General features: G+C 43.4%; 2 long non-coding RNA genes across 2 annotated transcripts; both read right to left on the bottom strand.

Annotated features, from left to right (window-relative positions):
* Nucleotides 1-11,298: 11,298 nt before the first annotated feature.
* On the bottom strand, nucleotides 11,299-14,589 carry LOC138798672 (uncharacterized). Its single transcript, XR_011364136.1, has 3 exons — nucleotides 14,478-14,589; nucleotides 12,550-12,612; nucleotides 11,299-11,427 (listed from the first exon to the last, which is right to left on the bottom strand). It is a non-coding gene; the product is annotated as an uncharacterized lncRNA (long non-coding RNA).
* Nucleotides 14,590-42,033: 27,444 nt separating this feature from the next.
* On the bottom strand, nucleotides 42,034-47,211 carry LOC138798671 (uncharacterized). Its single transcript, XR_011364135.1, has 3 exons — nucleotides 46,920-47,211; nucleotides 43,693-43,767; nucleotides 42,034-42,259 (listed from the first exon to the last, which is right to left on the bottom strand). It is a non-coding gene; the product is annotated as an uncharacterized lncRNA (long non-coding RNA).
* Nucleotides 47,212-72,089: the final 24,878 nt, after the last annotated feature.

The following is a 72,089-nucleotide window of genomic DNA, read 5'->3' as shown; positions in this document are numbered from 1 at the left end:
CCGATTGTTGTGACCCGGACTGTTGACCATTCTTTATTGTGTTTTGTCTGTTTGTCTTGTCTTTGTGTCCCACCAAGCCAGTACAGGGACCGCCGCCAAGTTGCCCGCCGCCATCTTAGGGCGGATTGCGGCAAGCAGGTAGGGACAGTGGGCGGGGTTCAGCTTCAGGGCTCACTGTCTTGTATTGTCCTGCTGTCCGGTTCCTGACACTAGTCCTAACTTTAAACAAATACACTCTATACATTGCTAATGTGGTAAATGACTATTCTAGCTGCAAATGTCTGGTTTTTGGTGCAATATCTACATAGGTGTATAGAGGCCCATTTCCAGCAACTATCACTCCAGTGTTCTAATGGTACAATGTGTTTGCTCATTGGCTCAGAAGGCTAATTGATGATTAGAAAACCCTTGTGCAATCATGTTCACACATCTGAAAACTACAAAAATCTGAAAGCTACAAAACTGACCTTTCTTTGAGCAGATTGTGTTTCTGGAGCATCACATTTGTGTGGTCAATTAAACGCTCAAAATGGCCAGAAAAAGAGAACTTTCATCTGAAACTCGACAGTCTATTCTTGTTCTTAGAAATGAAGGCTATTCCATGTGAGAAATTGCTAAGAAATTGAAGATTGTGTGTACTACTCCCTTCAGAGGACAGCACAAACAGGCTCTAACCAGAGTAGAAAAAGAAGTGGGAGGCTGCATTGCACAACTAAGCAAGAAGATAAGCACATTCGAGTCTCTAGTTTGAGAAACAGACATCTCACAGGTCCCCAACTGGCATCTTCATTAAATAGTACTTGCAAAACACCAGTGTCAACATCTACAGTGAAGAGGCGGCTGTGGGATTTTGGGCTTCAGGGCAGAGTGGCAAAGAAAAAGCCATATCTGAGACTGGCCAATAAAAGAAAAAGATTAAGATGGGCAAAAGAACACAGACATCGGACAGAGGAAGACTGGAAAAAAGTGTTGTGGACGGATGAATCCAAGTTTGAGGTGTTTGGATCACAAAGAAGAACGTTTGTGAGATGCAGAACAAATGAAAAGAAGCTGGAAGAATGCCTGACGCCATCTGTTAAGCATGGTGGAGGTAATGTGATGGTCTGGGGTTGCTTTGGTGCTGATAAGTTGGGGGATTTGTACAGGGTAAAAGGGATTCTGAATAAGGAAGGCTATCACTCAATTTTGCAACGCCATGCCATACCCAGTGGACAGCGCTTGATTGGAGCCAATTTCATCCTACAACAGGACAATGACCCTAAACACACCTCCAAATTGTGCAAGAACTATTTACAGCAGAAACAGGCAGCTGGTATTCTATCGGTAATGGAGTGGCCAGCGCAGTCACCAGATCTGAACCCCATTGAGCTGTTGTGGGAGCAACTTGACCGTATGGTACGCCAGAAGTGCCCATCCAACTAATCCAACTTGTGGGAGCTGCTTCTAGAAGCGTGGGGTGCAATTTCTCCAGCATTAAAAATAATGCTTAAAGTGACTCTGTACCCAAAATCTGACACCCCCCCCCCCCCAAACCACTTGTACCTTCGGATAGCTGCTTTTAATCCAAGATCTGTCCTGCTGTCCTTTTGGCAGGTGATGCAGTTATTGTCTTAAAAAACAACTTTTAAACTTGCAGCCCCCTGCCCTATGGGCGTGGCTTAGAATATCTGTGCCCTAACTTTGTACCACCGCTCTGTCCCTCCTCCCCACCCTCTTCATCATTATGAATGCCACTTGAACATTTTCTCCATGCTGAACATTTGCACAGGTGTCTTAACAATCAAGCCCATGTGCTGGGCTGACACAGCTGACGAATAGTAGGCAATCTGCCTGGGGCATTCCTAATGATGAGGAGGGCGGGGAGGAGGGACAGAGAGGTTGTGCCAGCCTAATGCATACACAATCTAGGCCACTCCCATAGGGCACGGGCTGCCAGGTTAAAAGTTGTTTTTTAGAACAATAACTGCATCACCTGCGAAACGGCAGGACAGATCTTGGATTAAAAACAGTTATCTGATGGTACAAACGGTTTGGGGGGGCCAGATTGTGGGTACAGAGTCGCTTTAAGCCTTGGGATGTACAAGCTACTTCTGGAAAAAAGATCTGGAAAGAAGCTAAGAAATAGATTGTACAGTGATTGATACTCTATTAGGAACTCTTTAAATTTCTTTGTAGAGAGCCACATTGGAGAGCCTGCACTGGTGATTAAAGTTTGGGCAAAACATATGAGATATATAAAGTATTTCTTTGCATTTGGCTATGCCCATTGATTAGATAATTTGGGACTGAGATAATTCATCTGAAACAGCATAACAGGTATAAAATGTACACAGAACATATGGGGGGATATTTATCAAACATGGTGTAAAGTGAAACTGGCTCAGTTGCCCCTAGCAACCAATCAGATTCCACCTTTCATTTTCCAAAGAGTCTGTGAGGAATGAAAAGTGGAATCTGATTGGTTGCTAGGGGCAACTGAGCCAGTTTCACTTTATGCCAAGTTTGATTAACCTTCCCCATGGTCCCTTTTTCAGTTCTATTTAGATGGTTCCTTGTTTCTAGAAGGTCATTGGGATATAATGAATTTTATCTTGTGGCAGCAATAAAAATGATTAGAGATGAGCAATGTTAAAGTCAGTTCAGGTTAGCATGAGCCCAAACGCTCTACATTTGAATCCCAGGCCTGGAGAAGATGGATGCAGCCCTAGGGCTGTCTAGAAAACATGGATACAGCCATAGACTGGTTAGAATGTATTGTTGACCAGAGTGGGTAGTCATAATATACTATGGAGGAACCATGTGCATCATCTGGAGCTTGTAGGTTTACAACCCAGGCTCTCAATCCCTCTTCTGCATATGCTAAGCCTTGCCCATACTTCCTGTATTTTTTGTCCTATTTTAGCTGTTACTAGAGACAGAATTCTCATGGCAACAGGAAGTGGATAGGCTAGTGTCCAAATTTTTTAGCTGCACAAGGAGTTATTATAATGCTGTAAAAGAAATGAACAAAATAAGTGGTTTACCACATGGGTCGGTATTCAAATTTTTTTATTTGTGTACTAACGGCTTTGTGGAAGATCTATCGCGGATAAGTTTAGAATTTCTAGATGATAAACCAGTGGTTAAAAGGGTGATATAATATTACAGAGAAGAAGCCTGAGGCATGGGTGGGAAAATGACAGTGAAGTTTAATATGGGTAAATATAAGGTGATGCACATGTGGCAAGGACACATACTATATAGTATAATACTGGGGGAAACTTCTACATAAACTGAGGATATTGATTGACAGCTACTTTAGCTGGCAAGGCAAATCAAGACAGAATGCATCAAAAGAGGCATAGATGCTTATGACAACAACATAGTTGTACCTTTGAGCAATACACAATACACATGGACTTGAAAATGTATCAATGAGTGGTGCCTGCTTTACACATAGATTTGTGACTTTTTACCTTTTTGCACTAGGCTTACATCTTTTTTTAGTAGAGTATGGTTTAGAATAAAGGTTGTGGTCTCCTGTAGCCTGGCACAAGGCTAGCTCCACTTAACCCTTTGAGGACCAGGCCCAAAATGACCCAGTGGACCGCGCAAATTTTGATCTTTGCGCTTTCGTATTTCCCTCCCCCCTTCTAAGAGCTCTAGCACTTTCAGTTTTCTATCTACAAGGCCATGTAATGGCTTATTTGTTACAGGAATAGTTGTACTTTGTAATGGCGTCTTTTATTTTACCATAACATGTATGACGGAATCCCAAATATATGGGGGTTCCTGTGTCTACAGGCATAGCATTGATCAGTCACTTACACTTAAACGCCATGGCCGCAGCTTTTAAGGAGTTAATGTCACGCTGCAGTGTGTCATTAACGGTGAGGTGCCGGCTGCTGATTGCAGCCGGACCCCACCTGCTATGAAGCTCGTTCCGCTCCGGAGTGTGCTTCATAGCTCAGGACGTACCAGTACGTCCTAGGTCGTCTAGGGGTTAAAGGGCATGTATCACCTAAATTTATTTTTACTAATCAGATGCTAAAAATTGTTCTTTTAGTCTAATCTTTTTCTATCTTCTGACTTTTTTTCTGTTATGGGAGCTGTCATCTTGCCTAAGCAGTTTTTAACAGCATTTAGTAATGCGCTTTACAGCAAGACTTGTGGACATTGTTGGCAATAGACAGACTCCGTCCTGTTGAGATGAATGTGAAACATTACTGAGCATACTCTGTGAACTTTGAAGAGGTCATTCCAGGGGGAGCTGCTATTGTCTCCTCTACCTTATGGCATCACGTTTCTGCAATGCTGTAAAGATCACTTTACACCATGCTCCTCTTATCACCACAGACATAACAGGAAGTCTCAGCTTTGCTTTAGCCCCAGTGGTGAGAATGAAAACTGCAAGATTTCAGGATTATTTTATAATATAGACAATAGTGTTGAGTGAACCTGTCAAAATGTTAGAGTTTAGCAACGTTAGCTGAACCTGAGCAATCTGCATTTAAATCCCTGTGGCAGCCACAGACTGTATGCATGTTTTCTTGGCATCCTTAGGGCAGTATCCATTTTATACAGCTACGGGGAATGAAACACAGACTGTTTAGGTTCTGCTAATGTTTTTCGAAAGCAAATATTTTGACAGGTTCGCTCAACACTAATAGAAAAATGGAAACTTAAAAAAAAAGTCACCAAAAATTCAAAAAATATGTTAAATATAAAAACATTAGTCAAACAATAATCATTTTCTTATGACTCATTCCCTTTAATAGAATTGGTGCATCATGTATTAAAGTGAATGTACCATCAGGCCTGGGGTGAAGCAATGGAGGTGGGCCAACCCACCTCCAATGGGAGAAAACTCTGCCCCTCTATGACACGGCTCCATTAGCATCAATGGAGCTGTATCATAGAGGGCGGGGGTTTCCTCCCACTGGGGTTGGGTCAGCCCGCCTCCATTGCTTCAGCCCAGGCCTGATGGTACATTCACTTTAACATACTTCTCCTTACAACCGGCATGTAAAATACTGACTTTTTATTAATTCTCCCCACTGTGTGCTATAATGCCAAAACTGGAGCAAAACAAATCTGACAGATTTAACAAAAAGAACTCAAAGCAAATCTTTAGAGATCCACTCATCTCTAACAGTAACTGTAATCTGCTGTCCTCACATATAGCAGCAGCAAATGACAGATTCGCCTTAAGGGTGCCCTCACACGTACCAGATTCGCAGAGGATTTAGCTGCGATTTTGTTCATCCCAATGAGAATACATACAAGCAGCAAGATTGACACCCCACTGGCCGAAGAATACATCACCTGTTCCACGCTCCACCTTGCTTCGGGGGTTCCCTGCGTCTGCTTGTCCTGCTCAGCCAATTAGTGCGCTGCCCCGCCACAGCCACTGATTGGCTGAGCAGGACATGCCACTGAGAAACCCCGAACCAAGCTGGAGCGTGGAACAGGTGATGTATTCTCAGGCCGGCGGGGGGGTTAACTTACATACATGCAGTATGCGAGTTTGTATTCTCATTGGGATGAACGGGCACTGGATCCGCAGAATGAAGGCACCCTAAAGGGGTTTTCTGGGGTAAAATAATATTGAAGTAGGATGCCCGGAACATGTCAGTCATATATACTTACCTGTCCTATTCTGTCGGACCCCAGGCCACACACTCTCTACCGCTGTCAGCAATTTCAAGATATTTGATAATGCGCCACTTCCTTCAGAAATGGAAGGTCCACATAATCATTATGTCTATGCTGAGATTCTATTTCCGGTGGGAGCCAAACATTACTAGATGTTTTGAAATTGCTCACAGGGGCGGCCCGGGACATGGCAGCGTAACAGGACAGGTAAGTTTATATCACTGACTGGTTTGGCCTCAAAAAGATGGCCATCTAACAGCCAGTGTGGGAACATAGCCTAAAAGGGTTAGGATTGACCTCAGATTGTGGTTTTATGTTTCTGTTTTGACAAGACTATTATAGCAACCAGAGATCTGGGTGCGGTTGTTATAAACTCTGCTACAAATGTTCCCTTTGTACTACTGACTGCATTTAGAACAGAGCTACTCAATACTAGTAGAGTACAGGACACCAGAATATTAAATGTAAGTCTGTGCACAAAGCATGACATTAAACCTCCCAATGTGAGAAAAATGGAAACATTTTTTGTCAAAACTACTTTTTTCAGAAAGTTATATAGATTAGTAATTTACTTCTATTTAAAAATACCAAGTTTTCCAGTTTTTGTAAGCTGCTGTATGTCCTGCAGGAAGTGGTGTTTTCTTTCCAGTCTGACACAGTGCTCTCTGCTGCCACCTCTGTCTATGTCAGGAACTATCCAGGGCAGGAGAGGTTTTCTATAGTGGATTTGATTACTTTTCTGGACAGTTCCTGACATCGACAGAGGTGGTAGCAGAGAGCACTGTGTCAGGCTATGTTCACACATCATAAGTTCACTATTAATCACGGACGTTTAAACAACGGCCATGATTAATACTGAACTTACATGCTGCCCTCTATGGAATCCCGGCCAGAGTGTATACACATAGTATACACTCTGGCTGGGACACCTAGCGGCGCCGCAAAAAACTGACATGTCAGTTTTCTGTGGCTGCTATTCAATAAATAGCGGCTGCAGAAAATCTGTCAGTGCACACAATGCAGCGTGCAGTAGCAAATTCGGATGTGGGCGCGCATGGATGCGCCTGCATCCGAATTCAACTGCAGTAAAGATCATCCGGCCGAGATTGATGTTTTCTGACACCGCCCTTTCCGTGACCCGGTCGGGTCATGGAGCGGCTGGTGTCATACAGACAGGGCCGGCGTTAGGGGGGGGCAAAGAGGGCAGTTGCCCAGGGCCCCCATCCCCCAGGGGCCCCCATCCCCCAGGGGCCCCCTGCCCCAGTTACAGTGAGTGTTAGGTGCAGGAGCCCACAGACAGCGTCCTGCAGCCTCTGTCAGTGATCTCTGGCTGCTATCAGGGGTCACACAGAGGCTACAGGACGCTGGGCTCCGGAGTGTGTAGCTTCTCCCTCCCCCTCCCTTCTGTACCATGTGATTTCCTCTCTCCTCCTGGTGTGGAGCTGTCGGGATGATAGAGGAGAGGGCTGCAGTGTAAGGAGCAGAACCTCCTGCTGCTGCTGCCATGGACAAGGACAACTACACCCAGCATGCTGTTAGAGGGGGTAAGTATACTGTATATGCAGTGTGTGTATGAATGTATGTGTATAATGGATGACTGTAGTGTGTGTTACATGTCATGTGTGTAGTGTGTGGGCTGGATGGTTTGGATCTGTATAATGTGTTTTCATGGATGTGTTAGTGTGTGTGTGTGTGTGTGTGTGCATATATATATATATATATATATATATATATATATTAGTGTGTGTGTGTATAAGCACTGCTGACTCCAAGTGTTGAGGTGAATAGACTGTATATTGGAGCTGCAGCCATTCTCTGGTGACCACTGAGGCCGCTGATTGGCTGCAGCTCCTATGTATAGTGTATGATGATGTCACTAAGGCAACACCGTGTATTTTATTGAGAAAAAAATAAGGTGGCGGTCACTGTATGGTGGTAATATTGGTCCGTATATAGTGTATATAGAGTCATTATGCAGTGGTCAGTCTATGGTGGTAATATTGGTCTGTATATAGTGTGTATAGAGAGTTATTACCGCCATAGAGTGACCGCCACATAATGACTCTATATATACACTATATACAGACCAATATTACTGCCATAGACTGACCGCCACATAATGCATAATGACTCTATATACACTATACAAACCATTATTACCGCCATAGAGTGACCGCCACATGATATTGGTCTGTATATAGTGTATATAGAGTCATTATGTGGTGATCACTCTATGGCAGTAATATTGGTCTGTATATAGTGTGTATAGTGTCATTATGTAGTGATCATTTTTTGGCAGTAATATTGGTCTGTATATAGTGTATATATAGTGTCATTATGCAGTGGCCAGTCTATGGTGGTAAAATTGGTCTGTATATAGTGTATATAGAGTTATTTCCGCCATAGAGTGACCGCCACCTAATGACTCTATATATACACTATATACGGACCAATATTACCGCCATAGACTGACCGCTGCATAACGACTCTATATACACTATATACAGACCAATATTACCGCCATACAGTGACCGCCACATGATATTGGTCTGTATATAGTGTGTATATAGAGTCATTATGTGGTGATCACACTATGGTGGTAATATTGGTCTGTATATGGTGTATATATGGAGTCATTATGTGGTGGTCATGGTGTGTGCTGGTCTGTATATAGTGTCATTATGTGGCGGTCAGTCTATAGCGGTAATATTGGTCTGTATATAGTGTGCATATAGAGTCATTATGCAGTGGTCACTCTATGGCAGTAATATTGGTCTGTATATAGTGTATACAGAGTCATTATGCGGTGGTCAGTCTATGGCGGTAATATTGGTCTGTATATAGTGTATATAGAGTTATTATGCGGTGGTCAGTCTATGGCGGTAATATTGGTCTGTATATAGTGTATATAGAGTTATTATGCGGTGGTCAGTCTATGGCGGTAATATTGGTCTGTATATAGTGTATATAGAGTTATTATGTGGTGGTCACTCTATGGCAGTAATATTGGTCTGTATATAGTGTATATAGAGTTATTAAGCGGTGGTCACTCTATGGCGGTAATATTGGTCTGTATATAGTTTATATAGAGTTATTATGTGGTGGTCACTCTATGGCAGTAATATTGGTCTGTATATAGTGTATACAGAGTCATTATGTGATGGTCAGTCTATAGTAGTAATATTGGTCTGTATATAGTGTATATAGAATCATTATGTTGCGGTCATGGTGTGGTGCTAATATTGGTGTGTATATAGTGTCATTATGGGGCGGTCACTTTATGGTGGTAATATTGGCCTATATATAGTAAAGTTTTCTTCAATAACGGTATGGAGGTAATATTTGGTCCTGATATAGTGATTTTTTTATTTTATTTTTTAAAACAATGCATATAAATAGTTTTTGTGTTTACACCACTAGCGGCAGTCCTGACATGTAGCGGCAGTCCCGACATGTAGCGGCGGTCCCGGCATGTGGCGGCAGTCCCGACATGTGGCGGCAGTCCCGGCATGTAACCTTCTGAATTGACTCAATGTGACTAAGGGCCATAATACACGGAGCGAAAATTGTCCTAACCTGGCCGATATCGCTCTGTGTATATAGAGACAACTGTAATCAGCTGATCATTGTCTTTTGGCAAGTATAAAAATCATTGTCTGATGATTGTGCGTATAACATAATAAAGCTGGTACTTACCTGATCACGTTCTCCGGTGTCCTCAGGCCTTGTCTGTTTGTTACGGCCAGTGATTGGCTGAACGGCCTATAACTTCAGAGAGAGGACCAGAAGTGAGAGCTGGGACTGGGGGATCCCACAGACAAGGCCTGAGGACACCAGGGAATGTGGTCAGGTAGTATATATCTTCATTGTTCACTATATACAGCAAGGGCTGCACACACATCACTAATGACATTATATATATATATATATATATATATATATATATATATATATATATATCTCATCTGGCCCTGTCCTCCCCATACACAGGAATGTTTGGCACAGCTGAGCGTTTCTGTGTTCTCTATAGGAGGGGTAAGCCATAGCCAGACAGATCTGATGACGGCTTGTCTCTCTGAGAACAAAGAGGTTGGATGTTGATTTTCCATCAAGCCCAACCCCATATGTCCACTGATATCATGTCAGAGGACTGTACAAAGAGCCCCATTCACCTTACACTGATGGCCGAACGCACCACGAGCAGCAGGTACCACCAACAAGTGTATGGGAACCTTAAATTGCTGCTACAATATTTCAGCATTTGGGGCCCCACCTTTAACTTTGCCCAGGGCCACATTTAGTCTAAAACCGGCCCTGCATACAGAGTCTGAACATAGTCTAAGACTTTAAAGAATACATCACTTTCTGCAGGACATACAGCAGCTGGTAACTACTGGAAAACTTGGGATTTTTAAATAGAGGTAAATTACAAATCTATATAACTTTTGGACACTGTTGATTTGAAAGACCAATATTTGTGTTGGAGTTCCCCTTTAATTTGTAAGAAAGATAAAGTAGGTCACAAGTGATCAAATCTACTGCGGATCTGCTGCGGATTTAATGCGCATTCAATGTGTTCATTCAATTGGTTAAATCTGCTGTGGATCTGCAGCAGAAAATACGCTGCGTTACGGTACGTGTGAAGCTGCACCTTTAGTTATGAGCTGCCTATGCAAATGTAGGGGTCTTTTTTTTCATTGGCCCAATACATAGATTGCTGATTGGTTGCTAGGGGCAACTGAGCCAGTGTCACTTTACACCATAAACCCCCCTATATTCCTAGCAAAAACCCACAAAAACTGTTGCCACATTGCAAGATCCATAGCGTTATTATCTTTTGCGTGACAGAGCTGGTTTTGGGCTTATTTTTTGCAGGAAGATGTGTAATTTCAAATGTTACTTGTTAAAAAGATTCTTTACTTAGCCCAATTATTGAGAGTAAATGGCCGCATGAAAGCCTGCTTAATTGTTTGTGTAGCTATTCACTTCCATTACTATTATAATCAGCCCAGTGGGGAGATAAATACCTTTAAAATCAACTGGTGCCATAAATTTATACCGATCTGTAAAAAAGTCCTTCCAGTACTTATCAGCTGCTGTATGTCCTAAAGGAAGTGGTGTATTCTTATCAGTCTAAGGGTGCGTTCACACCGGGGAATCCGGGCGCACTACCTGCTGCAGATTTGGCCACTCGCCACTGCGGGTGGGGGTGGGCAGCAGAATCCACGTCAGGTGATCTGCCTGGATTACTCAGTGTGAACCCTCCCTAATATAGTGTTTTCTGCTGCCACTCCTGTCCGGGGAACTGTCCAGAGAAGGAGAGGTTATCTATGGAGATTTGCTACTGTTCTGGACAGTTCCTAACAAGGACAGATGTGGCAACAGGGGGCACACCACTTCCTGCAGGACATACAGCAGCTGATAAGTACTGAATTTTTTTTTCTTGAAGTAATTTGCAAGTATGTTTCTTGCAACAGTTGATTAAAAAAACAACTTTTTCTTTTCTCAGGAGTACCCAAATCAGAGACTTTTCCCCGCTCAGCTCCTTCTCAAGCTGTCTCTTTAAATATCTGTCAGGAATGTTTTTCACATAAAATACCCAATAAAATTGAACATAAAAGAAGCACCCTTTCATTTTGACCTGTAGAAATGAAAGCCAATTCCTTTATGTAAATACGTATTCTTTATTTATATTTAATATGATTCGTTAGGATTTCTTCGGCCATCCACCTGAGATCTTCTCGCTAACTTGATCACATGTGTGTTTGGCAGCTTCACATCCTTTGTCAACGACTGGAAAAGAATTAAACATGTTATAGATATATTACTTAACATGGTTTAGGTAAGTCTAAAAGAACAATAGGGTAATGTAATTGACTAAATTGGTTCCCTCGTTGGGAAGCCTGCATTTGCTTTGTAGGGGTTGTAGTTTTCTAATAACATGCATATAAGCGTATTTGTCTGTTTATATCATTTTTTTAATATAATTTCCTTTATTTCCTAGGCAACCCCTTTATGTGCGAAGATAAAATATAAATGTTCATTTATTCACAATTTTAGGCTATGTTCACACTACGTATGAGACCGGCCGTTCCGTGACCCGCCCGGAGTCACGGAACGGCCGGTCTCAGCCCGGATCATCACGGCCGGTACTTAAGTACCGGCCGGATTATCTTATCTCCGTGGAGCTCTGATGCGGGGGCATTAGCACGTGCCCGCATCAGAGCTTCCCATAGCCCACAGTGAAGCAAGTGGCCGGAGCCGCTCGCTTCACTGTGTGAACTGCCAGGTCCTTCTGCGGACGGAATTCATTGAATTCCGTCCGCAAATAATGGACCTGTCAGTTGTTTGCGGCGCCGCATGGGAGCCGGGCAGAGCGTATACGATGTGTGTACACTCCGGTCGGGATCCCATAGCAAACAATGCTATGTTCCACCCCGCAAATCTACGGCTGTAGTTCTGCGGCGAGAACTACGGCCTTAGATTTACGTAGTGTGAACATAGCCATAATTTGTACTTATAAATAGTAAGGCTATGTTCACATACTGCCGCGCAGCGGCTGTCCCTTTGGACGGCCATCTTTTGATAATTACGGCCACACATGATTATAATCATTATAATTTTGACATGATTTCCATCTTTTGCCATCAAAATGATGTGTGAACATAGCCTAAAAGTTGCTTGGAGGTATTTATAGGTTTGTGTAATGTACATTAATATATGTATTTTATATGAATGGTGTGACACTGCATTTTATGAATTTTAAGAATGGTGTGACCACCAAGGGGTATTTTACTAAATGATCTGGCACTAAAAGGTTACAAATTTAAATGCGTATCAGACAGTAAAAACAAGACAGGATTTGGAGATGTCTGCATAGTTGTTACGTGTCTGTAAATTTGGACATACACCTACCTTCTTGACCGACTTCTTTGCCTTTTTCAACACAGTCCTGGACTGCCTTTTCTCCTTCCTTAACTGTTAATGGAGAAATTTATTAAACCTTCCACATTGTGGACAATATTTACAACAAGGTATAATAGACTTTTTATCATGCAGAGTAGATATGAGCATTCAGGAAGAGGTGTTATGAAATGAAGTTTTTCAGCTGTCTTTATTCAGCCTTTTAGTGCTTTGCATAATTTTTTTCTAGTCTATGTAGACTTTGTAAATGTTGTAGCAGATAAATATATTTCAGCACATTTATCCATCCCCAGAGCTGCATGAGAAGAACAATTTTGGCTTCCAGCTGTGTATGAGCTGTGTATTTAAAGATCAATGTTTTGACCTTAAATAGGCACTGTCACGAAAAAAAACAACTTTTGACTTTTGTCAGAGAGACACGTCAAAAGTTTTGTTTGGTCGGGGTCTGCGTATTCAGACCACAAACGATCAGGAGAACGAGGCTGTAGAGGTCTGCGCCTTGTGTGTTTGCTTCTGGCTCTGTGTCATATTCCAAGCTGAAGCAAATCGACCTCCCTCCAACCCCGGTACGTAGGGCACAGGTCCAACAAAAGGCAACGCGTTTCCAAACACTGAGAAAGAAACCACTTCGGTTTGGAAACGCGTTGTGTCGCCATGAATGTTTTTATTTACAATAAATTTTAATTACTACTCTGCCTTTTGTTGAACCTGCGCCCTACGTACCCGGGTTGGAGGGAGGTCGATTTGCTTTATGGTATCCATCTTGTATGGAAATTCCTAGGAGTGGCAGCGATCCCAACACATGTGATCTTGAGTGTTGTGCCTCCTCTTGCACAACACTACCAGGTGAGAGTTTTTAGTTTACCTCTCTCACCAACTATATTTACTCCTGATCTGTGCTATGGAGCGCTGTTCAAATTTCTTTTTCTAATATTCCAAGCTGGTCCAATCCATAGACTTACATTTTGCAGCAGTCCAGGACACATAACAGAGCCAGGCGAGAAAGCACTGCACGCAGACTTCTTCCGGCTTGTTCTCCTGATCAGTTGTAGTCTTTTGTCTCTCTAACTTGTCAAAAGTTTTTATTTTATGACAGGTACTCAGACAGGGACATTTTTTTCAAAACTGCTGGAGATGTGTAGGTGAAAAAAAACCCCTCCACTTACCTCCCTGACTCCAGCACTGGTGTCCACTGTTTTCTGCTCTGGTTCCTGGCTACATCTAGGTCTGAGTGGGGACCTAGGACGTGATATGTCAGGCCAGCAAGCCAGGGGCAGAGGTGGGACACTGCTACAGCCACTGACTTGTTGAGCGGGCTTGGAAAGTCATGTCCCAAGTCCCCTCTCTAGACCAGGGACCGGAAACCAGAGTGGCGGTATAGGGACTCCAGCACTGGAGCCGAAGAGGTATTTGCAGGTTGTTTTTTTCACCCACCCCCTATCCAGCAATTAAAAAAAAGTCCCTGCCCGGAATTCTCCTTACAGCAGCCGTCATGTAGCAGAGATTTACTTTTTAGCACATTTAGTTAGATTTAGCGCTGCGGAATCTGTTGGCGCTATACAAATAAATTTATTATTATTATTATTATTATTATTATTTAGTTTAAAACCTAGTAAATGTTCTCCAAATTACTGTCAAAATGTAAGCCTGAATTGGTCACATGCATTTAGACCCTGAAGATGTGGTCCTCAATGTATTTCAGCCATTTGGAACACTAAATGCTTTAAACCAAAGGAAAAAAACAAAACAAAAACATTTATGGTCTTACTGGCTACAGAAGAATGCAATACCTGAATGCTAGAATGGACTGTTCACTGCTTGAACTATATAATGTCTTTTATTTTTGACCTGTCTCATTGTGATATAGCCATGTGAATTAACCCCAGTAGGTACTAATGTTAGGTAAATGTATTTCTTACCTGTTTCTTCAGCTTTCTTCTGTGCTTGGCTTAAGAAGCTAGACATGATTCTGCAGCTTGGTATCTAGAAGTAGGGATTCAAGTTTTCCTGTGGAATAGTTTGATGCTGTTGCGGTGTTCTAATATATAACCCTCAGCACCCCTCCCATTAACAGCTAGGTCCAATATTTGTCACAGAGAATGCCTTCTGCATGAGCAATGCTTGTGTGATGTTACTACCCAGTAATTACAGTGAAGAGTAAAATCAGCAGTGTTTATTTAGTACCTCCAGGGCAATCTATATGTAGTGTTGCACTTTTCCACAACATGCAAATATTAAAAGGGAAATACAATGTGATCTGTAAGGAGCTGCCCAGAGCTGTTAGCGGGGTCTGTGAGCTTTGATCCCTGCAAAGTCCTATAGTTTCATTGTTGTATAACCTCTATAACTTCCTCAATGATTTTTAAAAATTTCTCACACATTGCTAGCATTGAAATGTCAGGGATTTCAGGGCTACAAGACTTGTGTAACAGTTGCCAGTGACCGCAGAGAAGAGTGTCCGGTCTTTGGAGCTTACTGAGTATAATATAGGAACCTTCAAACAGAGCCGAATGGCACATGCAGGCAATATATCCTAACTAATAGTAAACGTGATTTATTGGTCTAATAAAACCACACATTTTGGGGTATACACTAGAGATGAGCGAACCTCGAGCATGCTCGAGTCAAGCCGAATCCGAACTTTCGGCATTTGATTAGCGGTGGCTGCTGAAGTTGGATAAAGCCCTAAGGCTATGTGGAAATCATGGATATAGTCATGCTGTTCTAATTAAATACAGTTGAATACGAAATACGAAAGCACAAAAATGAAAACTGGCTCTGTCCTTAAAGGGTTAATGTAGCTGAACAAGCTTTATTATCAACCATGTGTGCAATGTGCAGCCATTTCTGTGTTCTCCAGGCTTGTGCATTTTATGTATTCTGTCCCTTTTCCTTGTGGTTTTGCATTCCTCCTACTCAGACCCATATGTGACCAATTAGCGGGAAGTGATGTGCATGGTAAGTACCTCCTCTTTCCCAGTCTAACTGGGAGCACATGGGCTTTTGGGGAGTGGGCTTTTAGATCTGTTCACACTAGGTGTTGGCTGCTGGCCATGTCTGTGGGGTGGTGCGGCTCTGGCCCTGGGGGCTTGGTTCTGTGACACTGGGACTGCTCTCCCCTGTGGGCACTGGCTTTGTGGCGGTGGTGGTCGCCGGCTAATGCTGCACCATGGCTAGAGTAGGGACTCACTTGTATCAGAAGACCTGCATGTTTTAGACCAACTAACTTAACCAAGATCAGCACTGACTTACAGCCACTCTGTTTGTGAGATTTTGGTTTTACATTTGTGTATTGTTCTTGGCTTGTAAGACACCACTACATCTTCAGGGTCTAACATTAACTTCAATTTGGCAAAATGCCTTGAAAGAAAACTTGCTTAAACAAGGGCATAAATTGGCCTCCTGGGCACCTTGGAACAAATCTAATTAACACACTGACACTTTTTACCTGGGCAGCGCCGGATACATTGTCTAGTTTAATATAAAATGGAACACAAGCTCTTGGCCCTGGCTTAGCCTAACAAAGCATATTAACAATGCCAGGGAAAAAGGCAGCACCGGTATTGGGCCAAATAGGGGATATAGGCAACTCAGCCCCAGGACCTGACACATCCATAATAAGGAATCCTATATATGCAGTCTACAATACCATAGTTTATACAATTTGTGGTGACTACTGGCACTACATGCCTATGCCCAGCAGCAATGTTCACACAGATACTTTTTATAGGGGAACCCTCTCTTCTTTTATTAAAATTAAGGATCAGGCCTCTCACATTGAATTTTTATCTTCCACCAGAGAGGACTTTTCACATATGGAACCTATGTTAGTCATCTGCTCATGTGGCACAGGGCTAGATGGAGCATCAGCTGTCAATAATCTCCCTCAGCTCCGGATACTTTTAATTTTTAATGGTCCCAGACATGGTGCTCTCTTTTCTCACTGCTCAGAGTGACACTGCATAGTTGCTCTGCCACTTCAGCACTGCTGGCTCACTGCTCTCAAATGGCACCAAGGCAAGACCAACATATTTTGCTTATACAGTATTTATGCCTCCTGTACATGGCCACATGGCATTCAAAGAGATGCATAGGGCTCTTTTGTACCTCTATATGACTTTAGCACTAGAATAAAAAATTACACCTGTGGGCACACACAGCATAATTCTGCAGAGTGTAACTTGGTGAGCCTTAACTATGGAAGAAAGTTGCTCACCTCTTAGCACAACTCTGCCAATTGCATGAATCAAATGAACCTGTCTGCTGCCTTTTCCTCCAGATCCTGGAATCCTGGTAAAGCAAGCAGGAACTATTGCATGAATAGAGGTCCACTGGTGCTGCAGCTGGAGGATGACTGGGGCGCTGATTGGCGAGCTGCCAAGGGGATAGGAGTCGTAGTCTCACTACAAACAACCGTTAGTTTCCTGCTGTGCCCATTCATTAGTGGTCACAGAGGATAAGATGGGGCACATCAGGAAACTACTAACGTTTGTAGTGAGACTATGACTCCTATCCTCTCTGGATCGCAGAACCTCAGCAGCCCACCGATCATCGCCTGTGTCATCCTCCAGCCCCTGCATCAGTGGACCTCCATTGATGCAACAGTTCCTGTTCTATATGACTTTAAAGTCAAATGGTGGCAGCATTTTCAAAATCTTATTTTCATATAATATTATTGAGGCGTTAAAATATCTCTGGCACCTAGTGGAGCACCATACTGCAGCTTGGTAGTAGAGATGATCGAACATCGAGAATTGTTCGGTTCAATCGAATTCGAACCTTCTCGAACCTTTGTCATTTGATTCCCGATGCCTTCCTGTTCCGTGGGGAAGGTGGAGCAAGCCTGAGTACCGCCTGGAAAACAGGGATACAGCCTAGGTAATAGGTTCGAGAAGGTTCAAGTTCGATCGAACCTAACAATTCCCGATGTTTGATCATCTCTACTTGGTAGTACTGAACACAGATGCTGTTAGGATAGGGACAGGGAGACACAAGGACAGGTGAGCCCTAAAGCTGGCACCCGCCCCGCTGCCCCTACCTGCTTGCCTCAGATGCCCTAGGTGGCAAACGGACAACTGGACGGCAGTCCCTAATCTACTAAAGTGAAACACTAAACGAAACAAGACAGACAAAACACAATGAGAGCAAGGTCAGGAATCCGGGTCAGTAACAGTCGAGCAGTGCAGTACAAAACGTGTCCAAAGGGTAGTCGATAAGTCAGAAGCCAGAAGTCAAGTTACCAGAAATACAAAGCAGGGAAAACACTTGATCCAGATACACTAGCGAACTAGGCACTTTCACAGGCAGGGGGTGGAAGACAGAGGAGGTTACTTATGCAACCTGTAGTCCCAGCCCCCAGGCGTGATAGGGGCTGAGACTCCAGGTCCTACCCAGGTGCTGACAGCTGACTGGTGTGTCAGCTGTCAATCAACAATCAGTGAAACCTACTACAGCTTATGCTGATCGGCCAGGGGAGAGCACCCTGGCCACTGCTTCAACAAGGAGTAGCAGAGCAGAGTTATTGAAAAACATGCACAGCAGTCCGGCTGCTATGGACGCCGTCGTCGCGCCCCCAGCAACCGGCCTGAGCGTTTATTCCTAGTCCTAACAGATGCAAGGGACACCATGTGCTGCCATGAAGCCTCTTATTACTGCTTATCGAACACTAAGCAAATAATCTGCATCCATGATGGTGACAACTATGTACTGCAGCCAATAATCCTCTCTGCTATTTGCGGTTGGGTTTGGTGTTTATTTGTTATTGTTCAGCACTTGGCATTGTCTTACTCATTACTGTGGTGCCATGCCTTTGTTATATAATAAGATACAGCTGGTTATCATACAACCTCAATTCCAAAAAAGTTGGGACACTAAACAAATTGTGAATAAAAACTGAACACAATGATGTGGAGGTGCCAACATTTAATATTTTATTCAGAATAGAACACAAATCACAGATCAAAAGTTTAAACTGAGAGAATGTATCATTTTAAGTGAAAAATATGTTGTTTCAAAATTTCACAGTGTCTACTAATCCCCAAAAAGTTTGGACAAGTAGCAAAAAGTGGCTGGAAAAATGACATTGAGCATATAACGAACAGCTGGAAGACCAATCAACACTAATTAGGTGAATTGACAACATGTTTGGGTATAAAAAGAGCTCCTCAGTGTGTCAGTGTCTCTCTGAAGCCAAGATGGTAAGAGGATCACCAATTCCACCATTGTTGCGCAGAAAGATAGTGCAGCAATACCAGGATGGTGTTACCCAGCGTAAAATAGCAAAGAATTTCAAGTTATCATCATCAAACATATATAACATCATCAAAAGATTCAGAAAATCTAGAACAATCGCTGTGCGTAAGGGTCAAGGCTGTAAAACTCTACAGGATGCTGGTGATCTCTGGGCCCTTAAACGTCACTGCACCTTAAACAGGAATCCCGCTGTCAAGGAAATAACAGAATGGGCTCAGGAATACTTCCGGAAAGTATTGTCAGTGAACACAATCCACTGTGCCATCCGCTGTTGCCAGCTGAAACTCTACAGTGCAAAGAGGAAGCCACTTTTAAGCAAGCTCCACAAGCTCAGCCGTTTGCACTGGGCCAGGGGTCATTTAAAATGGAGTGTGGCAAAATAGAAAACTGCTCTGTGTGAAGTTCTTTATGGAACAGTGACACGCCATGTCATCCGGACCAGAGAGGACAAGGACAACCTAAGTTGTTATCAACGCTCCGTTATGAAACCTGCATCACTGATGGTATGGGGTTGCATGAGTGCTTGTGGCATGGGCAGATTGCATGTCTGGAAAGGCACCATTAATGCAGAGAGCTATGTTCCGGTTCTAGAATGACATATGCTCCAATCTAGACGTCATCTCTCTTAGGGAAGACCCTGCATTTTTCAGCAAGATAATGCCAGACCACATTCTGCAGCAATCACAACATTATGGCTATGTAGGAGAAGGATCCGGGTACTAATATGACCAGCCTGCAGTCCAGATCTTTTACCTATAGAGAACATTTGGCGCATCATAAAGAGGAAGGTGCGACAAAGAAGGCCCAAGACGATTGAACAGTAAGAGGCCTGTATTAGACATGAATGGGAGAGCACTCCTATTCCTAAACTTGAGAAACTGGTCTCCTCTGTCCCCAGACATTTGTTGACTGTTGTAAGAAGAAATCCCTGAATTCTATAATTTCACTGCAATATATATATAGATATAGCACATGGGACCGGAGGTGGACAGGGGAGCAGAGCCAGGAGCAGGAGGCATCATCACACAGCACACGGTACAGGAAGCGGACAGGGGAGATGAGCGGGGAGCAGGAGGCATCATCACACAGTACACAGGACCGGAGGCGGACAGGGGAGCAGAGCCGGGAGCAGGAGGCATCATCATACAGCACACGGGACCGGAGGCGGACAGGAGAGCAGAGCCGGGCGCAGGAGGCATCATCACACAGCACACGGGACCGGAGGCGGACAGGGGAGCAGAGCCAGGAGCAGGAGGCATCATCACACAGCACACGGTACAGGAAGCGGACAGGGGAGATGAGCGGGGAGCAGGAGGCATCATCACACAGTACACAGGACCGGAGGCGGACAGGGGAGCAGAGCCGGGAGCAGGAGGCATCATCACACATCCAGAGGCGGACAGGGGAGCAGAGCCAGGAGAAGGAGGCATCATCACACAGCACACTGGACCGGAGGCAGACAGGGGAGCAGAGCCGGGAGCAGGAGGCATCATCACACAGCACACGGGACTGGATGCAGACAGGGGAGCAGAGCTGGGAGCAGAAGGCATCATCACACAGCACACGCGACCGGAGGCGGACAGGAGAGCAGAGCCGGGCGCAGGAGGCATCATCACACAGCCGGAGGTGGACAGGGGAGCAGAGCCGGGAGCAGGAAGCATCATCACACAGCACACGGGACCGGAGGCAGACAGGGGATCAGAATAGGGAGCAGGAGGCATCATCACACAGCACACAGGACTGGAGGCGAACAGGGGAGGAGAGCCGGGAGCAGGAGGCATCAGCACACAGCACACGGGACCAGAGGCGGACAGGGGAGCAGAGCCAGGAGCAGGAGGCATCAGCACACAGCACACCAGACCGGAGGCGGACAGGGGAGCAGAGCCGGGAGCAGGAGGCATCATCACACAGCACATGCGACCGGAGGCAGACAGGGGAGCAGAGCCGGAAGCAGGAGGCATCAGCACACAGCTCACGGGACCGGAGGCGGACAGGGTAGCAGAGCCAGGAGCAGGAGGCAGCATCAGCAGCATTACACAGCAAGCGGAGAGCAAGAGGTATGTTGCAGGGGAAATTATAGAATTCCATTCCATCATTTCCCTGAAATGGGTCAGTGATTTGATCAAATCACTGACTTTCTTCAGGGAAGTGATAGAAGGGCTTGGCCATGTCATCATTTCCCGGGATTTGATCAAATCGCTTAGTGATTTGATCAAATCCCTGATTCTATCATATCACTGCAACATATACACACACATATAGCCTTATATACTTTGTTATATCCAAAAAAAACTGTCAGGATTTTCAACCAAAACAATTTCCAAGAAGAATCATAGTAATCTGTTTTGTTGTCAGTGTCAAACCTCTATGTGACCAGACAGCTTTTATTATAGTGGGATAATTTGCAACAGTATGTAACTTTTTACCAGACATTTCGGGTGTTCACATTACTGTCAAAGCTTCCCTTCTTAAAGGAGCCATGACCAGTATGATGGCTTTACTATCATCCCCTAAATGACACAGCCTATTTTGGCAGCCAGTTTCCCTCCTGGCCTTCTAAGAATCATAAGTCTTTTAACTCTCCATACACAGAGCTGCATGGGAGCTTATTTTTTTGCACAATAAATTGTACTTTGTAATGGCACCTTTAATGTTACCATAGAAGTATAGAGTGAAACAAAAAAATGCACTGTATGGTATAACCAACAAGTTTTCTTGATTCTGTAGGTCAGAACGATTACAATGATACCCACATTTACATAGCCTTGTTTTTTTTACTGCTTTTTTATATAAAAATATGTACAATTTTCCTATTCTGACCTTTATAACTTTTTATTTGTCCATCAATGGAGCTGTTTAGTGGCATTTTTTCAACATGTATTTTTAAACATTACCAGTTTGGTGTGGATGGGATTTTTTTTTCTTTTATATATATAATTTTTTTTTCCAGTGATCTCATAAAAAATGATCTGATAAAAAATGTATTTATTTCTATGGGTCTGCTTTTCCCCAACTCTCTCCTCATGAGCTACCAACAGGCCTGACTGTCATATTTGTTATTGTGATGCTTTGGATCTGCACATTCATGTCTCTTTAGCTCTGGCTGAGGCTGATTCCCTTACCTGTGCATTGCTGGGGAAACACACAGCTCTAATTATGTATGTATGTATGTATGTATGTATGTATGTATGGAGAATCTTCCATACATTTCTATAGGATGGTCTTCCCCCCTCCCCCTCCCCCTCCCCTCCTGTACATCTGGCAAGGATGCAACCTTTAGGGTGCCTTTACACAGAGAGATTTATCTGGCAGATTTTTTAAGCCAAAGCCAGGAATGGATGTATCTACTTGCCAAATTTGGGTACAGGCGTTTGGAAGTCTCTAGAGGACAGGCGGACATAAAGAAGAGAGGAACTGATGGGTTGGGTGCATCCAAATATTTCTTTGAGGGTGCTAACACACACGACCGATGTGCAGCAGATACGCAGCAGATTTGATGGTGCAGATTTGATGCTGTGTTCAGTTATTTACATCAAATCTGCTGAATGTCACAGATGTAGCACACAAGCCTTAAAAGTTTTTGCCATAGAACAATTTGCTAGACCTGCTAGAGGCAGGGATGTTGCCTTCTAACACGGAAGGCATATTTGATACTGCAACTAGGCACCTCAAATTTTATTCTAGAACAAGTTTTTTTTTTTTAAGTTTTTCAATTAATCACAAGCTTACAGCATAAACTGCAGGAGTGTGGGGAAACAAAATGTTGTGGAGACGGTGAGTCTTTTATTTCCCAGGGCTGATATTTCCATGCAGACTATGAATAGTAAATATATGCTGACATGCATCCTATGAGTTTGGATAGAATTTCAATATTCAAACTTGATCTTTTGAATACTGATTATCTGACTTTTCTTATGCCGGAAGGCAGATGGGTGCAGTCTATTACTGGAACAGGTGTAGATTATATAACCAGGTATCACATGAATGCTCACCTTGTTTACAAAGGTCTCACCCATCATCTTGCCTGATCCTGAGGCAGGAAACATCCTTGTATTTCATTTTTGTAAAAAGTCACTTTCTGCTTTTTCAATAATAAATGACACAAGCATAATAAGCCCCCCTGTGGCAATACGATAAGGTCACTTAACCCCTAAGGACAAAGCCCCAAATGACCTTAAAGGACAACTCTGGTGGGAGAAAAAACAATAGCCCCCCTAAGCTAAGTTTTATACTTATCATTACTAAGGAGCCTGTAGCGATCTGAAATTTGTCTGTCCTTGGACCCCGCCACGCGCCGACCACCGTCTTCAGCTCTTCACCACTTCCTGCTTCGGGCAAAAATTTTTTTGCGGGAGTTGTACTTTAAAGACAGCGCTAATTTTCAGTTTTGCGTTTTGGTTTTTACCTTCTAAGAGCTATAACTCTTTTATTTTTCCATCTACAGAGCCATGTCAGGGCTTGTTTTTTTCATGAACAGGTATACTTTGTAATGGAACCTTTTAAAATTATTGACAAAACCTCTTAAATATCATTTAATATCAAATTGGGGAAAAAATACAATTCTGCAAATTTTTTTTTTTTTTGGGGGGGGGGAGGGGTCACTGTTTACGTAATGCACTTTACAGTAAAACCATCATGATCACATTATTTATAGGTCAGTCTGAATACAGCTAAATGCAATTTATATGTCTAATGTTTTACTTTTTTTTTAACAGTAAAACTTTCTTTTGCAAATAAGTATGATTAGAATGGCCCTACTGTGACCTCTATACTACTTTTTTTTCACCTATGAGGCTGTATGGCGTATACTTTTTTGTGCCATGATCTCTAGTTTTTATTAGTAACATACTGTATGTGTAGACAGGACGTAATCATCATTTTTTATGTAAATGTAATGTAATAAAAAATCATCAATCCTGGTGGGGTTTTTTTACAGTTTTTTGTTTACGCCGTTCACGGTGCAGGAATAATATTGTTTTATTTTAATAGATCGGATGCTACTGTATATAATACATTTATTTATTTTTATATGTTTTATATATAAAATGGGAAAGGAGGTGATTTTAACTTTTTTGGCAGATTTTTAACATTTGGCAGAAATCAATAGTACAAGCGATTTTAAGAAACTATGTAATAGGTTTTATTAGGCAAAAAGCCTCCTTCTGGCGGGTTTAGACTACAGAATTCTCGCGGATAAATTCAGCGGAATTCCGTCGCCTGTACACGCTCATGGCCACGCGCCTTTCCGCCGGCTCCATAGAAACCATTCTATGGGTCGGCTGATTTCGCATTCCGCCCAAAGAATTGTCATGTCAAGGAGCCGGCGGAAAGGCGCGCGGCTGTGAGTGTGTACAGGCGATGGAATTCCGCTGAATTTATCCGCGAGAATTCTGTAGTCTGAAACCGCCCTAATTTATGAAAGGGGGTGAGGTTGAGGGGGGTGAGTGAGCATGAAGAGGAAAGAATCAACCCTGCCCTTTGTAGACTGTCTGAGCACATAAAATGCTGGATTGACAGGTCAGACTATACAGGAGCTGTTTCTCTCCTCTCCCTGCCTTATCACTCCCCTAGACTCCCCCCCCCCCCATAGACCATAATGGACACAGTTATTGCAACAGATAAGAACTGAGGGTGGGGAGGAGGCTGGAAAACAGACTTGTGAGTACAGAAGGAAACTCTTTTGCCTATGAAACCTAATACAGAGTTTCTTGGAATCGCTTGTACTACTGATTTCTGCAAAGTGAAAGTTAAATAACAATTACACTTTAATTAAAATCCCATTTTACAGGTCTATGGTTATGTTCATACATAGCATTTAATGCGTGTTTAATTAGCATTATTTTGCGGCAAATTGCCATAAAATTTTGACATTTTTGCTGCAGTTCCATCAAAATCCCTATTTTACCACAAAATTGCGAATTTGTGAAAAAATAGCAACAATTAACGCTAATTAAACGCACTTTAAATGCTATGTCTGAATGTAGACTGGGGCACAGCTGATATATTATCTAATATAACATCATCGATTTATCCTGTAAGCTGCTGGCTTTTGCAGTATAGTATACGCCATATCCCCCTTTAAGGTGCTGTTTTTTTGAGGAGTGTGCATCACACAACCAACTTAAAATTCCTGATCAGAAAAACAGCGCTCTTAGTTACACATTTCTCTTCCTCCACTAGGTCGGAGTCACACATGCTGCTTGGTCTAAGTTCCCACACAGCTAGTTGTGGCAGTTTTCTGGCAGTTTTTATTATTTTTTTTTTTTCAAACCCAGGCTAGAAGTTGATCCTGCAGGATGGAGTATGAGGCTGTGTATCCACTAAGTACAACTATTGACAAAAATTATGCAACCAGGGAGAAATGTTGTATTGCAGATTACCTAGGCATGCAGTTATGTCTCAGGCAGATGTAAATGATTAGATAATTGATTTTGTCACAAGGGGGCATAAATGTGGTCTCCCTACTGCCCTATAAACAGCCTCTCAGAGCCTTCTTTTGGATAGTGTACCTCTTGGTGAGAAATTGTTGACTGCTAGGCATGCCTCTATAATGCACATTATGACATTTTGCCCAGGTGACAATCTTTGAGCAGGGGCTCCTCACTGGACAGAGAGAAGCAAGATTCTCATTTCAAAAATTGTCTGCTCTTTATCCTGTTCTTACCACAGTACCGTGCCATGCATCTGCATTGGATTCTCCGGCCCTCCAGACACTGCTGTAACCTCAGGCCACCGCCTCCTCCGGAATAATTGATAGCCAGGGTAGGCAGGGCTTGAAGATACAGCTGGTGGCCATAGAACCGGAGAGACAGAGAACAGGATCACAAGCAGCATGGCCATACCTCCTAACTTTTGCAAAGTGCAAAGAGGGACATGTGCGCCGCGGTCCCCATAGCCACGCCCCCATAGCGACCCTCCATAGCCATGCCCCCATAGCGACCCTGCATAGCCACGCCCCCATAGCAACCCTCCATAGCCACTCCCCTACAGTCACCACATGCTGCTGACTCAATAGTGCCCTATACAGTATCCAATCCCCCCAAAATGCCCTATATAGTAGCCAATCCCCCCATATAGTGCCCCACATAGTAGCCAATCCCCCATATAGTGCCCCACATAGTAGCCAATCCCCCATATAGTGCCCACATAGTAGCCAATGCCCCCATATAGTGCCCCACATAGTAGCCAATGCCCCCATATAGTGCCCCACATAGTAGCCAGTGCCCCATATAGTGCCCCATATAGTAGCCAATGCCCCCATATAGTGCCCCACATAGTAGCCAATGCCCCCATATAGTGCCCCACATATTATCCAATCCTTCATATAGTGCCCACATAGTAGCCAATCCCCCATATAGTGCCCACATAGTAGCCAATCCCCCCATATAGTAGCCAATCCCCCATATAGCGCCCCACATAGTTGCCAATCCCCCCATTTGTGTGGCCCGACCTGAAAAACAATAAACCAGTAACTCACCTGTCCGCCGGTCCCAGCAGCTCCTCTCCCGGCAGAGCGCGCACTCCCGTCATCCTCCCGGGCCGGCAGCGGGGTATACAGACACTGACTGTGCCGGAAGTGACCTGCAGCCTCTATCATGATTTACTTCCGGCATAGTCAGTGTCTGTATACCCCGCTACCCTCCCCAGAGGATGACGGGAGTGCGCGCTCTGCCTGGAGAGGAGCTGCTGGGACCGGCGGACAGGTTTATTGTTTTTTCGGTGGGGCCACATATAATGCGGGACACTTGGTTCCGTTCCGGGACAGTTGGGAGCTATGGCATGGCTGATACAATATGTATACACTGCTGCTTGTGATCTGGAAACTGACAGCACAGATATATACTGTACATATCCTATATACAGATCTGTGCTGTCAGTTTCCAGGGCTGCATGAGCGATACAAGGATCAATCATGCAGCCCATCGGCTCAATTTCTCGCGCAGTATAAAGCCACCGCAAACAAGCTGCCGATCTCACTAAGAAATCCGCCCATCTAAAAGGACCCTTAGAGATGTTGGGAGTATTTAGTGACAAAATCAGATTCATCTTCACACATAACAAAATCACAACGGATTTCACGCTGCGAGCTTGTAGTGAAATCTGTCGTGCTTCCCCTACTGTTAGTTTAAATAGGGTTACATACTCGTAGTGGAATCCCCCTTAACCCACGGCACCTGGTGCATACATTACCTGGTCTGCGCTCCAGCCCCTGCCAATCAGTGTGGTTAAGGGGGGGGGGGGGGCGGCGTCTACATACTTACAGCGCAATGAAAATTCGACTACAAGTATATAATCCTATCAAAACAGCGGATTCTGTTATGTCTGAACCCACCCTATAAGTGATATGTGATGTGCAGGACATCCTGCAGCCACATCTGTTGCCTCTCATGTCAGGGCTTCCACCTGGCATTTTGCTGTAGGAAAATGGCACCCACATGCAGCAAGGGATTCCCAGAAATGACTCAGAAAGCAAAACTTCCTTGTTCTTCCTGGGCACCATATGTATAACCAGTTAAAAGTGTTATTCATCTGTCCTCATGTTATGTGTATTAGAACTCAGCTCCATTCACTTTAATGGAATAGAGCTGCAAAACCACAACCAGAGGACAGGTGTAGTACTGTTTCTTGAAGAAAACAGATGCGTTTTTCTAGACTTGGACAACACCTTTAGGCTACGTTCACTACAGCTGCTGTATTCAGCAGCAAACTACAGCCGCTGTATTACATGTTCCTGTGACTGACACTGCCATATCAGTTGCAGAAACATTACCTTTTTCCTATATGGATTGCAGGCACCTTTGGGTGTGCCTGCAATCCAATTAAGCATTGAACACAATGTAAAGTACGGCCAACAGCCATACTTTACATTGTGTGCACAACTATTTTCTGCTGCCACTGTTAGCTGAATTGCAGCCGTATAAAACAAACATGCTCATTATTTTCAACAGCCGCAATTCAACAATGGACATAGTGTATACTGCATGTATACATTATGGCCGTTGTTGCATTGAAATCAATGCAAACATATTAATTTCATAACCTATAGACGTTCTTTTCACTAATAAGAGCATCCGTTGTTAATTAAATTGTTGTGTGACCATAGCCTAATGCATTTATGGGACCAGCTGAGACACCCAGCAATTTCCACTACGATAAATGATATGGTAAATCCCAAAAATAGTGCCTCACATGGTAATAGTGTCCCATACAGTAGCCAGCCCCCCACAGTAGTGTCTTATACAGTAGGATATGCCTGTAGCAGGATATGCCTGTGCTCACATGTCAGTACCCTATGTCTTCCCCAATCTGTGTGAGCAGCAGTGGTAAGTGTAATACCATATTCATAATTGGGTTGTTTGGGGGCAGCCTTCCCTGCCGGTGGTGCTGGCTGGGTTCTGGTGGGGTATTTTGAGTTTGGTCCTGTGACATTGGGTCCTGTGGCGTTGCAGGGCCATTCCATGCCCTCCTTTTCCTGCATGTGCACGCTTTGCTTTGGGGTTGGCGGTCACTGACCGACACAGTGTGGAGTTAGCGTAGGGACCCGTGTGAACCAGGGGACCTGCATGTGGTACACGGGGCTATTATGGTTTGATCAAATTATATACAGACACCCTGGTGTTGATTTTTAAAATAGGCCTAGCGGCATTAGTATCAGCCATAGATGGGATGTGCACCCCTTCTCTCCATGTAGTGTCTTATACAGTAGCCAGCCCCCTACCCCAACAAGGGGCTCCCATGGTGTGGCTCTTTCAGCTGCAGGATGTATCCAACACTTTCAGACCTTGAATACTCCTGGCACAGGGAGTGTATGATGATGTCACCACGCTGCCTGTGTCGGAAGGCAATGCCGTCTTCTGTTAAGCAAAAGACGGCATTGCGTCCCAGTATAGAAAGCGTGTTCTAGGCTGCAGGTCTGAAAATGCCTGCAGCCTAGAAGTTACAACATTGGAACAGATTATAATATGGATGTTCTGGAAGACCGCCCATATTATAATCTGTTGCAATGTCCTGTCAGCAGGCCTGTGTCAGCTCAGACGGTGGTGTTAATGTTGTGATGCCAGTGCTTGTCCAGCACATAGGAGTAATGTTGATACCTGCTTGTTTATGTGGCTGGCTGTGTTCCCCAAATGGTCGGTAACCTGCCGGGTTGTTGTGGGTCCCTTGGGCTCTTGTCACCGCAGTCCTGAGTGGCAACTGACCCACCCGGACTCTCAGTACCTCCCCCACAGAAAGGGGAAAAATGACCCAAGGTGTACGGTGCTGTGTGTATAGGTGCCGATGCGTATAGAAGATGACAGAGTCCCGGTGTGCATAGAAATACATATTAATATAAAAACACTGACACGTAGTGGTGAAACTTTAGAATACCTCATCACCACTTAACCTGAAGCGAGAACTTTGTGACAGGTGCATAGGACACTAATAGTGAGATACCACATATAGTATAGAATAACCAACATGCTCATTATTTACAAAAACTGATTTGTTTCCCCTTTTTTTTAATACAATCTTGGACAACCCCTTTAAGTCTTAAACAGATTCTGTAAAAATGTTGTACTATGATCTATAGCACAAAGTATGACAAACAAAAATTACAATGGAAATCACATAGTATCCTACAAAAGCGTTTGTTGACAGAAGTCCACCTGATGTAAGCCCTCGCGGGCCGGGTGCTCTTCTCCCATGTATCAGTCTGCCATTTGACTTCATGTAATGTGTTTTTCATCCTGTATTGTTTCCGTTTGTTACCCCCTCTCTCTCTCTTGTATAGCGCTCTGGAATTAAGGGTGCTCTATCAATATGTAAATAATAATAATAATAATAATAATAATAATAATAATCCATCTTGTCTGCCTTTAAATTATTTCTTTTTGTTTTATCTTAGGAAAACTACACTATACAGTATGTGTATCCAAGGCAAGTTTACATTGTTATTGTAAATTTACCAGCCACATCTGCAGGAAATACAGAAATACAATACACTTATTTTCTAGTAGGAATGTTTCCGCCTAAGGTAGCTCATCTTAAAAGACTATGACATCTAGTGGATGTTATCTGAATTACTAAATAGTTATAAATTAAAAATGTAAAATTGCATTGCATGTTACCTGGTCCCTCAATGAGCAATTTAGCAGTTTTTAGAAGTGGATTATGATTATAGAAGGGAATGAGGAGGAAGAAAGGAGCCTAATAAGCAGAGGAAGAAGCATTTTTTCTTTAGTAACATACCATGTATAATATGTGTGTTTGGCAATGTTTGTTGAAAGTGCAGTGACTAGAGATGAGCAAGCATGTTTAATAGGCCAGTTCAGCCAGTCGGCCAAACTTCAAACTTTAGTTCAAATTAGTTTTGTCTGATACTGAACCTCATTAATGTCCATAATACTCATGTCTTAGAATGTGTAAGAGCCCAAAAAGGTCTTCATAACACTGTTAGCTCACCTATGAACCTATCTAAGTACTTTTGAGCTGTTTTAAAGGAGAAGTAAAGAAAATTTTTATTAAAGTATTATATTGCACCCAAAAGTTGTACAAATCTCAAATATACACTTATTACGGGAAATGCTTATAAAGTGCTTTTTCCCTGCACGCACTACTGCATCAAGGCTTCACTTCTTGGATAAAATGGTGATGTTACGACCCGACTCCCAGAGCTATGAGGGCTGTGGCTGCTGAAGAGGATGATGGCAGGGGGACACTGAGGGACACAGGGCACTGGAGGGACGCTGAGCATGCCTCTGCCATCATCCTCTTCAGCAGCCACAGCCCGCACAGCTCTGGGAGTCGGGTCGTGACATCTCCATTTTATCCAGGAAGTGAAGCCTTGATGCAGTAGTAAGTGCAGGAAAAAAAAAGAACTTTAAAAGCATTCCCTGTAATAAGTGTATATTGGTGATTTGTATAGTCTTTGGGGGGGGGGGGGCAATACAATATTTTAATAAACTTTTTTGCCAGACTTATCCTTTAAGGAAAAGTTAAAGTTATGGCAACATGTATGGCAATGGTTAAATGGATGATACACAGTGGTAATAGCTTGTTTAAAGGGACTCTGTCACCTCCAAAACACCCACTAAACTTAAGTTATTAGTAGAATATACAATCATAGAGTATACAACGCTGATACTATATCTGCAATTTTTATCTTTCTATGTTCTTCCATTCCTTTGCTAAGCCACAAATATAGGAGTCTAAATAGTTCTCTCCATTATGTTCTGGAGCTAAGTAGTCCTCTCTATGCATCCACATGCCCAGTTTGTAGGCTTACAGATTGGAAATGCAAAAGAGTAGAAAGTACAAATTACAGATTTGAAATCAGCATCCTTTATCCTACTTACAGATTACTTTAGTTCAGGGTTTTGAGGAGGGTGGGTTGGAGGTGACAGAGTCCCTTTAAAAACGCACTAGCAGATTTTTTTTATTATTTTGAAAATTTATAAATTGCATAGCATTGATCTGTATTATCGGCATTCTCATAGAGTCTCATAGAGATTGCCGAACCGACAGGACAGAGATAAATATTCCCCTGTATGACAGGGAAGTATACATTCCTCCTGCATGGGGCATCACCATTAGGAACATATATAGACATATGACTGACATAAAGGGGGTTAATATATGGCAGAAGGCACCCCCTCCTTCTTTTATTTTGCTCTTCAAATGGTGACATTGTAGGTTTTCGTTTTGATTAAAATATCCTCTAAATGTCTAAGTTATTAATGGATTCCAATATTGCTTCCAATTTACCAGTACGCCAGAATTGTGCCACATTGATAAATCAGTTGGGAAAAGCAATGTCATACCGGGAGTCGGAAAAAAGTGACACTTTTGAATATGGTGTATACTGTATCTCAAGTTACTGTCTATTCTCAATTAAATTGTTTTATCCATGGATGTTTACTGCTGACTGCTGTGTTTTCCTTAGTATTCCTGGTTACATCACACTTCTAATTGACCAGTTCTTGGAACATGTCAACTTAGCGAAGGACATAGGACACCCACAGAATGTGCATATAAGCATTCAGAAATATGTAGGATCGGTAAGGACATAGGACACACCCAGAAAGTGCATATAAACATTCAGAACCATTTAGGATCGGTAAGAACATAGGACACCCACAGAATGTGCATATAAACATTCAGAGCTACATAGGATCATTAAGAACATACGACACCCACAGAATGTGCATATAAACATTCACAACCACAAGGAATCATATGTAGAACAGTACAGTAAGGATTGCTTTATTCTTCTATATTCGTCATTGTCATTTTGTTGTCTTAAGAGGTGAGAAATATTTTCCTAGTTCTCAAACAGACCACATGGAAACAGAGCTGTATATGCAGTAACCTGAGGTTGCTAGATGTTGTTTTAGCAGTGGGCTAAAACCGACTAGGCACTTGTCATGGTGCCTAGTGTACCGACTAGGCCCTTGTCATAGGGGCCAGGATTGGTATGCCTACCCCTGGGAATACCAACACTGGCTTTGTAAAGGTAGAACAGATGCAAAGGTGAGGGTTGAGTAAACCTTAATCAGGTGGGACAATTTACTGAATGACTCTTTAATGCAATACACAAAAATACAGTAGTCAGCAGTAAGGTGCATAAATAGCAGAAATAGTCAGTCTCCTAGTGGATAAAGGCCCTATTCCACGGAACGATTTTCAGCCGTATTTGGTCGATATCGGCCGCTACGGACGAAAATCGTTTTGTTTTGATTAAAATATCCTCTAAATGTCTAAGAGTATTCTCGTGGAATAGAAAGCAAAGATCAGCTGACATCGTTCATGTCGGCTGATCGTTGCAGTCGCTTGTTTTTCAACATGTTGAAAAACAAGCGACTGATACAGCAACGATCTTCTGCCGTCGCTCCGTTGAATAGGAGCATCGGCAGCAGACGCTGCTGTATCCTATGGGCTGCCCGGACGACCAACGATCACTCGGGCAGCCCCCCCGCAACTCCCCGCCGCCCCTCCCACACTCACCCGCTCGCTGCAGCCGCGCTGAATTGCGGGGAACGACGAGCAAACAAGCACTGAGAGCGCTCGTTTGCTCCTCTATACGGCCCATGGAATAGGGCCATAACTCAGAATGCTTAAGCTTGGGGTATATAGCTGTAAGGAAGTGGCTGGGTACTTAAGCTTGTTAGGTTACGTTAGGTTAAGGCTTGTTTTAATCTTAACTTGAGGGCAGTAGTGGGCCTACGGCTGGCTCAGGGTAGTGGGGCCCTGTCTGGACCCAAAGGTTTTCAGCTGTGGGGGCTCTAACCACTTTGAGGGAGAGGCAATAGGTTTACTGTTGTAGTACCACCAGCAGACCTTTGCAGTGCTTCTGCAGTACCTCCTGCAGACCTTGTGCAGTACTTATGTAGTACCTACTGCAGACATTGTGCACTGTTTCTGAAGAAGAGAAGTAGCCGCTCAGCTTAGACAGGGTTGTCCCCTTTACCATAGCCTTACCAACTTTGGCACTAGCACGACATGGCTGGGAAGATAACACTTTTTAGAAGAAATTTAGGGGGAGATTTATCAAACTGGTATAAAGTAGAATTTTCTTAGTTGCCCCTAGCAACCAATCAGATTCCACTTTTCATTCCTCACAGAGTCTTTTGAAAAAGAAAGGTGGAATCTGATTGGTTGCTGGGGCAATTAAGACAATTCATAGAGTCCCAAACAAGGGTCCTGGCGTCTAGGCCCGGCCCTGGAATATACAAGAGCAGGAGTAGCTCTGGAACCCACTCTATCTCAAGAATCTAAAAATAAAGCTGGCCCAAACTAGTTTACCACAGACTATATACCACCAAAGGGGCCCTGTACTCCTATAGCTATGTCAGTAAATGTCAATACCTAGTGGCAGAAAGTGGGGAGTGCAACCTTCAGTCTAGAGCATAAAAATACATGCAGAAATAGCTGACGACAGGTACGTTAGAACAGTAAGGTCACATCAGCGCAGGGACACTGCATACTCCCCCATTAAAAAGAAGCCGTCCTCGGCGGCGCTGCAGTAGCTGGACATTTAGGAGGATCAGGAGCACTCACCAGTCGTTTTTCAGCAGCTTGAAGCTGGTGATATTCCTCCCAGGTCTCATCCCAATTTGTGGACATAGTTGGCTTAAAGGGCTCCTGCACAGGATGCTTCAGTCTGGACACTGCAGAGGCCCACTTTTACCTTCCTTTCCAAAATGGAGTATACTCTATGATCTCCCCTTCCTGCAGATTATGTTTGTTTTCAAGGAGATTTGTCCTCTTTACAGCACATTTATTGACACAGATTTGTTCACCTGAGTGAGAGTCCTCTGTCTTTGTCAAATTTGATGACTGATGCTCTGAGTCTCTCAAGAGAGGTTTTATCTGGCTTGGGCCTCTCCCATCGACGGATGTACTCATGCTCAATCTCAGTGGTGGTTGCCTCATGGGGAAAGTCTCTTTTTTGACCCTTGACCACCACCTGATGTCGGGAAAGGGTTGTCTCCTTGATAGTGAGTGGAGGTAGCTCTTCCAACCACTGCAGGACTTCTGGCTCATCTCCAAAGAGTCACTGTGGTAGGAGAGGTGAGGCCAGGGGTCGAGCACCCAAATACCGATGTCCAGCCTTCACCGGTAAGGGATCTGACTCTGTTGATGTAGCAGCTTCTTCCTTGCCAGAGTAGGTGAAATTATATTTCCCTTCTGTTTCCAAGATGGCGTTCAGAGCAGCACTGAACCTACTCACTCCGGAACGCAGAGATACTGGTGGCGTGTCCACCTGGGGAAGGTCCCTTACTGCCAGAGGATGTATTGGTGGCGCTGAACGTGCAGAAGAAGGGTCCGGTCCTAAAGTACAGACTGTCTGTAGCTCGGGTGCAGCAGGACAGTACCTGGAAAATTTGCTGGAGTGCTTTGGCCATAGCCGCCACCACATGCTGCTCCCTCGTCGCCACCTTGCAAGCATGTGAAGTGATTGAGAGAAATAATTTAGTGTAAGTCTATGGGAGCGGTCTCCGACAAGATGTTCACCTCCTGCAAGGTCTCCGGATGTGTGTACAAGCTTCCTGGATCCCTCTGGAAACACAAGGCACACTCTAGGTTCCACCTGCTGCCAGCATTGAGGCAGTTTCTCCTGCTGGGAGGTAGTTCTTTATACTTTTCCCACACTGTGCAGGCAACTTGGTTAACCCCTTGGTGTGGCACAGCAGAAAATGGCAGGCTGTGCTGACACACTAAAACATCTACCCAAAGGGGCAATCTGTTTTATTATTCACAAGGCAATGAGTAGAGCACAGTTAACACAATAAAGGCACTCTTCACTTGCAATCTTGGGATGGGTTTCACAACAAGAAAATAAAATTTGACCCTGTTCGTGCATGCCACACAAAGCGGTGCAGTAACCTGGGTTTGCTAGGTGTTGGAATTAGTAGTGGGCTAGGTGTTGAGGTACCATCTAAGCACTTGTCACTGTGGCCAGGAGTGGTATGCCCATCCCAGGGTATACTAACACTGGGCTTTGTAAGGTTAGAACAAGTACAGGTGCAGGCACGAAGTAAACACAGAGTCTAGTACTTAACTACGTTGAACAATTTACTGAGTGAATCTTCAGTGCAAACAAACAAAAATATAGTTTTTGGCAAGAAGATTTAAAAATAGGTACAGTGAACAATAGTCCCTTTTCCTGATGGACAACACAGACAAATTAGACTGGGTACTTGAGGTATCTATAAGTGTAAGGCAGATCTATGTACTTTAATTTGTGAGTTAGGCTAAGAATTTAGTTGTTCTTGACATGACTTGACTTGTAAACAAGGTTGGGCCTACCAAGGGGTCTTGACTAAGAAGTATAGTACTCTGTCAAGGCGCCTAGATAAATCTTGATAGAAGAACTCGTACTCACGGTTTGGAAAGATACCGCCTTCTGGCAAAAGAGATTGTGGAGTGCCAGGTCTAGTAGCATGAGCCCCGGGACTGCACAACTGGGCAAAGCTAGTCACTCAAGGTTCCTGAGATGGCCGAGCGAAGATCAATGAAGTACTTTGGCTTAGTCGCATTTTGCTCCACTGCAAATGAATCCTAATTCTTTCTGGAACATTCTGACTAGTGTGAAAAATGTCACCCCTGATGTAGACAAGGTTTTCCCTGTTGGGTAGTTACCACACCTTTAGCTTTAGCACTGCATAGTAACTTGTAGTAACACACCGACTAGCTAGATCTTCTCTCTCTTCTCCTCTAGACTAGAATTCTCCTTATCTGCACATACAGGGTGATAAATACTGGTGGATGGGGCTAAGCTCCAATTGGTGGGGAAGCTTCTGTAAAGGCCTAAGCTTATGTGTAGGATAGGCCAATGTGGTGTGTGGTACACAGTCTAAAGCCCCTATTACACAGGGCGATGCAGAGGAGCAAACGAGCGCTGTCAGCGCTTGCTTTCTCCTTGTTCCCAGCTGCTGGCGCTATAATACCTGTCAGCAGCGCAAGGGGGGAGGGGGCACGAGGAGCAGTGGGGGGGGGGGGCTGCTCGGGTGATCGCTAGATCTTTTTTCAGCTGATGTTAATTAAGGGAAGACAGTAATGGGAGGGGGAGCAAAGAGACATTCTAGCTTAAAGCCTTTCAAGAGCTTGGAAAAATCTCTTTGACACATTGTACCAGAGAATAAAAGCATATATGAAAGGTACCATGTATCTTCTAGACCTAACAACTATCTAACAGGTTCAGCTGTCTTAAACATGAATTGCAGTTGACAGAATTCGGCCACAACCACACAATTTCTTATTTTAGCTTTTTTACAGCCATTTTTTGGGACAGATTCACTATAGAGCAGGACAGCACAGCCTTGAGAAAGGGAACCTGATTATACTGTAGCTCTGAGGGGTACACAGGAAGCTGCTGTCAGTGAGGTGCTGTGCAGGGGTAGATTAAGGGTAGCATGAGCTGTTCAGAAATTGTGGGCCCCCTGCCCCCACCCCACTAACCATGCCCCAACAAACCCCACCCTCCAATAAAATAACCTGGCTGAGGGGGCTATATACTGTAACATGTCCTCAGGCTTTGTGAACTATAAATGCTCTACGGAGGGGATGCTACAATGGAAGTTCCCTGCGGCAGCACAACAACATTGGACTTCTCCTGGCATCTGTTCATCCCTACTCTTAGGTGTGCATCCAGGAATTGACTTCAGTGGCATGTCTGCTGCCAATGATGCGGTGCATTATGAAAAATACTACCATACTACCATGTAGAACCCTTTTGCCTACATCAATATACCATAAATCTTGTATGTAGCCTTTCTTTTATTCGCTTCTATTAAATACTTTACTAATCATTCATGTCATATATTTAGAACCTCTTTATTCTCAATTCTTGCAATTGCATGGGAGAGTTGCAGAAAATTAAAATAATGGCTTGTCAGGACTCAATATTATGAGGAGAAATATTCAAAGGGTCTGAGTACTTTTCCCTTAAAAAACTGTGAAACCCATTTTGAACCATATTTACCTTAAACCCCATTCTCCTGAATTTTACTCACTTCTTTTTAGTGCAAATTTTTAAATAGTGGCGTGACCCCCTTGATGCTGTTAATTTGTAACATCACCTTCATTTTACTCTACACCTTATGAATAAGATCCACAATGGGATATTTTTCTAAAATTATGTTCTTAAGCTGTCCTGATTCTAAAACCTCCCAAATATTGCCAAACTTATACTTGCTCTGATATTCCTCTAACCCATACTTCCTCTTTTTCCAATCTATCAAATGCTGGATAGTCCATTTTTATCCTTGTTTTTTTCCCTTTTTTTCTTTTTTTTTTCTTTTCTTATTATGGCTTTTAATTGTTTAAAGCACTTATCACATAGGGGTATACGCACAACATACAATGCCTGGGGCAACACCATTTTTGTCAGTCTAATTCTATCTGCCATTGACAACAATAATTTTTATTTTAGTTTAGATTTTTTTGAAGGATTGAAGAGACATCCAGTGCTACATATTTCTTTATGTAGAAGATCATGGTCTTCATTTACAACTGTATTTATGCCTCAAAATGATTGCCATACAAAAATGCGGTTAACAAAATATATTGTGTGAACATACCCTATAGGTAACAAACTATTAAAGCGACTCTGTACCCACAATCTGACCCCCCCCCTCAAACTGCTTGTACCTTCAGATAGCTGCTTTTAATCCAAGATCTGTCCTGGGGTCCGTTTGGCAGGTGATGCAGCTATTGTCTTAAAAAAACTATTTTTAAGCTTGCAGCCCTGTGCCCAACGGTTGGGGCTTAGATTGTGTATGTATTAGGCTGGCACAACCTCTCTGTCCCTCCTCCCGGCCCTCCTCATCATTAGGAATGCTCCAGGCAGATTGTCTCCTATTCTTTAGCTGTGTGAATACTGAACATGGGCTGGATCGTTAAGGCACCTGTGCAATGTTCAGACAGGAGAAAATGTTCCAGTGGCATTCCTAATGATGAAGAGGGTGGGGAGGAGGGACGGAGGGGTGATGCAAAGTTAAGGCACAGATACTCCAGTTGGGAACAGGGCTGCAAGTTTGAAAGTTGTTTTTTAGGACAATAACTGCATCACCTGCCAAACGGACCCCAGGACAGATCTTGGATTAAAAGCAGCTATCTGAAGGTACAAGTAAAAAAATACTAATAGGAGGCTTTAGTTTTTAAAATTAAGAAGAGTTTAATAAAATCTCTAAAAGGTAATAAAAGCAGTAACAATTTGAAATAAAATGCAAGCTGCAAAGAAAGCAAAAGAAGTTAATTTTTTTTAAATATAAAACCCTAAGTAACAACATGTAGAACCGCTAAATAACAGTAATGGTGATTTTCTTACTTTGAATTAATAGATAAGAACAAAAGAGGGGCACCTCCTGGTGCAATAAAATCAAAAGGTGGTGTGTCTTATCCAATCGCTAGTTGGACTCACTCACCTTCAAAAGTTGTGCAAGTGATAGGCCGCAGATCATCAGGACCAAATCGACCCCACAAGAATTAGCGCAGGAAGACGTTCAGAGTGTAAATGCTGCTGTAGTCAAAGGCTGGTACACCAACGTGACTCAAGATGGTATTTTATTGGCAACGCGTTTCAGCCTGTCTATTAAATCACAGACCTTTTTCTAGCAAAAGACCTTACATACTGGTCAGCCCCTCTAGGTAGCCTAACCCTGTCACCACTTCTACAACTCACCTAACGTAACCTAACAAAGAGACTATTCAAGCTCCAAGCCTAAGTGTACCCTAAACATAGTCTACCTGCTATTGCAGTCATTCCAGTGTTTCTAAACAAACTATGCTACAGTAAAGAGAAGGGGGGGGGGGGGGGGAGAGTGGATTACATTTAAGAGCTACTGTTGTGTACGTAGTAAGAATACTAAGGAACAGAAATTTACCTTTAAGGCTCCACATGGACTCTCTTGAAGAGGCTTAAAGGCTTTACTGTCCCCAACAAAAATGGCGCCGGTGCTACCCCCACGATCGCCGAGATAGGCCGGCCAGTACCGGCCGGCCCATCACAGCGATCTAACAGTTAAAAAGTGTCCGGCTGGGTTCTGCACCCCTCAGCTAGGTAGCTGAGGGGTCCAGAACAGGTGTGTGTATAGTGTAGTGCACTATACACACCTGACCCTGCTTAATTTTTACACTAAATCATTGATCTTGTCTTTTTTCATTTTCACAAGGTGTTAAAAGATAAAAAAAAACACAAAATGTGTAGAGCAATTTCCCCTGACTACGAAAATACCCCACATGTGGACATAAAGTGCCATGCGGGTGCAGGGTAAGCCTCCAAAGGGAAGGAGCACCATTTGATTTTTGGAGGCTGGATGTGGAATGGAATGGATTTCGAGGGCCATGTTGCATTTAAAAGGCCCCTGTGTTGCCAAGACCATTGAAACCCCCCACAAGTGACCCCATTATGGAAACTACACCCCTTAGGGAATGTAACAAGGGGTGTAGTGAGCATATGGACCCCACTGGTGACGGGTACAAATGTGGAACAATGTGGCGTGAAAATGAAATATTACATTTTTTACACTATAATGTTGGTTTAGCCTTAAATTTTTCATTTTCACAAGGGGTTAAAAGATAAAAAAAACCCCACAAAATGTGTAGAGCAATTCCCCCTGAGTCCGTAAATACCCCACATGTGGACATAAAGCGCCATGTGGGCGCAAGGCAAGCCTCCGAAGGGGAGGAGCACCATTTGGATTTTGGAGGCTGGATTCGGCCAGAAAGGATGATGAACGCCATGTCGCATTTACAGAGCCCTCGTGCTGCCAAAACACTGGAAACCCCCACAAGTGACCCCATTCTGGAAACTACACCCCTCAAGAAATCTAACAAGGGGTGCAGTGAGGATATGGACCCCTTGATGACGGGCACATTTGTGCCGTGAAAGTTAAAAAAATGAAAAATTTCCCTTTCACGTAACATTGTTCCACATTTGTGCCCATCACCAGTGGGGTCCATATGCTCACTGCACCCCTTGTTAGATTCCTTAAGGGGTGTAGTTTCCAGAATGGGGTCACTTGTGGGGGGTTTCAAGTGTCTTGGCAGCACGAGGGCTCTGTAAATGCGACATGGCCCTTGAAATCCATTGCAGTGAAATTCAGCTTCCAAAAGCCAATTGGCGCTCCTTTCCTTTGGAGGCTCGTCCTGCGCCCGCTTGGCACTTTATGTCCACATGTGGGGTATTTCTGTACTCGGGAGAAACTGCGCTACACGCTATTTTTTTTTTCCTTTTATCCCATTGTGAAAATGAAAAATTGAAGGCAAGAACAACGTTATAGTGTAAAAAATACATTTTTCTTTTTTCACGCCACATTGTTCTGAAAATCTGTGAAGCACCTGTGGGGTCCAGATGCTCACCGCACCCCTTTTTACATTCCTTGAGGGGTGTAGTTTTCTAAATGGTGTCCCTTTAGGGGTGTTTTTTATGTTTTGGAACCCCAGAGCCTCTGCCAACCTGAAGTGGTACAGTCAAAAATGACCAAATATAACGGAGGCGTTGAAATTCACTAGTTGCTCCTTTATGTCTGAGGCTTGTGGTTGCGTCAAACAATGCAATAGGGCCACATATGGGGTATTTCTATAAACTGCAGAAACAGGGCAATCAATATTGGGGTGCATTTCTCTGGTAGTAGGTTTATAACTATGAAAAATATTGGATTACAATAAAATCTCTGCACAGAAAATAAAAATTTTCAAATTTCTTGCACACTTAACTTTTATTTCTATGACTCTCCAAAAGGTTTAAAAACATTTTTTGGATGTGCTTTTGCAGAGTTTGGGGGGTGCAGTTTCTGAAATGGGGTGCTTTGTGGGGCTTTCTAACATGCAGTCCCCTCAAATACACTTTAAGGCTGGGTTCACACTACGTATATTTCAGTCAGTATTGTGTTCCTCATATTGCAACCAAAACCAGGAGTGGATAAAATACACAGAAAGGATCTGTTCACACAATGTTGAAACTGAGTGGATGTTTTAAAATAACAGCAAATATTTGCCATTAAATGGCGGCCATCCACTCAATTTCAACATTGTGTGAACAGATCCTTTCTGTGTTTTTAATCCACTCCTGGTTTTGGTTGCAATATGAGGACCACAATACTGACTGAAATATACGTAGTGTGAACTCAGCCACCTGAACAGGTCCCTAAAAATATCTGACTTTGAAATTTTACGGAAAATTTGGAAAATTGCTGCTAATGTTTTAAGCTTTCTAGTGTCTGAAAAAAATGAAAAATAGTTTAATAAATACCGCCATTATAAAGTAGACATGTTGCTAATGCTATTTAATATATCATTTATGTGGCATAACTATTTTCTGTATAAGCAGAAAAGTTTCAAAGTTTAAAAAATACATTTTTTCACAATTTTTCACGTTATTTTGGGTTTTTCATAAAGATTCGTTATAAGTATCGACTCCAATTTACCAGAAATGTAATGTACCATATGTCACGAGAAAACAATCTCAGAATCAGCCGGATAGATAAAAGCATTCCGAAGTTAATGAATAAAGTGACACAGGTCATATTCATAAAATTTGTGTCTGTCCTTAAGGCCATTTCAGGCTCTGTCCTTAAGGGGTTAAAATCGCCTGGACTGTTGATTTCTGCAAAAAAAATTTCACGACAGTGACACTTAAAAAATTATGTTTAACATAAAAACTTGATTTAAACAATAGAGCATTTTCTGATTAAACATTTCCTTTAAACCCTTTTGTAAAAAAAACCAAAACATACATGATTTCAATTGTTCAACACTTTATTTTTTATTGGACATAAAGGGATTGAGGCTGTTAATAAAAATATATATAACCAATCAGCATATATTATTCAATCATGAAAGATAATACATTGGATAAATCCCTTAAGACATTGGTCAGGTCTTCACTTAAACTTGATTCCAGTCTTTAGTTGATCGACAGCCTTGTCTCCAGCATCTTTTGCAGCTTGGCATCCTTTGTCTACAGCTGAAAATTAATAAAACTAATTGGTAAATGCATAAAATGCTTATGGTAAAATTTTGCCCTGCTTTATCATTTATTCAGATTTTTGACAGGCAAAGCTAATTTATGTGTTTATTGTTAATGTTTTTTATTCATGGATAAACAGTGTATACAGGTAGTTATGCCCAGATATTCTAATTTTAATTATTATGAAAATATGAATATGCAAAGAAGTGTATATTGTGTATATAGTATGTTCTTTATGGTGTATATTCACATGTGGGAATGATCAGTTAATCTGCCACTGTCATTGTCTTCTAAAAAGACTATTGAAAAGTCTGAATAGGTAAGAATTATAACTTTAATAGGGGTTGTCAAGTGTGAAATGTGCCATGTGGAAATGTTTGTGATCATTTCCTGTAAGGAAAAAAATGTGTATACTGTAGTTGGCAAAATGCTGATTAAGGATTTAAATATGCAATAGCAGAGGACAGACCAAGACTAATATGGAATTTTGGTAGTTTAAAGGGTTCTTACAGACTTCACCAAGCCATGGACTTGGTGAATTGAAAGAAAACATGCCATAAGAAGGGAACAGTCAAATCAAATAATAGAAAGGATTAAAACTTCTTCAAGATGGAAATCCAACACAAAATTTGATAGAAGATTGTGGTTGTTCCCAGTTCGCTGTGTGTTAAATATAGTGCAAATATAAAGAAAATGGAAAGGTTATTAAAGAGAAATATACAGGTAGACCAAGGGAGATGTCAACACATCAGTATTGACTGAGATGAGCTAAATGAAATGAAAAGATATGTAAAATAATATATATGAAAAACAAGTATTAGCACCTAACTAGAAGACACCAAATTACAATGTGTTGAAATGCAACAATGGAGTGTGAAGGGTTAGATGAAAAAGATAGTGAAGAATCGTGAATCTGCATTGGCCAAGAATATGATGCTGGGACTTTTGTCTGATTCCATTCTAAATAATCATTCTAAAAATGATAGCCCCTCATAGAGGAGGAAGGTAACAGACATACCTTTCTCCTTGGCGTCCTGTGCAATATAGGGGGCTATCAGTTGGTTCCCGTGCTGTTAGCAGTGTAATCCTTGGTCCAGAGCACCGTTAGGAGCACTGCCCCGCCCCCATCGCATGAGCTGGCCCGCCCACTCCATTGATTATCATTAGAAGGAGCAGGCAGTGGGGCCGGGGCAGTGGTCTTAACGGTTAGGATTACACTGCTAACAGCATCAGAACTGTGTAGAGAAGGAAGGTGAGACATATACCTTCCTCCTCGGAATCCTGTGCACTATAGGGGGCTATGAGCAGGTTACATTTGTTTAACCTGCTGATAGTTCACCTTTAATGACTCTCTGTCATTAAAAATAAAGTTTGACTTGTCAGAAATTATTCATTACACATCTGTGTACACACACTCAGAGATTACTTACCTTCTTGAGCAATTTTTTGACCTTCTTGCACACACTGGTTAGCTGTGTTCTGCACTGTGTCTTTTCCTTGTTTCACTGCAAAGAAAGTGATTAAGATTACAATATGTCCAATTGATAAGCATAGATTTAATTTTTTTTACCAATGAGAAGCAAATGGCTGGTGTACATATTCATGTGCAAATTGCAATCAAATAGGTGGGGCATCGAGTAGTACTGTTTTCCATGTATTGTAAAACTTTTTTTGGGAAATTACATAATTTTTATAACCATACAAAGTTCATACCATTTTTAATATGCAATACAATGCAATTGCATGACATGAGTGGAAGAACTATAAACTGGAAACCCCATTCACCCAGATAGAGGTGTGTTTGTATTTGATTAAAAATCATTAGACAAAAAAAAGGGGAAAAAAAAGAAAAAAACATGAATCCTTAGGGCACAAACTAGAGCTATTATCTCTATACACACAGTGCACTTTAGTTTCATGATGACGGCGAAGCTTAAAGGGGTATTTCAGATAAAATTTACTTATGAGTTATCCACAGAATAGCATTGAACCATTTTCTGCTTTGGGGTTTTCTATTGGGTCCAGGGTAAAGACTGTATGTGGAATGGAGTTGCTTATAAGTAGAGTTAAGCCCCTATTACACGGGGCAATGGAGAGGAGCAAACGAGCGATGTAAGGGCTTGTTTGCTCCTCATTCCCCGCTCGCTGCCGGCACAATTACACAGGTTGGCAGCAAGCAGGTGAGTGTAGAGGGGGCCGCGGGAATCTGCGGGGGAGGGGGGCTGCCTGCGTGATCACTAGATTGTCCATAGCAGATAGCCGCGGTCTGCTGCCGCCACTCCTATTCCGCAGTGCGACGGCAGCATAATGCTCTAAGTTGTTTGTCTATCAACATGTTGAAAGACAAGCAACTGCAACGATCAGCTGACATACTGTAGTTTATTTCGGCAGTTTGTTGTCTTCTATTACAGAAGACTATTATCGGCCGTAATGGCCGATATCAGTTGAATAAGGCCGATAATCATATAGTGTAATGGAGCCTTTAGTTAGATAATGAGATTAGGGAGTTGGATGAGTTGCAAAGTAATCTGGCCATGGAGAGCAGATTAGATGGAATTTTAGTAGTGTTACAAAATTCAGGTGAGAAATTTCTTATAGTATATATGTTTGCGAGAACTTCTGGCTCCAGTGAGGAACTGGCAATGGGTCTGTGAATTTCCAGTAAAGCGGGATTAGAGATTTAGCTGCTAGAATCAATTGCAGGCTGAGAAGCTTGTTAAAGGATTTATAGGAGGTGAGTAGTAAGTAAGAGGAAGACCAATAGGGGTAACTGAGTCAGTCAGGGCAGATGGTCTTAAAGGAGAAGTCAGGTGAAAATTTTTATTAAAGTATTGTATTGCCCCCCAAAAGTTATATAAATCCCCAATATACACTTACTACAGGAAATGCTTATGAAGTGCTTTTTTTTCCCTGCACTTACTACTGCATCAAGGCTTCACTTCCTGGATAAAATGGTGATGTCACAACCCGACTCCCAGAGCTGTGCGGGCTGTGGCTGCTGGAGAGGATGATGGCAGAGGGAGGCTCAGTGTCCCTCCAGTGCCCTGTGTCCCTCAGTGTCCCCCTGCCATCCTCCTTGGAAGGAGGTCTGGATTTCTGGGTCAAAGTTGTTGGGTTTAATTCTTTCTAGGGATATGTATGGTGGAGTCTTGTCTGGTTTGGGGAGAAGTAATTTTTTGTAATGTTTGAAGACCAGTTTTGGGGTGGGATTCAGCTGTAATGAAAATCTCAAGTCATGATGGATAGTGGTTCCATCTCTATATGGGAGTTTCTTAAAGCTGTGGAGCAGGTGTAGGTAGTGTCAGTGGTTTAATGTTTTGTTTTCAAGTAGCTGGCAGAGATCATTAAGGTTTGATAAAGAGATAGGGGTAAAGCTGTAGGGGATGCAGTTGTTACTAGGCTTCCATTCCAGGGGGACTGCAGGCCCCATCATGACACTAACACTGGCTAGACTACTTATACTGTATTAATAGAACACGTAAGAGACCCCATAATGTGCATAGACCCCCTGGTTTACCAAAGAGTTCAATCACTGTATAATTCAGTTGTTAGGCAAAATATGGAACAATACCTATGACATGTATGCTGATCAGAGATGAGCAAAGCAGATGTGTTTTGCTTTGTACGAAGCAAAACTTATCTGTGCTTGTATCCCTCAGGCTGCCCGCAATGTGCAGAGGGAGGATATCGCCCGAGGACCAGCTAGAAAATGCCTGGAGAACATGGATACAGCCATAGTTGTATCCATGTTTTCCAGGCAGTCCTTGGGCAGAATACTTCCTCTATACGGAGTCGGCAGCCTGAGGGATACAAGCACGGATAAGTTTTGCTTTGTATGAAGCAATAAGAATGCTGACGATACACATGACATACAGTAGCTGTCTCTGCAGCAAATATCTTCCCCCATATCACCATAAATGTGCGCACATAGCTCCACCAAACATATAGGTTTTTCATTGTGATGATGGTGACAAGCTTAAAAAGATACTTTTGACAGCAACAAAGGTTTGGGCCCGTTCAATGTTTTTTTTTTGTATCCAAACATCTTTTTTCGAGGACATTTAGGAGTCCCAATGACACATTAGACTTTTGGTGAGTCCTACAAAAGGTTGTGTTATAGCTCCACACAACCTAAGAGTTTTACTGATCTCTAGTACTGCACCCATAAAACTGGCGGTTTAGGACTTTTACCATTAATTTATATAGAGGGTTTAGAGAGTGCCAAATTTACTGTACAATTCTCCATTAGAAGCGAAATTTAAGAGACCACTCCTGTTCATAAGTAATTTCATGGACTTTTTTAACAATTTTTTTCTGTCAGATTCTTACTAAAGTTTCACATATAGCATTCAGACCAGTAAATGTCAATTTTACACCGCTACAGATGTCTAGTATACTAAATTGTGAATATCTTAATGCATGTACACATTTCACTTCAATTTCTTTACAAAGGATTTAATGACAATATGTGGCCAGACCATAGTAACAATCACTGGCTTAATCCCAGACCAAGGATTATAGAAAAATTAGTTTTAAACTTAGTGAATAATATTTTTAGGTACTCAAAACAGTTAAAGTAAAAAAAAAAAAAAAAAGAAAATCTCTCATTGTTCTACTTAAAGTGATTTTATATAAATGACAAGTAAACATTGCTTACCTAGGTCACTTGTATTTAAATCAACTCCAGCACCCTTTTTTAAGAAGGACATCTTGAAGTCTGAATGTAAAGGTGACACTTTAGGATCCGGCAGAGAAAAAACAAAACTGGTCAGCACAGTTATCTGCCTTGTGTTTTTATAGGAAGAGTGCTGCCCCTCCTTTTGCCTTTTGGCAGACTGTCCCCATTGGTCGTGATGCTAACAGATCATGGCATCTGCATGGTTGTCATAATTAGGATATCAACAAATGGTGGAATACATTTTTGAACAGCATTGTTTTCTATTCCCTGCAGGCTGGGTGGACTATTCACACTGGAAAATTCCAGCCAGCTAGATAAAGGCTTGCCTCTGGCACAAAATACATTATTGACCGCCCTGTGTTTGTCTGGTTTCAGCTGCAGCTGGATGTTTGCCAAGCTTTTAGTTCTTTTGCTGCTTTGTTAATTAATATTTTAAATTCCATTTTAGTGGGTTGTAAGCATATTATAATGGTAGCCAGTACTTAGGAAACTCCAGAAAGAAATTAAATAACCTTTTTACATTACACAGTCCATGTTAAATAAATGAGCTTCACTAATAAAAAGTCTATGGTTATTTTATGGATATCAAAAGTCTCAGGAGAACCTTTTATTGTAGAAACAAAAGGGAAAATTACATTTCTGAGTACCCCATGAAGTAATGGGTGAGGGGTGCTATCTTTTAGGCCATGTCCGGAACATGGCCATCATCTTGAAAGATCCATATTGGATCAAGGACAATAAATTAAATGGTCATGTAGCATATTAAAAAAGACCACACTTGTCTCAGAAATCGATTGTTGCAAACAGATTTGCAATATATCTTGTGGTTCAAAAGTTATCAAACATTCATAATGATTGGAATCAGTGGCTTTAGCTTTGTGTTCAGCATCAGAGACTGCAAATTGTACACATTAAACAGCAGTGTGTCAGGGCAGGGAGGTAGGGATAAGACACGACAGTTAGCCCTAAGGCTGAGCCCACCCACTGTCCCTAACTACTTGCCTCAAATGGCCCTAGGTAGCTGCAGACAACCACAAAGGCGGTCCGTGCTCTGGTATAGGTGAACACAGAACGAGACAGACGAACAAACACAAAGGGAGAGTCAAAAAGCCAAACCAAACGGGCAACACAGTACAAAATCAGTAAAGAATTGGATAGTCAAAGGTCAGACGGGAGGTCAGGTAACAGGTAAATCAAGCAGAGGAATTAGGTACGGTGATCGCAGGAATAGACAAGGGGAGCTGGGATCAGGGTGTGAACCTTAAAAGCAAGCGCCGAGAGACTGGCTTAGCTTTCTTTTATGAGGATCAAGAGCCTGATCCGGATCCCCATTGGACCTGCATTCTGATCCTCAAAGTTCCAGACAGGCAGAGGAAAACCTAAATCAAACAGACTTGCTCAGCTGCAGCAATCAAGTCTAGCAGAGCTCAGTGTAACTCCTGCATTGCCGGAAGCTGAGAAGCAATTGGGTGTGTCACACAAAAGCAAAAACCAGGCCCAGTTCACACCAGGCTACTGCACATTCCTGACACAGTGCTTCACAGGGAACTTTCGTGGTGGTTCTTGTAACTTTCTGTGTTGATAACTGTACAATTAAGCGATTTGGGGGGCTTGGGGGTGAAACAATAAAAGGGGGAATTACATAAGACACAGATAAGTACAAGCGATTCAGATGGGATCAACATAGACAATTTCTTAGATTACTTATTGGCCAATTAGCAAAATTTTATATGAAAGAAATGAATTTATGCAGATTGAGGTAAGAGAAGCTATAATGGAAATCTGTATTTAACGGTAACATTACCCTTTTCATAAGTCCAGTTTTTAGGCTATGCTCCCACAATAGAAAAATTCATGACCATTATCATTAGACAGCTGTTATTTGTCACTAAAATGACAGCCATCCAGAAAGACTGCCATCATTTTAATGTTGTGGGAACATAGCCTCAAAGGCTACCGCCAAAGCTCAACTTCTGCCAGATATTCACATCTCCTTTTCATGTCCATGTGAGGCAACTGTCAGAAGTCCATCAAGTTCTGTGCATGAGGTCTATTAATTAGAAAAGGGCTCGTGCACAAAACTTGTAAGGTTTTATATGGTTACTTTGGCAACTATACCGCCAGCAAGGACTGCATCTCTCCATGCTGGATCTGAAGACTGGCCAGAAACTGATAGTTTTTTTTTTTAAGGCAAATATGTTTTTATAGGAATTCTTAATAATTATGAAAGTTTTTTCATGTCACTATCTTTAATATAAAATAAGCAAAACAAGCAATCTTAAAGTTTTCAATCTGCTTTTTTATTGAGTCTTGTGCACCAGTCTTTCCTTAAGGTGCTACTTCTAGACTACTTTCTTTATATTTTTTCTTTAGGGTCATGTGTTAGCTAGAGATGAGCGAGTACTACTCGATCAAGTAGGAATTCGATCGAATAGTACAATATTAGAAATACTCAATTTCGAACGAGTATTCGATCAAAACCCCAGTAAAAATTTAATTCCCCTCCCACCTTCCCTGGTGTTTTTTTTTTAACCAATAACTATGCGGGGGGGGGGGGGGGGGGGGACAGGCACTAGGAGCACACTGACAGTGAAAATAAATAATTGGCTGACTAAACATGTGACCTTCACAGTAATCGAATAGTGGATTTTAGATTCGTTTTCAGATGAGACTTGGAGCTAGACAGGGAGAATGTGTAGCAGGGACAGTAAGGTGTTAGGGGATTTTAGGCAGGAGAGACCCCCAAAAGCCCTTGTTAGGGCTAAAGCTATAGAAGGAACACATTTATTTAAAGATACACAGCTATTAAGCCGGCTAGAAGCAGATAGGTCACATAGATGTGTTCAGACAGGCAGCTGGAGTGTATTCACTGTGAGGAATAGGCTGCAGTGTATCTGTCTGTATAGGCTATACGGCTATAAACTCCTTGTGTGCCAAGGCCAAAAATATAAGCGTCATGCTACTGTTCTGCGTGCTGTGCGCAACATAAAGTCTCACGCCTGTTGCCTGCTGTAGGGCATTCTTTTCATACATCAGAGAGGGTATACGGCTGTATACTCCTTGTGTGCCAAGGGCAAAAATATAAGCGTGATACTACTGTTCTGCGTACTGTGCACCACATAATAAAGTCGAATGCCTGTGGCTTGCTCTAGGACATTTTTATTATACATCAGAGAGGGTATGCGGCTGTCTATTTCTTGTGTGCCAAGGCAAAAAATAAAAGCCTGGTACTACTTTTCTATGTGCATTCTAATATGTCATAGAGAGGGTATACGGCTATATACTCTATGTGTTCTATGAGACCCACACTCTCTTATGTGTAATAAGGGCATATGGAAGTGGCAGATGACATTGAAAATTTAAAGAGGACGTGTCTGACCGCATCACACACACAATGACAGTTAGCGGTGGGTGCTGTTTGATTTCCCCCTTGCGCTGCCATCTGTGGTTGTCATAGGCAGCATGATTTAAAGAGATGCATGAAAATATTTCTTTGACTACTGAAAAGGAAAGAAGGTTTCCATGTATTTTTTCCACTTTATACAGAGGTTATATTGTGTTTGGCGTTTATTGTTGAGAGGCTGTGATAGTGGTGTAATACTGCAACTTTGGCATGTTAGATACACCCAGACATGCTTCCCCTGCTGTCCCATATGCATTCCAGCGGTGTTGTTATCATTTCCTGAGGTGTCATTGTGGACTTGGTTACCTCCAAGTGGTCAAATTTTGATTTCCAAGTGTTGAGCATTTTTCTCCCATAGACTTTAATGGAATTCGATATTCAATCGAATAGTCGAGTATTGGGGACTACTCGACTCAATATTCGAACATTAGAATATTTCACTACTCGCTTATCTCTAGTGTTAGCCACTGGAGTTAGTAATAGTAATAATAATAAATAGTAATAATAGGAATAAATTAATAAAATATAGTGAATCAAAGTGCCAAAATAGTGAAAAAAAAATAATGGAAAAAAAAGTTTACAAGGAGGATGCGGCAGCACTTGATTGCACCCAGGCCAGCATTGTTGAGAAGAGACAAGTCGAGAACCAGGAGGAGGCAGCAGTAGATTGCTCGCCTCTAAGTCCAGTATTGTTGAGAAGAGACAAGTTGAGCAGCAGGAGGAGGCAGCAGTTGATTTATTCCAGTCCAGTATTATTGAGGAGAGGCTACTTGAGGAGGAGGCAGCAGTTGATCGATTCCAGGCCAGTATTATGGAGGAGAGGCTACTTGAGGAAGATGAGGCAGCAGTTGATTGATTCCAGGCCAATATTATGGAGGAGAGGCTAATTGAGGAGGAGGAGGAGGCAGCAGTTGATTGAGTCCAGGCCAGTCTTATCGAGGAGAGGCTACTTGAGGAGGATGAGGCAGCAGTTGATCGATTCCAGGCCAGTATTATTGAGGAGAGGCTACTTGAAGAGGATGAGGCAGCAGTTGATCGATTCCAGGCCAGTATTATGGAGGAGAGGCTACTTGAGGAAGATGAGGTAGCAGTTGATTGATTCCAGGCCAGTATTATGGAGGAGAGGCTAATTGAGGAGGAGGCAGCAGTTGATTGAGTCCAGGCCAGTCTTATCGAGGAGAGGCTACTTGAGGAAGATGAGGCAGCAGTTGACCGATTCCAGGCCAGTATTATTGAGGAGAGGCTACTTGAGGAGGATGAGGTAGCAGTTGATCGATTCCAGGCCAGTATTATGGAGGAGAGGCTACTTGAGGAAGATGAGGCAGCAGTTGATTGATTCCAGGCCAGTATTATGGAGGAGAGGCTAATTAAGGAGGAGGCAGCAGTTGATTGAGTCCAGGCCAGTCTTATCGAGGAGAGGCTACTTGAGGAGGATGAGGCAGCAGTTGATCGATTCCAGGCCAGTATTATTGAGGAGAGGCTACTTGAGGAGGATGAGGCAGCAGTTGATCGATTCCAGGCCAGTATTATGGAGGAGAGGCTACTTGAGGAAGATGAGGCAGCAGTTGATTGATTCCAGGCCAGTATTATCGAGGAGAGGCTATATGAGGAGGAGGCAGCAGTTAATCGATTCCAGGCCAGTATTATTAAAACCAGACTACTTCAGGAGCAGGAGGCAGCAGTTGATCGATTCCAGGCCAGGATTATCAAGGAGAGGCTACTTGATGAGGAGCAGGCAGCAGTTGATCGATTCCAGGCCAGTATTATCGAGGAGAGGCTATATGAGGAGGAGACAGCAGTTGATCGACTCCAGGCCAGTATTATTAAAAACAGACTACTTCAGGAGCAGGAGGCAGCAGTTGATTGATTCCAGGCCAGTATTATTGAGGAGAGGCTACTTGAGGAGGAGGCAGCAGTTGATTGATTCCAGGCCAGTATAATTAAAAACAGACTGTTCACCAAGCCTGGGCCCCCCCACCCCACTGTAACTATGGAAGCACTAGCCTGGCGTTCATAGTACAGCATAGATAATGTCATGATGTCCTGATTTGTGCAAAATCGCCATAAAAAAAAAACAGTGATCTTTTGCAAATCATGGCAGAAGTGTAGCCAGGAGACAGTACACCATTGAAAGTATAAGTATTTTTGGGTGGTCATGGGCCCCCCAGGAGCTCAGGGCCACGGGCTGCCGCCCAAAACGCCTCTATTATAATCCACTAGTGATCTGCTAGTGATGATTATATTTCTATTTTTGTTCCTCGGCTTACAAAGTTCTGACAAACTAAATCTACTTACTCCTACGAAGCAGGTTCACTGGCCATGATACAATTGCATCTAGGGGGTCACATGATTGTTTTGAGAAACAAAATAACAAATGTATCGTTTTTTGTTCCTATGTGTATATGCCAAGGTTATTTCTGCATTTTCTGTATGTTCACATCTGAAGAGTGAAAGCAATTCACTCAATTAGCTTATTTAGAACTGTGAAGGCAAATCGATGGAGGCAGATATGGTTATCGATAAATCACTCATCGACGTTTATGGACTAATCTTAGAAGTAAGTATTTGATAACGCCTTGCCATTAATGAGTTAATAAATGTTGACATAAGTGGAGTTCTAACAGCTTACCGCTTTTTGGCTTATCATTGTGAGTCTGAGAAGCGATGTGTGTGACAGTCACTTGATGTATTTTTTAGAGTTAGTGTCAAAATTAAATGTACAGGTCTGGTCTTCGAATATATCAAATATCTGTTCTCAATAATGCTTACATTCTGTCCCGGTACTTTACATTGCTTCATTTTATATAAGTGTTGTTAAAGGCTCTTTCCTTCCTAATTTCTCAATTACAAGTTAGTCATGAATGATCTTTATTTATGACGAAGGTAAATGTTTATTATGGATTTTTGCCCCCACCCATTGCTCTTTGTGACTACATTGGTCACCATACATTGCTGATAGTAGTTCACGTCCCTATGAATGTGTGTAATTCCTATGGCTTGCCCATAAGGGTTAGCTCTAAATCGCACTATACATTTATATTTGTTAGGGTACAAACACACACACCGTATATGCAGCAGATACGCAGCAAATACGCAGCAGATCTGCAGCAGATTTGGTGGTGCAGATTTGATGCTGTGTTCAGTTATTTAGATTTAATCTGCTGCGTATTTGTTGCGTATTTGCTGCGTATCGCAGCAGTAAATAGACTGCGTATACGGTGTGTGTGTTTGTTCCCTTAGGCTATGTGTCTGTGTGAAACATAATGCAATGTATTTCCAATTGTAGCCAATGTGTAGCTAATTATGTTTGATTCGCTATGTTTGTGTAATATCTCTTCCAGGAATTTTCTTTGTTTGATCACGTTATTACATGAAATATTTGAGGCTTACACTATGACCACATGATGGGAGTAGTTGTGTACTGTGTATATGATATGGGCCGGCAGCAGACATCATGGAGGGAAAGGGAGGAGGGAGGGAGTTAGCAGCACGGGAAGCTCCATAACCCACCCACATAAGTGACGTCATATTTAGTCAGCAACATTGCCTCTAAGGATACAAACACACACACCGTATACACAGCCTATTTACTGCTGCGATACGCAGCAAATACGCAACAAATACACAGCAGATTAGATCTAAATAACTGAACACAGCATCAAATCTGCACCACCAAATCTGCTGCAGATCTGCTGCGTATTTGCTGCATATCTGCTGCGTATACGGTGTGTGTTTGTACCCTAACAAGGAAAAAGCGTCGACTAGCTATTACTGTACCTTACAATGCGAGCATTGTTTGCAAGAGGTTTATATTATTTATTTATCTTTTTATTAAGGTTCATGCTCGGCCACTGCTATGGGACGGCCCTGCGCCTGGGTACACAAGCCGGCTAAGGCGGAGTGCCGCATGGAGGGAGGTTGCCCGGATTGTGTACCCAGGTTGGGACAAGCATAGTAGATTACAGAAGTTGATCATTGGTAAGTTATTTACCCACTATGTCAAACAAGAAACTCTACTGTTATGGTCACCTGACGCTACATATATTACTGTCTGTACGTTTTTTCCTTTCAGCCAAACATGTGGAGACCAGGTGGTCCAGTGTGAGGGACAGATTCATCAGGGAGCGACGGCAGCTGATGAGGCGTGGGGCCTCACAAGAAGAACTCGGCTCTTTGCGTTTTGCCCCAATGCTGCATTTCATTTTGAATGCCAGCAGACGGCTGTGTCTTAATTGCATCTGTCCATGCTAGGATCAGATGATGTCAGTATTAGTTCAGTCTGTTATGTGTGCAGACATATAGACGTGTTACGTAGACAGAGATTATATACATCGAGCTTCCTGCAGGGGGACCTATATATTTCTGGAACTGGATAATAATAAAGTTACTCACAATAATGCTCCCCCGGCTGTACACTCAATATTCTTTATAAATGCAGCGTGCCCTAACTGGATACTAAAAATTGTTTAATACGTCGATGATGTAAGACCTAACTGGAGTTCGATTTAGCTACAAAGCACGGACAGGATAAATGGCAACAAATGTGCCCCAATAATTACATTGGGCTAACAATGACCTAACAATGTCCCACTCATTTCTCAAGTGAGATTTTTAGGGAGCCAAGGGCTAATTAGTGCAAGATGTGAGAATAAATTACTATTTCTTTGCAGACATATTATTTTCCCTGAGCATCATTTTTGGGGAGCAGTGTGAGAATGTTGATCAATAGTCTAGATTATGCGCAAAGGTAAGGCTAACACCAGGGGTGTAACTAGAAATGGCTGGGCCCCATAGCAAACTTTTGATTGGGCCCCCCCCCCCGACTGACCACTAAACGGTCAAGTGAAGTCATAACTACATAACTGCTAGCTCTGGTAAGGAGTGCTTGCAGTTAAAGGGACATTTGCAAAACCCAGGAGACCAGCAGGGCCACCCGGTGCTGCAAATGATGACGGCTCAGGGGGCCCAGTGTATTGCAGGAGCAGGCCATGGGGCCCCCTGATGCGGCGGGCCCCATAGCAGCCGCTATGGCTGCTATAGTGGTAGTTACGCCCCTGGCTAACACATTGGACATACTGCATAAAAAAGGACACAAAAAGCCTAAGTAAAATCCTGCATTGGATGCATATTGGTTCTTGAGAATTGTTACAATGTTGCTAACATGTTTGTAATAACAGATTTTGTCCACTGTTCATTTGTCAGCAGAGATGAAGAAGCTCAACAAACAACAGAGGACTCATCGGATGAAGAGAATAAAGAACCTCATCTGACGGAGGCACGCACCATGACTCCACCACCAAGAGGCCAAGAGGGCCCTGTTGAGCCTGGGCAGGGAGACGAACATCTGGCTTGACGTTAAAGAATAAATTGTGGGCGTCCTGCCTGCACTCCCTCTTATACTAAGGTTGTTGAAAGACACATAACCACAGGGAGGCCAGTACAGTAGCCCAAACCCTGCGCAAAACAGTACAAAACAGAAAGTAAAAACAACAAATTGGCAACAACCAACATAGTCCGAAAAGGCAACCCTTCAGAAGAGGAGGGGTACGCAGCAGTAAAGACAGTAAACCATTAGAGAGGCTCTATAACCTCCATTATAAGCAGAAACTCCTGGATATATGTTTAGGTGGCCGTTGAGGGAGAGAGCCTGCCTCTAGTAAGTGATGGCGGTGCCATACCGGGGGTATCTAGCCAAGGGGCCCAGATCTTCTCAAATTTTTTCATCGCCTCCCACTTTTCATAGGCATATTTATCATTGGCAATGAGCCAGTTAACTTTAGCTACAAAGACAGTACTCATCGGAGGGTCCTGGTCAAGCCAGGATTGAGCTATCAGCTTTCTAGCCATATATAAGATCCTAGCATCAGCTACTTTACCAGGATTAGGTAAGACTATGTTCTCTACGTAGCCTAAAATGCAAACTAAGGGAGACTGTTCAAGGTGAACAGAATAGACTTTGTGGATAATTGAAGCAACCTCTTGCCAATACCTCATTAATTTTGGGCACCGCCAGAACATGTGCAGGATCCCTCCCTCGTCTCTCTGGCACCGAGGACACAGGGCATCTGGACGAAGTCCCACTCTAAATAAGAACTCCGGAGTTCTGTAGACACGGTGTAACAGATACAAATGGGACAGTCGGTGCTGCTCCCCCACGGACAATTGGGGCGTCATCTCCAAAATTTCCTTCCATAACTCATCCTCCAGGGGACCCAAGTCAGCCTCCCACTTCTCCTTTATGGTCAACGGATGTTTTTCTAAAAATTTGTCGTGCAAGTGGATATATAGCAAGGAAATGAGACCAAATTTTTACCAGATGTGGTAGATGCACCTACTATATGGATAGGCGGAATAATTACCCGCTCCCGGGACAAAATGTCCCCCTCACTATCACACGCATGGCGTAACTGGAGGTATTTGTAAAAATGTGTCCTAGGGATGGGGAATTCTTCACACAGCCGCTGGAAACTTTTTAGCTGGCCATTAATGTATAACTGCTCCACTCGTCTAAGCCCAAGTGCCCGCCATGGTGTAAACCCTTCCAAGAAGAATAACTCACTCAACCAAGGGGTATCCCATATAGAGGTGTATGCAAAGCATCTGGACAACCCATACATGTCTCTAACCTTCCACCAGACTCTATGATAAAGCTGAAGTGTAGGGAGGCCTGCTGCAGCCGTTGAGAAACGTTTAGCCTCCAGGACCTCAAATAACTGCCCTGTTCCAAAGTGAGCCTGTAATAATTGGAAAGTAGGGTCCGTTAGCGTGTCTGTCTCCCACCCCCTAAGATGTTGCAGCTGAGAGGCTAAGAAATAAATCATGGCATTAGGCACTGCCAACCCCCCTGCTGTTTTAGCTCTTTGCAAAGTTTCTAGCTTTATACGATGGCGCTGGGAAGCCCAAATGAGGTCTCTGAATAAGCTGTGTACTTTATGAAAGTAACGGATAGGAATCCGTATCGGGGAATTATGCAATACATATAGTAATTGGGGCATCCATACCATTTTTATCAGATTAGAGCGTCCCACCACTGATAAAGGGAGCTTACGCCACCCCCCCATTTTGGCCTGAAATTTGGAAAGAATCGGTGTGAGATTCAATCTCTCATAGGCTTTGATATTCTTGGAGATGATAATGCCAAGGTATTTAAATTCCGTGACAATCTTGAGAGGGAAGGGGAGGACAGGCATGTGTGCTACATCAACATCCAGCGGCAGCAGCACCGACTTGTCCCAACCAATGGACAATCCCGAAAATCTGCCAAAGTCATCAATAAGCGTGATAGCCGTAGCCAGAGATGCATCAGTGTCATTTAGATATAACAATAAGTCATCTGCGTATAACGCAATTTTCTCCTCTTGGGGACCCCTCTTAAAACCACACACAACCGGGTGGCCACGTATCAGGGATGCCAGCGGCTCTATGGCTAGTGCAAAAAGCAACGGCGACAGGGGGCATCCCTCCCGCATACCCTGCTGCAAATCAAATCTGTCAGACAGGCCACCATTTATTTTCACACGCGCACAGGGTGAGGAATATAACAAGAAATCCAAGAAAATATCCAAGAAATAAATTGTGGCCCAAACCCCATTTTGTCCAGTACTGCCCATAGAAAGGCCCACTCGACACTGTCAAAAGCTTTGACAGCGTCGAGTGAACACACCGCCCTCCCTCCCGAATCCTCCGAGGGCAACTGGAGATTAACATACAACCGTCTAATATTCATGGCAGTGGACCTGGCTGGAATAAAGCCCGTTTGGTTGGGATGAACTAGAGCACTCATGTAGAGGGAGAGTCTGTTAGCTATGGCCTTGGCCACTATCTTGATATCTGTAGATAACAGAGAGATGGGTCTATAGGAACCCGGCAAGGTTACATCTCTCTCAGGCTTGGGCAGGACTATAATTATTGCTTCCCTCATGGACTCCGGAAGGGAGCTTGATTCCACAGAGGCCTGCCACACCTCCAACAGCTTGGGTAACAGTACCTCTCCCACCTTTTTAAATAATTCTCCTGGCAACCCATCCATCCCTGGTGCCCTGTTGTTGGTGATAGAGGAGGCCGCAGCCTCTAGCTCCTCTAAGGTCAGCGGGGTCTCCAATGTTTCCCGTACATCAGCAGTTAGGACCGGGAGGGAGATAGAAGACAGGAAATCCCTGATATGATTGGGAGTGGCCTCCAATTTAGAGCTATATAGATTGGAATAATAAGAATAAAAGACTTGTAAGATTTCAGGGGTAGAGGTCACCAGGACTCCCTCATTATTCTGTATGTGGGTGAGGAAGGTCGAACTTTTTTGAGCACTCTTAATAACAGATAAGAGATGCCCAGTATGCTCGCCTTCTACAAAAAACATGTGCTTAGCAAAGTTTCTCTTATGGGCAGCGGATTCAAGGTCAAAATCTGTAAGTACCTGTTGGGCCTCTTTAAGTCTAGCTGAGGTAACAGCAGAATTACCTGCAATGTGATTTTCCTCCGCCTGTAAAAAGGAGTCCTGGAGAGCCGACCGTAGACGGCCTCTTGCTCGCTTAGTTCGGGTAATTGTTTGTATAAAATATCCTCTTAAATACGCCTTCATTGCATCCCACTCAATCTGCGGAGTGGCAGTACCAGCATTATGATTAAAGAATTCTTCCGCTGCCATTTGAATACCAGGCGTCTCGAGAATAGAAAGCCAATGCGGATTAAGGCGCCAAGACCACACTGTGGGGCGCCACACCCCAGGGTGCTCCAGGAGGAGACTCAGGGGGGAGTGGTCAGAGAGTGACCGCGGCAAATATTCTACCTCTATCACCAAGGACAGCGTCCGAGCATCCCCAAGGGCAAGGTCAATACGAGACAGACTATTGTGCGTGGCCGAGTAACAGGAGTAGGTGCGCACACCCGGGTGCCGTGCCCTCCAAAGATCAAAGAGAGCTACCTCGGGTAAGAGCGCACCCAAGGGGGTCAAGCGCGCATTAGAGGTCGATGCCACTACAGACATCCTATCAAGGGTGCCATCCACAACAGAATTGAAATCTCCTATGAGGAGCAGTGAGGCATCCGGGTGTGCTGCACCAAAACTCAAAATTGTTTTTAAAACCGAACTATTGTAAGGTGGAGGTATATAGAGTGAACACAATACCCACTTAGTAGCATAAATGGAGCAATACAAACAAATGAACTGACCATGAGGGTCTACTTTAACCTTTAAACAAACAAACGGTATATTTTTATGGATCAATATGCTCACCCCCCGGGAATACTGTGAATAGTAAGAATGATAGCTCCAGCCTATCCATGACCTGTGTAACAGATGAGCTGTGTCTTTAGTAAGGTGGGTCTCCTGCAGACACAAGATGAGGGGGTGGAATGTACGTAATCTATCAAACAGTGCGTAACGCTTATCAGCCTCACCCAGACCTCTTATGTTCCAGGAGACCACTCTAATGCCATTCGCCATAAGGGAAGAGAAAGAAATACATTTTCAAATATAAACACATCAATGCACAGTGCATAGTACAATGAAAAATATCGGAGGGTAGAGAGTACATGTATTGTGTGTGGGAGTTGCCAAGAAACACAGGGCCTGGTAGACCCAGCAACCAGAAAAAAAACAAGTAGAAAAAAGAGAAACAGAATAAAGAACAAAAAACAGGAACAGGGACAATTGTCCACTACGTGTGGACAGTGGGGGCCACCAGTTCTCCACACTACCGGGTGTAGGTGAAAAGCTTGCATCTTCTTCGGGCCACCCCGCTTCAATCAGTATACAAGGTGCAACTGCGGGCTGAGGACAAAAGTCACCAAAAGGAAATATATATTCTCCACAGCAGAGGGAGAAACCTTCCACACACCACGGAGGAAAGCAAAGGGACGTGGAACACATCAGGGGTTGGCCCCCCGCCGAATCTGCTGCTGGTGGGCTTCAAGCCAGCGGTCAGCATCTCGTGGTTCAGTTAAGAAATGCGTGTCTCCCATAGCAACAACGCACAATTTGGCTGGGTACAACATGGCGTAGGGAACATGAAGTTGGCGTAGCCTGCGTTTGATTTCCGTAAAGCGTGCCCGCTTCTTTTGAATTTCTGCTGAATAATCCGGATAGAAGGAAATGCGACAACCATTGTAGGTAATATCAGGATTTTGGCGTGCAGCCTGCAGGATAGCGTCTCTGTCTTTATAGTGTAGCAGTTTCGCCAGAACCGAGCGTGGCTGAGCCCCAGGTAGCAACGGGCGAGCAGGGACTCGGTGGGCTCTTTCTATAGCATACAAAGTTGACAGTGTCCCATCTCCCGTAGCATCCTTAATCCAGGATTCAAAGAAACGAGTGGGATTAGGGCCTTCTGCTTTTTCTGGGAAACCCACAATGCGCACATTGTTGCGTTTTCCAGATCATCTGCTTTTAGGAGGAGAGCAGAGATTTGCTGATCATGTCTGCGAGTATCTCTAGCAACAGGGCCTAGCTTGTCCTCTAAATCACTGATTCTGCCCTCAGCAGCAGCCATTCTCTCATTAACTTTTTGCACATTTTGGCGCATAAAGGCCAGTTCTTCCTGGATAGAGCCTACTTGCTGTTGTAGGGAGGCAATGGCCATGTTGCCTTTCATTACTGCTCGAAAAACCTCCCTCAGTGTGGGCTCAGGCAGGTCGTCGTCCTCCTCCTCCTCCCTGTGGATCTGGGCCTCATGACTCTGCTGCCCAGTAATGACAGGCCCCAGTGAGGATTGGGCGGGCAGGATTGCGTCCGGGGAACGCGGGCTCTGGTTTTGGCTGGTGCCTGGGCTGCCCCCCTGCTCCCCTGGCTGGTCCCGGGCACACACTGCCAACTTGCCTGCAGCCTGCTGTATGGGCGCCCCGCCGGACCGCGGCACAATGGAGCCGGCGCCATCTTGGAGGCCTCTGTGGGATGGCGCCGCCGTGTCCCTGGGCTCCCGGGTGTTCTTTTTGGACGTCCCGCTGGCCATGTCTGATCCCCGCCTCGTCCTCGGTCCTCCGGTATGTGGGGTATGTGGGTGCCGCCGTCCTCCAGCCCGCAGGAGCATGTATAATGCGGCGGTATGCGGGAGCTCACGCGGCGCGCATTTCACTCCATCCCCGGTCAGGCTCCGCCCCCGATATATCGGTGTTTAACTATTTTCTGGATATCACAAGTTTTTTACTTCCTATCTCTGCCTATCTCTCTCTCTCTCTCTCTACCTCCCTGTAAATATCTACTTGTTTGCCTATCTATCTATGTGCTTTCCCTCCCTAACTAGCACTGAGCTCCTCTCTCTGCAGTCTAGACACACAATGAGAAAGAGCATGGACGCTCAGGCACTTCCTGTTCCTGTAGTGACATCACACACCTTGATATTGACATAATAAAAGGATAAAAGGGATTATAGGAGTAATAATTCCTTATATCCTCTTCCATTCTGTAAAAACAATACAGTTTTGCGACGCCGTTGCGGTTTTAACGAACTTCGTCACAAACCTTTTGAAAGTTCGGTTCGGTACCGAACCGAACCTTTTGCAAAGTTCGTAACAAATCTGGTTCGTAACGGTTCGGTTCGCTCATCCCTAGTCTGGACCCATGAGAAAGTGGAGGCTATGGACCTGTCAGGAGAATGTTGGAGCTTTTAGGACTACAGTACAGTAGTAAGTTTTTTGGATTAAACTAGCTTGGCAAATCACAACAACCCCTTTTTATTAGAACAAAAAAAGCTCTGAGTGCGGTCACATGCTGGCTGCCAGTCTTTTTATTTGATTACATAATAAGGACAAAACATGACTCTTTAGGCGGATGATGGACATTTTCAGAAAACTTATCATTATATGCCATTAGATAAAGTTCCCCAAATTGTCCAAAATAAAAAACAGAACGTATCTATAAAGGGGGTGTAACTATACGCTACTTTATGCTTTGTCTTTACTGCAGGCTGCCTTCCAGATAACGCATGAAATCATTAGACATTATCATGTTTTGCGCCGTATTTACCACTAGGCACCCGTGGCCTAGGGCAGCACCTTGCAGGGGGGCAGCACCAAGGAGAGGGGGAAGGAAACAGCTTTTTTTTTTTTTGTTTAGTCTCCCACCTCCCATTCAGACTTGCCAGTAAATCTGGTGTCTTTTCAAGGGGGGGGGGGGGGGATATGGTGGTATTGGTCAGGTCTGGTATGGCAGTGTTATTCAGTCACAGTATGGTGGTATTGTTCAGATCAGGTGTGGCGGTGTTAAATGTGACTCCTTTTACCTACCAATCTACCAATCCTGTAGTGATAATTCCTTCAGACAATATGCAGACTGCTCTAATTATTGATTCTGGTTACCGCATGAGGGTCTGGTTTCAGCTGCACGTGGTTTCATACAGTTAATGTGGGAACGCAGCCTTAAGGGAGGGTTCAGACTGAGGAATTCTCGCGAAAAATGTCCACTGAATTCTGTCAGCTGTCCGCCCGCACATCTGGGTGCTTTTCCGCCGTTCCCATAGACACCATTCTATGGGCCGGCGTATTCCACTATACGCTGAAAGAAGTGTCATGTCACTTCTTTCAGCGGATCGCGGAATATGCCGGCCCATAGAATGGTGTCTATGGAGCCGGCGGAAAAGCGCGTGCCCGTGCGGGTGGACAGCTGACGGAATTCCGCGGACATTTTCCACGAGAATTCCTCAGTCTGAACTAGTGATGTCACGATACCAGAATTTTGAGTTCGATACCGACACCAACTTTTTTATTTCGATACTCAATACCAGTTCGATACTTAATAAAGAATTAAAAAACAAGAAAAACACAACTATAGACATATAATGCATGCCTGCCCCCTCGACTGTTAGATATGTGACCTTTTCATCACTGAATTTTTTTTCTGGGATGTGATTTCACTAAAAATCAGCAAATTTGGACTTGGCCTTTTTTGCGATTACACTGTTTACTACGCAATATCAGGAATGTAATCATTTTATAGTTCAGGCAATAACATTTCAGCTATCAGGGTAAGCTGGGGGCAGTAGTTATGCACTGGTTCAGCTGTTGGGGTATGCTGGGGGCAGTAGTTATGCACTGGTTCAGCTGTTTGGGTATGCTGGGGGCAGTAGTTATGCACTGGTTCAGCTGTTTGGGTATGCTGGGGGCAGTAGTTATGCACTGGTTCAGCTGTTTGGGTATGCTGGGGGCAGTAGTTATGCACTGGTTCAGCTGTTTGGGTATGCTGGGGGCAGTAGTTATGCACTGGTTCAGCTGTTGGGGTATGCTGGGGGCAGTAGTTATGCACTGGTTCAGCTGTTTGGGTATGCTGGGGGCAGTAGTTATGCACTGGTTCAGCTGTTTGGGTATGCTGAGGGCAGTAGTTATGCACTGGTTCAGCTGTTTGGGTATGCTGGGGGCAGTAGGTATGCACTGTTTTTAAATAACATTAAAGACAATTCTCTTTTTACAAAAAAATCCTAGAAGGCAAGGAGAGGTGCCAGTGCCTGTATATAATGTGGCAGTGCAGGTATACACAGCACCAGGGTTTAGAACAGTGTACATGAAGTAGATTGCCACAGTATATACAGACTCTTCACAGAGAGAGAGATAGATGATAGATAGATAGGAGATGGATGGATAGATAGATAGATAGATAGATAGGATAGATAGGAGATAGATAGATAGATAGATAGATAGAAGACAGATAGATAGATAGATAGATAGATAGATAGATAGGTAGATAGATAAATAGGAAGATAGATAAATAGGAAGATAGATAGATAGATAGATAGATAGATAGATAGATAGATAGATAGATAGTAGGCTGCAGTAAAATTTGAATTTGGCGCTGTCGGGAGCGGAGGGTGGGCGGGCAGCAGAGGTGACTCTAGGGGGCAGGGGGCACTCTGAGAATATGGCCGGCACTCAGCTAGCTGCCAGTCATGTTCTCTGCACTATACTTTATATTAAGCTGCTGTATTAGGCAGTTTAACATAAAGTATCGAATACCAGGAAAGCCTGGTACCGAACCGTTTTTATGCCCGGAATATCGATAGTAGTATCGATATTTCGGTGCATCGTGCATCCCTAGTCTGAACCCACCCTAAGACTGATCAGACATCAATATGATGTTCAGAAACTAGAAAATACTAATGCTAATTGGTGAGTGAAGATGGGGGGTGTTCAGGTTTAGTGTCTAGGGCAGCAGCAGCTGGTAATATGGCCCTGATCATGTTACGGGGGTTTCCACATGGGAACCCCTCTAGTCAGCAGAATGGCACAACATATGAAATGTGAATTAACCCTTTGAGCATGTTTTTGCAAAAGTAAATCTCTACTAATTTGATAGTAAAATGTCAACCGTCCACGGCTTGGTCTGTAAACCCAATAGAACAATCTTGAAATGTCACTTCTGGAGGTAACTAACCTGCCGTTTTTGCTATGTCTTAACCTAACAGAATTTTTTATCATTACAAACAGGAATAACAGGTAAGCACATTCTTCAGATTTGGATGAGATTTATTACAATCTGCATGTCATGGAAATATTTTTCCCATACACCTTGTTCCAGAGTTTAAATTATTTATAAATTGAATGATCTGATGTGAAACTCCAGTAAAACAAGATCTACTTATACGTCTTGCAACTACTGCTCTTCATTTATATTCTAGGAACCACCAGCAAGCAGGTGACTAGAGATGAGCGAGTAGTGAAATATTACAAAGTTCGAAATTCGATTATAATAGACCGGGATACTCGACTATTCGATTGAATATCGAACCCCATTAACGTCAATGGGAAAAATGCTTGTTTCTTGGAAACCTAAATTCAACCACTTGGAGGTCACCAAGTCCATTATGGGAAACAGATTGCTGAACTCAGGGAGACCAGCCAAACGACAACACTGCCGGCTGCTAGTGAAAGCACTCAATGCAGTGAAGTCCTAGGTGCATTGCCCCCTGGGAAACATGAATATGCAAAAGAGGAGCCCGTGGAGCCTCATTGAAGAGTCTCAAAACACAGGAATAGCCAGATATCCCTCCGGGAAGGACCCAGCCAAGGGGCAGCTCCTGTTAGGAAACTACCAAAACCACCATATTAAGTGGCCCTATAAGTCAATGTAATGACAAGGGATAAACCAAGGCTAGGTTACCATCCACATACAGCTGTTTCAGGGTGTTGCCCCTCATCAGTGTGGAGCAGGATTCTGGCTAGGTGGGAGCAATGCCTAGTAAAGCCATAAGAGAAACAGATTGCTGAACTCAGGGAGACCAGCCAAACGACAACACTGCCGGCTGCTAGTGAAAGCGCTCAATGCAGTGAAGTCCTAGGTGCATTGCCCCCTGGGAAACATGAATATGCAAAAGAGGAGCCAGTGTTGTCGTTTGGCTGGTCTCCCTGAGTTCAGCAATCTGTTTCTCTTATGGCTCTACTAGGCATTGCTCCCACCTAGCCAGAATCCTGCTCCACACTGATGAGGGGCAACACCCCGAAACAGCTGTATGTGGATGGTAACCTAGCCTTGGTTTATCCCTTGTCATTACATTGACTTATAGGGCCACTTAATATGGTGGTTTTGGTAGTTTCCTAACAGGAGCTGCCCCTTGGCTGGGTCCTTCCCGGAGGGATATCTGGCTATTCCTGTGTTTTGAGACTCTTCAATGAGGCTCCACGGGCTCCTCTTTTGCATAACCAAGTCCATTATGACACCTTTAAAAAATGATGCCAACTCCTCTGGAATGCAACTGGAACACTAGGGAAACAGTATTAAACCACTATCACAGGTAGAAGTATTAGCGGTATTAGGCAACAATACCATTCCCTGTAACAGTTAATATTTAATTAAAACAGCAAATTTTCACTTTCACATTGCTATTTTTAGTTTACAATAGCAAAACTGAAACAAAAAAAATCTGTTTCAATTAAATATAGGTTAATAAATAAATATATTATATATTTTTTCTTATTTACAGTATATTTAATTGAAACAACATTTTTTGTTTCAGTTTTAGCTATTGTAAACGCAAAATAGCAAAATGAAAACGGAAATGTGTTGTTTTAATTAAATATTAACTGTTACAGGGAGCGGTATTAGCTAATACCGCTAATACTGCTACCTGTGATAGTTAGATTTAATTAAGGGAAGCTGGGGGAACATGGACGGGTAACTATGGTTTACTTTACTAAAACAGCTAAACAATTGTTTAGCTGTTTTAGTAATGCTTGTTCATATTCGAATTTTCGATCGGATACTCGATCGAAAACAAATCTTTCGAGTAGTGCAATACACGATCGAATAGCTACACAATCCAGTATTGCTCGCTCATCTGTACAGGTGACCTCTCTTTATATCGATGCTCCTGTGATAATTCTGTGGTGCTGACACTCACCTATTCTGGTTTGGATGGCATGCTTCTGCCAACAACAATGGCTCCAACCACTCACTACATCTGGTTTCTAAACAACTGGTCTCTCTTCTCCCGGCTTTATCAATTACTCCCTCTGCCCTACAGGGCCAGAATCTGCTTCTGACTGTAGCAGGCGATCAGAGCTTCTTGCTCTCCTTACCAATGTCAGTCCTGGCAGCCTATTTAAATGGGATGCTGGGGCGTGGCCTGCAGCCGGAGGAGACGGTCGCACACTGCTTGTGCTCCCGTCCTCACCCACATCTATTCAGCGACTGAGACCCTAATTTACACTCCTCTCCTCCCTAATGTGGCACAACTTATTTGCGATCACCCGGAGCCAGCATACGACACTATGCATCGCCGGGAAATGCAGCCACGGAGGCTGTAGAAGCTCTCTTGGTACTCCCCTGAAAGGAAGCAAGATGGCGCCGGCCCTGACGGGAAGGAGAACAATGCGACAGCTGACATGGGCTCTGCTCTTCCTGCTGCCAGATCCACAGCAGCACTAGTTAACATCGGTAAGAGCCAGCCCGCCCGACATCTCCCTGACCCTCCGGGCACTGAGACTGATGTCCATATATGCATCACTCAGCATGCCGGAGCGGACTGTGCTCTCCCCACTGCTGGTGCGGCGCCAACATCCTCCTCCCAGCCACCTCCTGCCTCTCAGCCCGCCCTTGTTCTTCAGCCTGCTCATACCTCCCGATCTGTCCCTGCATCCCATCCAGCTCCAACCACGCAGCTGGCCCTGACGACACGAGACCCTCCTGCTACAAAGCCTCCGTCACTGATTCCTCAGCAGGGGACCTCCGTGGCCTCCTTGTCATCAGCTGCTGAGGCAGAAGCCAGCACTCTCTCCCCGGAGGCTCCCGGAGGCTCCCATATTCCCAGGTGATGTTGCCAAACACATAGAGGCGTCTCTAACACACATCTCCTCCTGTTGCAGCAATCAGCTACATCTCCTACACATCTCCCCTCTGCTCTGCCCACTGCTGTCCTGCAGATGCCCTTTGGAAATTATATTGACCTACCACAGATACCTGATGCTTCACTGATCTCCCCCGGTCTCAAATTATGGTTATCATCATTCAGAGATGCGCTTCTGGAGGGGGTAGACCGGATCCTCTCTTCTTTCATTTTCTCCCTGAAGGCGGCAGAGGACAGGGCTTTACTAGCTGAAGTCAAGCTTGGAGAAATCATTTCATCTCATAAATCGCTTTCCGAGGCTTGCTAAAGGGTGGACGAGGAGTCTGTCCGCCTAAATACCTAAATTACCTGAGTCTATTGCTCCCCCTGACCTTCCATCTTGTGTTCAACGCCTCATTAAGCATGTCCTACCCTCCTGCCCTAACCGGGAACTAGTAGTCGACTGGGCACGCAGGGTCCCCAGATCCAGACACCTTCAAAGGGACTCTCCCAGGGATATCATCGCATGTGTCCACTATTTGCACGTTAAAAACAACTTCTTGACTGCCACAAGATGGTTGGACACACTCTCTGGCAATTATCAGGGCATTGCGGTGTTCTCGGACCTATTGCCCTACCAGTCCTAGTGGGTAACACAAGCCCCAGACGCTGTAACCTGGAATTAGCGAAATGCTGAGGGTTCCCTGCTGACACCCGCGCTGCGAGATAGAGTTCATAGGCTTCTAGCAACTTTGCTCTATCCGGATCAGTTCCTAGCTTTCTGCTTTGTGGACACTGTCCTGCAATGTGACTCTCCTTGTCCACGGTGTGGGTTGAGATGATCTCTGACTTGTCCTCTCTAAGGAAAGGTTTAACACTGCATAATGTTGAGTGGAGTTACTGAAGAAGGAAAGGTTAACTGCATCTGTCCGTGTCTGCTTCTGGACCACACAGTGAGACTGGGGACCTGGCGGAGGGCCAGGGCCCAACTAGGCTGTGGCTGGGACTGTCCTGTCTTGCTTCCTTACTGTACAGAACCTAACTAGGACTGCCTCTACACTTCCTCTACCCATGTGACTTCCTATCAAAACCCCCTATAGGGTGTAGAGAAGTAAAGAGAGAAGGGATAGGACAGAAGAAGAGTACACCCTCATTGGTCTGCAGATCCATGTGACATACTAATAAATAATAACCCTTACAGTTCTGCAGCTGTGCATCCATTAAGTATATACACTTACAATAGCGACATCTTGTGGCAAAACTTTATTACTACTTCATCACCACTTACAATAAGTACAGGCTTTTGCAAAGGGTGTAACTACAAGCAACACCCGTGGTGGGACACCACAATAGTTCCTCTTTAAAGCTCCAACATTGGAGAGAGAACAATTATTCAGAAAACCTGAAAATAAAACTGCAAGGCTAGATTCATACATGATGCACACCAGCAGGCCTCGTTCACTCAGCTAGTGACTATGTTTGTCCTACTTCCCTAATTTATACGATTATTTAGCAATCAGTAGTGTGGTCTTGCTAAATAAATTGGTAGGAAGTAGCAAAAGCATAGCCAGTAGCAAGCTACGTTCAGGCTGTATAACTTTATGGCACCACTTGATTTGATATATATATATATTTTTTTTACCAGTGTACCCCTTTAGAGGTATGTTCACACAAGTACTTTTTTTTCTGAAGAACGGACGCTGTTTTCAATTAAAACAGCGCCCATTCTGCCTTCAGCAGTGCAAAAAAAAATGTGAATGTCAATTAAAAACAGCCATTATTAATCTGTGCACACATGGATGCAATCTGTTCATCTATGGTGTGTATGGAAATTAATGCTTAATTGATTTCCAGACACGTCCGGAATGGGTCAGAGCTCTGACGGCCACAGGAACATACAAACATCAGCTGGTGTTCGGCCAGTATAACAACGGCCATTGCTAAGCAACAGCTGTTGTTATACAGTGTGCAAACATAGCCTAAATGCAGTGTGAACCTAGCCTCATTTTCAGTTCAGCCATCACTCTTCTGATCATACCTGTGGTCACTGTTATGAATCTGTATACTGTCTTGGCTTGTATGTGTAGAGGTATGTGCTTCAGTCTGTAGTGCTATAATTGAATCCTGTTGACTCGCCACATATCACACTTCCAGACAGTATGTACTACAATATCACATTCACTTTTCAGTGGCATGTATGTCTATAGTTATTACAGCGGCTGATTCAGTCTTAAAAAAAAAGAATGTTAATAATTTTTCCGACTGTTTCTTAAATTTTTATTATGAATTCAATTTTTGGATATCAAACTAGATTGCTTCAAATAGCAAGGCTCAATTCAATGAAATCGGCAAAAAAATGACTAATCAGTAACAGTCATAGTAATATATAGATAGTGTCTAGTAACTTAGCATTCAAATAGAGATGAGAGTGACTTGAGCATGCTCAAGTCGGCTCATTCAGCATTTCAATGCAGGTGGGTGACAAAGTTGGATGCAGCCCTAGGGAGCCCTGGAAAACATGAATACAGTCATAGATCATAAAGTAACTTGATCATAAGTTACTTACATGTCATTACACTGAACACCCTAATCATGTGGTGCAGTACATGGTCCAACTGATAAATTGGGTACAGCCATATGCCATAGGCTGTATCCATGTTTTCCAGGACTCCCTAGGGCTGCATCAAACTTCGTCACCCACCTGCATTAAAAATGCTAAATGATCCGACTTGAGGATGCTCAAGTCACGCTCATCTCTAGTGCCCAACTATTGATGGGTACTATTTGACTCAATAAACAGACAAAATAGCTAATAAATATGACTTCACTGACTGACCAGTCTCTCCCTTTCCCTCTTCAAATTTGCTTTTCCCGTTCGACTCCTCCTTCTGCTTTGCACTGTCCCTGGCATGCAGGTTGCCACACAGGTGATGCATGGCGATCTGTTATGTAAAAATTAAACAATGGGAGTGGCACTGGGACAGCAAATGGGGATCATATGACTATGAGAGTGGTTTGATGTTAGTGACATGGTCATATGACCACCCGTACTGCAGTCTTACTTCTAGAGAATAGTAATTGGTTTAACACATATGTGGTTGCATGACCATAGTGCTAGCATGATCATGGCAACTGACCTATTAGTGTCCAAGGCGCTTGTCCAATGCTGATAAGCAGCTTTGGGTTTGTTTACTTTTTATGTTTGTTTTGTACAGATGTAATCTATTCATAAGTAAAACAGTCAATGTCCTAACTATACAGAGCTGTGTGTCTCCATGGCTACAGACTACAAACAAACCATATGTAGTCTTATCCTGCAGTCATGTTACCCTGTTAAAAAGCAAAACAAAACATGTATTGTACTTTATTTAAGGGCCCTACAAATGGAGAATGCCTTGGTGTATGCCCTTTTAGTCTTGTATATGGGTTCTCCAGCAGGATTCATCTTTATTACATGGATATGCAGTATAATGGGTGTGAATGAGCCACTGCATCCACAAGCTTTAGTCACAAGTGGTGACACTGTGCTACTTGTCAGTACATCACTTAACTGTGAATAACCAAGAAGTCACAGTAAGGACAAATCAAGAATTACAGTAGCTTACCATAACTTGTATCAGCATCATAAGTTATACAACCCCCATGTGATGAACTTTGTTGTGACATGTATATCATTTTTTACATATTCTTTAAGTTCATCAGAGAAGTTTAGAAAGGAGGGTTAACGGATACAGGTTGGACTCTGGTACAGTCGTCCAATGAAATCCCGTTATCTATCTATCTATCTATCTATCTATCTATCTATCTATCTATCTATCTATCTATCTATCTATCTATCTATCCTATCCTAACATAGCATTGCAAATATAACATATAACTCTATTTTGTCTTTAGTTATATTTTAATGACTCTTTTCTTCCACTCTTATAGCTATGCTTGGTAAGGAATGGGTTAATATAAAATATTCCGGTCTCTTAGTACAGAGAACTAGCCTTTCCCTTTGCTGTTACAAAATGAAAACAAGCGGCTGCATTCCTCCTCAGTGAATCATCCCTAAGCTGCTTTATTTGGAGTCCCTCTCTTTGATTCCACAAACTGTATATGCAGCATAACAGGGAAGCCTTCTGTCTGCAGAGCAAACTCCCAAACACAGTGATCCATTTATCTGTATGAGAATGAGATAAAATGTCTGGTTAATTAAAAGCAGCTAAAAAGAAGATATGTAAGGCATTACCCTTTCCTGTCTGCTTTTAAAGGGGTATGCTGCTCAATTTAAACTTTTAATATGTTGCTTCCCAGGTAGAAGACATAACAAACAGCTTATTTTTCGCACTCCCTCTTTGTCCTCCTATGTCATCTTCGGATCCCCAGCTAAAAAAAGATCCCGCCTCCACTCTCGAGGCAGACTGGTCTTGGCAACTACTGCCCGCTCAGCCAATCACTGACTGAGACTTGGGGCTGGAACTGTCAAAACAAGTCTTGGAAGTGGAGGCAAGAATAATCAGC

This window comes from Dendropsophus ebraccatus, chromosome 8 (assembly GCF_027789765.1).
Source record: "Dendropsophus ebraccatus isolate aDenEbr1 chromosome 8, aDenEbr1.pat, whole genome shotgun sequence".
Taxonomy (NCBI): Eukaryota; Metazoa; Chordata; class Amphibia; order Anura; family Hylidae; genus Dendropsophus; species Dendropsophus ebraccatus.
Note: the sequence above shows the minus strand (reverse complement) of the source record. Positions and strands in the feature narration are given on the sequence as shown.